Source organism: Diospyros lotus, chromosome 12 (genome assembly GCF_014633365.1).
Source record: "Diospyros lotus cultivar Yz01 chromosome 12, ASM1463336v1, whole genome shotgun sequence".
Taxonomy (NCBI): Eukaryota; Viridiplantae; Streptophyta; class Magnoliopsida; order Ericales; family Ebenaceae; genus Diospyros; species Diospyros lotus.
The window spans coordinates 13,085,921-13,158,009 of NC_068349.1; the positions used below are offsets into that span (position 1 = coordinate 13,085,921).

Below are 72,089 nucleotides of genomic sequence, written 5' to 3' on the forward strand. Positions count from 1 at the left end.
TTGAGAGGAGCAAGAAGAATAGGAAAGCAAAGTAGGAAAAGGAAAATCATCAGGATTGAAGTGAACATGCCGAGAAACATAAACCCGACCAGGTGGATGTAAACTCTTATAACCAATTTGAACATGACTATATTCAAGAAACACATATTTGGTTGAGTGAAAATCAAATTTGTGTTTGTTATAGGGTCGAAGGTAAACAAAACAAACACATCTAAAGGGTTGAAGAAACAAATAATTGGGTTGTTTGTGAAAGAACAATTCAAATGGAGAAGCAAGGTTAAGAGAAGAGCTTGATAACATATTTATAGTGTAGACAACAGTTTGAAAGGCTTCTAACCAAAATTTTAAAGGCATATGAGTATGGGTTAATAAAGTAAGATCCATCTCAGCAAAGTGTTTATACTTTTTTTCAGCAACTCAATTTTGTTGGTGAGCATGTGGGCATGTTGGACGAGATTGAATGCTATGATCACGAAAATATGGTAAAAGGGTTAGAAATTCTCTACCATTATTTGATTGCAAAGCCTTAAGCTTGGATTGATATTGGAATTTAGCAAACTTGTGGAAGGGTACAAAGGTGGACAATGTATCAAATTTACGTTTTAATGGATATAGCCTTTTGTATCTAGTATAGGTATCAATAAAAATGATATAATAACGATAACCTTCTATAGAGACAACATGAGATAGATCTCATAGATCAGAATAAACTAATTTTAATGATTTTTTTGCTGTGATTTTAAAAGTAGAGAAAGGAAGTTGATACAATTTTTCAACTTTACATTAATTACAAAAAGAAAGAAAAGAACTAGAGCAATGAATATGAATTTTATTCAACAGGAACTATAATATAAGAAAAGCAAGATGTGCTAATCATACATACAGGTGCTGGCTCATTAAATGTAATGACTATAAGTTAAATGTATTAACTCATCTTAGAAGTATTTGTCCTATTTTTCAAAGACCATTTCTCTAAGACTTTAAAAAGAAATGCAATTACGTTTTAACAAGCCATTTGGTATTTATATTAAACATGGATATGAGATAATATTAAAAATATGATAAAATAGTAATAAATTTAAATAATATTATTCACGTTTGATAAATAAGGTACAACTAAAGTTATAAGTGTGCATGTTTCGTGTGTAAAAATGTTAATAATGTTGATGAGATATTATTTGGTATTAAATTATAAATGATTAAATTACCCATTTGCCTTGTAAAAATAATTCGTGTTATGTATCTATCATAAAAAAATAAAGATAACACATAAAAATTCACAGTATGCTTGATAATTAAATTACGGGACCCCATCGTCACCCAAAGCCCGCGTGACATGAACAATTCTTTTGATATCCAAGAAGACGATGGCAAAGATTTCTTTGGCCAGGTTACCACGTAAATGCTGGAAATTAAATTTTTGTTTTCAGCACTTTGATTTCGATGCATCCAGAACGAGAGATGGATTCACCATAATAAATCAATTAAATCCTGCGAATCCTCCCATAAGGATGGATATTCATCACGTTCCATTCATTGGGAATGGTAGTTCCTTCGCAGAGGCAATGAAGGAAGTGAGATATGGTAAAGATCAGTCGAATAGAGTCCAAAGAGAAAAGTGATGGCTGATAAACTAGTTCGTACAGTCGGATAACTAAGGAGTTAATTCAAAAAACAAAAAACAAAAAATCATAGAGAGCAAATACTAAAATATAAATCACATAAGATATTTATAAAAATATCAAAAAAACAAGTGTCCCCTGGAAAGCTCAAAGACACGGATCGTTCAATGAATCATCCAACGATGAAGGAATTATTGATATGCGTACATGTTCACAGTTTAACATAGTTTGGCTGAATCACCGACAGGGAAAGATGTTAAAATGGTGTTCCCCCAACCCAAGGACATACCTATATTAAAGATATCATCAATACACAACCCAATATAACTTGCAAGAAAGAAGCATATGCTACTACATCTAACGTGCCCTTCTCAGTTTAAGCATAGCCCACTAATGGATGCAGAAGCAGGAACAAGATGGTAGCAAGTTCTAGACAAGACCAACATGCTGTGCATTGAACCAAGGAGGGGGGGAGGAGAGATGCAGCAAGGAGAGCACCTACTCAACGCCTCCTAGCTCTCGCACCAGAAGAGCCCATCCTCTCACCAGCGTCTGCTTTCATTTTCTCTAAAAGCTTTGAATATGACGGGCCGGTTTCGCCTACACCAGATCTCACGCCCCCCAACTCAGTTGAAGGGAGTGCCAAATTACTCCTGCTTGCCTGCCCGTTTTGACCACTTGATCCAGAAACTGAAATAAACAAATTACATTATACAGTTGCAATCAACAGGAGTCCACAAAGCCCAGGATTATGGACATAACGTTGGATAATAAATACAGAAGCCCACCAAAAAATTTCGCAACTATAACAGCACCAAGAAGCTAATGTCACACAACATTCATCGTATCAATGTTAAAAAATGCAACTCAAAATAACTTAAATTCAAACCATTTAAGGGTGAAGCTTCGACCAAGTTTGTTTCATATAATACTTTATTGTTAAGAGTTTGATCCTATGTGTGTAGCCACTGGACCTATTAAAGGAATCACGTCAGAACAAAAACAAAGGGGCTAATATGCATACAGAAAAGGATGCATAAACCAAAACAATATTCATTTCCTCCAACATGCTGAGCATCTGTGTTTATTGCAATAATTTTTTTATTGAAATTTCTAATTACCTCAATATTACGAATTTCCTCCCTTTTTTTTTTTTTTTAACCAAAAGTGATATCCCCTATTCTGCAAGTCAAGTGGAATGGATTGGGCCCAGAAGGTTGGGCGAAGAACACAAGTTTATCCGATAGCCATTGGTTGGCAAAATAGAGGTTTGAGCTCAATGTTGAAAACGCCAGACTACAGGTCCTTTTTTTATATATAAAATAAAGCAGCAAAAGTAAAGGTTTAAATCAAATGCAAGGAAAAAAAAAATGATAGTAATTCCTCGGCTCACAAAAACCCTTGCCATTGAAGATGCAAACAGCATAAGCAACGACCCATACTTGTTGGACAGAACTAGAAATATGACATGCATTCCATGAACATGAGGGAGGGGCAGCAGAATATTTTTCAGATGCTAATTAGTTGGATTCGCTGCTCTCTATTAGGAAGTTACCATTACTTCATCAAGCTGCAATCTTAATTCAGGAAGAAACTTATCATGGAAAACTTAGAATCATCATGTGAGAGAGACTGTGATAAACCCCAGAAAAAGGCTACTTTATGGTGTCTCAATGATTGTAAATAACACAATTTGATTCTCTCCCCATAGAATCTCAGCATGAATCATCCAAATGAAGTAGACAGCTTGCACATCATAAGAACTTGCCAGGAAAACAATATGCACGCAGACTAAAAATCTGAATAAACAAGAGTTAGGAAGCAAAAAACGCCCCGTACTCTTGGCCCTATGGATAAGTTTGCAATCTCCATCAGTCATGAAACTTGTTTGACTGGGAGGAATGACGAAAAGGTAGCAAAATATTAGTGAAGCACACTTTAAAGAAAGAACATAGACTGTTCGTGAGTATTGTGTTAGATGGATGTACAAAGTTGGTATTCCTTTCAATGCTATAGATCATGATAGTTTCAAATTGCTTGTTGAGGCGATTAGTCAATTTGGCCCGTGTTTCAAACCTCCCAATCAATACCAGTTGAGAGAATCGTTGTTAAAGGGAGAAGTGGATAGAACTAAAGAATTACTAAAGAAGCATGAAGAAGAATGGGCACGAAATAGGTGCTCCATTATGACAGATGCTTGGACAGATAGAAAAATGAGGGGCATCATGAACCTATGTGTTAATTCTAATGCAAGTATTGTTTTTTTGTCTTTCAAAGAGTTTTCAGACGAAGCACATACAAGTGAACTCATTTTTTAGTATGTGGACAAGTGCATTGAGCAAGTTGACCCACAAAATGTCATCCAAGTAGTAACAAACAATGCTGCCAACAATATAGGAACGGCAAAATTATTGAAGTTGAAGAGGCCAAATATCTTTTGGACATCATGTGCTACTCATACTATCAATTTGATGTTTGAAAGTATAGGAAAACTATCGAAGTTTAAAAAAGTCATTGATCAGGCCAAGAGTTTGACAATCTTCATTTATGCATACCATAAGACCTTGTCCTTAATGAGATCACTTACAAAGAAGAGGGATATTGTGAGACCAGAAGTCACTAGATTTGCTTCTTCTTTCCTTACTTCTCAAAGTTTAATGGAGAAAAAAACTTAAATGAGAACAATGTTTACTAGCTTTGAATGGGAGGAGTGCAAATGGTCAAAGACTATTAAAGGAAAGCAGCATATGCTACTATGATGAGCATTTGAGGTTTTTGCACATTTGATGAAGGTGCTTCGAATTGTTGATGCAGATAAAAAGCCTTCTATGGGTTTTTTATATAGAGAGATTAAGTATGCAAAGGGAAGCTATTAAGGAGTCCCTAAATAATATTGAGAAGAACTATCAGCCTATTATAGAAATTATTGAAGTAAGGGTGAAAGATAGGCTAGATAGTCCACTATATTTTACGGCTTACCTTTTGAATCCCTATTACTTTTTTAAGGATATGGATATACAACTTGATCATGAAATCGTAGATGAATTTTTTAACTGTGTGGAGATGTTTTATGATGCCGATGGTGAATTGCAAGGTCATGTTGTAAATATTGAGTTGCCAAAATATACTCATAAAGAAGAAACTTTTGAAACATCGTGGGCAACTCATGGGTGTGCAAAAAATGATGACAATTATAATCCAGGTATAAAATTTATTTAATCATTTTCTTAGTTTCTATTATGTATAAATTTATTTACTTTATACTTGTTTGACCTATATAGTTAAATAGTGAATAACTTATGGAAATTACACTCTAAACTTGCAACGAATGGCGAGAAGGATCCTCTCGTCAACCAATAGTTCGTCTGGTTGTGAAAGAAATTGGAGTACTTTTGAAGGGGTTAGTGTATACTTTAAAGCGTTTTTAATACTTTAATTTCATTATCCCTATCATTTATATTGATATTGCTTTTATTTTATTTATGTAGATACATACGAAAAAAAGAAATAAACTGGATGTGAATCGATTGAACAATTTAGTCTTTGTCCAATTTAATGCGAAATTGATGAACAAGTAAAAAAAGGGAGAAGGAAATGAATGTTGATGTGCTACTTGCTAGTGATGCTAGTAATGCACAAGACTGGATCGTTGAAAGAAAGGATGATGAAGAAGTTGAGCCTGGTACAGGACTCACTTGGGAAATGGTTGGTGATATCCGGAGCAGACGAGATGCTTCAACTTCGAAGAAGTTCCAGGATAAGAGAACTTCATGAAAATGATTTTCAATCAGAAGAAGAAGAAGAAGAAGAGGAGCAAGAGCTCAATGAATTTGATTTTGAGTTTGATGAAGATCGTGTCTTGGAAGAATATGGAGAGGAAGAAGTCCAATTAGATAGTTAGATAGATACTTAGATTCTTCAAGTGTGGTTTATGTTGTATTATTGTTGTATTATTGTTGCTTGTCTTATTGAACTTAGAACTGATCTACAACAATTTGTTTTCTCATGCTTAATTTCATATTTCATTTGTTATTCCATTATTGTTGGTTTATGTTGCATTATTGATGCTTTTCAACTTTGATTTAATTGAAAATAACATCAAATTACATCACAAAAAAAAAAAAAAATAGTAGTTTTCCTAGGCCCGCTTAGGCGCTTTAGACCCCAGCCTGACACCTGACTAGCACTTAGCGCCTTTTAGAACGCTGCTCGCCAAACATTGAAGAAAAACCTCGTTGGAATTCTGCCCATTGTTTTCTGTCACAATCGCTATCTGAGTTGTTTTGACAAGTTTCTCCTTCTTTCTTTTCCTCTTTCTGGAGAGCCTAGTGATTGGCAATGAAGCCCCGACTGAGACCTCATCCTTTTCTTCTTCCTTTGTTCTTTCTTTCTTGTTTCTTTCTTCCTCCTTTTTCTCGTTCTTTTTCTGGCAAGACCCATTGCGGGGGTTTGTGTGTGTGTCTATATATATAGATATATACACACATACTTTGCTTAATTACGTAGTTGCCCTATAATTTTCTTAATCTTACTTAACTTCCATAAATCTCATATTGACCCCCCGAATAACTTTAATTAAATTCACTTGGACACTTTTTAAATTTCCTACAATTCAAGCATACATACAAGACATGCATATGCAAAACAACAGTCCACGCATTTTTCATCAACATGTGCAACTTATGCAATGCAACTACCATGCTCAGTAAACATACATCCATCAGGTCTGTCATGCCTTACCAAGGGTCAGGGTATTACAACTTGTTAGTTGAACGATCTCACAATTGCCTCACCTTTTGCTCATGTCCTCTCAACTTACTACCACACCATCAACATCACCATACTTTGTAGAATTGCACTTCCTTTAATGGCATATTGTTGCTAATGGTTCAAGCCTGACAGGGACCATCACCAATGGGTTGAAAGAAAAACTTATCGCTAATTGTTCAAATCTAAGTTTAAGGGTGACAAGAAGGAAAAAGAAAAAAAAAAGAATCAACCAAGAAGATGAAAATGAATCAACCTTGACAAAAACAAAAGAGAAGAAAAATAGACCCCCCCCCCCCCCCCAAAAAAAAAGACAGAATTATTAGCCATTGCATCTTTATTGTCAAGGATAAGAAAAAAAGAAGAGAAACAATGTCTTTTTTTTTTGTACAACACGTGTGCATGAATGTTCAAATGGGCAAAAATAGGAGAGTTAACAAGAGCCATAGCCACCCCAAGTTTTAGTAAATATATCTTTAATTTTATAAAAAAAAAAAAAAAAACATATTTATTATTCCATCCGCATCCATGTCCATGTGCAACAGGAAGGCACCCGCATCCGCATCCATGTCCATGTGCAAGAGACGCAAGGCATGCAACAACAATTGTTTCACAGGCAAGTTATCACAATATTGCATCTGCTTGGTGGCTAGCGTCGTCCAATCAGGCACAGGCAGTTACCTACCACTACCAGAGAATGCTCTCTCCACCTTTAGGGTGAGAAACAAAAATCCGGCCACCGCTGTGCAGATTCCAGCTAGCATAATCCCTACCATTGCTTGGAACGAAATGTACGGGCTGATAAAATACACCACTGCGATCGAAGCGCACTGCCAAACCTTGAGCAGTGCGAATGCTCCTTCCTGCACCCCCAAAAAGTAACACCGCTATCGTCAGATACTGCCAGGATTCAACGAAAGGAGATGGGAGAGCCCACATGGACTAAACCGGATGCCATCGTGTGTAGTGCACTGGTGGAAAGCAATGATGCGGGTTTCTCATCGATAACAAAGAAGACGAAGAAGAACTCAAATTAGGTTAGATATTCTTATTTGATAAAAGAAGCCTGAAACCCAATTGAAGGTTGTAAAGCATTAAGCATGAGGAGGATTGTAAACCATATAAGCATCTCTTCAGCATGCAGGTATGTGACAGAGGATGAATCACACTAAAGAAAAAGGTGGTTAATGCAACCAAAAACAAAAAATCAATACCGTGTCGTGCTTAAAGAGCATTCCAATCAAAGCATTAAGCTGCGTATTGAGTATTCCATTCCCAATGCCCCATGTACCAGCAATTATAAGGGGGTATACCACCCCAAGTATTCCACTACTTGCACTGCACAATGACACAGGCAAGCCAAGAAGTGATTGAGTCATACCAAGCTCCAATCAAATTGAACTAGGAAGAATAGAAGTACAAATTTCATACTCTATGCTATCATTTCACTTGTAGAAAACAGACCCTATTTTCTAGAAAAAAAAAAAAAATCCACAAAAACCTGCAAGACAGGTTCAAATGAGAAATTTTCAAAAAAAAAAAAACTCTTGTTTCTTCAATTTTCCAAATTTACAATAATTATCACAAAACATTATCAGGATTTTTTATTACAATAATTTACAAAACATTATTACAATAAAAACCTTGGGATGTTTTTCACTAATTTATTTTTTTCATATAAAAACAAGAGGAGTGTTCTGCCCATGTTCCAGGTAGAAAACATGAGTTCACAGCCTAACCAACATCAATATTAATGGTACTACATTAATATCAAAATACAAATAGTAAAAATATGAAATTTAAGTTTACTAATAAAAATAATATTATAATATAGAGATATCAATATATTAGTATATGAATAGTAAAAATATTAGTAAATTAAAATTGACTAATAATATATAATATCATAATTTTAAAATTGAGTAATAATAAATATTATAATATTAACAATATCAACAACATTAGTATTACAAATAGAAAAAAAAATTAAACCATATTAGTATTAGAAATTTGTAGAAAAGAATTAAAATTTATCATCAATATTATTCATTACCATTAATATTGTAATATTGGCAATATCATGAATATTTCATTGGTAATATTAATCATATAATATTATGAATTGAACATATTCATGATTTTAATACAATAGTATTACTCATAAACTATTACAATTAAAATGAAAACATTAGTAATATCTTGAATATTATATTGATAGTTTTAATTTTATAATAATAATAATAATAATAATAATAATAATGTAATTATTAATATTTTAATATAATAATAATATTGTTAAGGCCAAAATATTAGATATAGAACACATGTTTTGTATAATTACATCAAACGCATTTTTCAATTTCCAAAAATAAGAAAATAGTTCTCTATATTTAACAGTTGAATGCATTTTCTAAATTTTTTGTGAAAAATAAAATTAGAGATGAAGTGAAAAATTGGAGATGAAAAACTCAAAAATATTTTTTTGTAAATAAGCAGGGCCTACATAACTTAGAGAATGAGAGAGCTAACCTATACTTGAGAAGCCATAGCAGTACAGTAAATTGAACAAAAGTGCCAGCGGAAGCTAGTAGAGTGATTGACTTGAGACCAGAGGTAAGTCGACCAGCACCAAGCGAAAACTGCCACATATTTCAAACACAATTAGGGTCTAAAAAACTTGATGTATCAAATAAAAGACAAAATTTGCAACTACTAAGTTCTGGAAAGCTTTGGGTGTTGGAAAAATCTGCATCCTATGGCACACAAACATTGAATAACTGTCTCCGAGACTCCAATATATGAGACACAAGACAACGGCATAGGTTTTGGGTACTAACTTGTCGAGGTAGGTAAGGAAGTCCTTGGCACAGAAAAAATAAGATCACGGTAGCATACAGAGGCTATATTAATACCCATCCATTATTTATAAAAATATCACCATGGGAATTAATAAAATGTCTAATTGCAAAGATATAATTGCTGAAAAAGAAAAATGGAAATGGTTTATTTTTGTTGAACTTTTCCTTGTAGAAGGAAAGCTTAACATTACAATGATCAATATTATTTATCCAACTCAAAGACGAAAGAGATGATGAAAATACGCCTCATCAAAATTCATGAATGTAAAACAGAGAAAAATGCTGTTGCATTGTCAATACTTACAACTGCATCAACAGCCCCATATACTGCCATAGCACCACCTACGCCAGACACGCCAAGTGTGGGTTTTACAATGTACTTGGTGAATTCAGCCCTAAAATTAATTAAATTTGAAGAGTGTTACAAAAACACATCTGTAGCGCACAATAGAGAAAGAACAATAAAAAAGTAAAACACTACAAACGAAATCAACATTACCATACAAAAGCTTGTTGTAACCCTGAATATGCAATGAGGGGGGCGAGTAATAGCATTTTTGGGTCCAACAATGGAGTGATTACAGACTTTGATAGAGAAACCATGGAAGAGCAGAAGCTGGCAGAAGAATCTGCTAAACCCTCCTCTCTTTTAGCATCCCTCTTACGTAAGAGGCACATGAGTATGGTACCTAAGGTCATACTACAAAGGAACACAATGAAAAGTAAGGTTGTGCCATTGGTACTTCCATCCTGCAGTGATGTAAAAGATCAAATAAAAATTGTAAGTGTTCTTAAATAATTATGAAATTGTTTATTCTATCTGAAGGTTAGAACCTGCCAAGCAAATGCAAGAAAATGGTAGGACAAAAACAAGAGTTGCTTTGAGCTACAAAAACTTCAACTGAAGAACCAACAATTCTTGCTCAGTGAGAAAATTTGTTATAATGCAAATATCACTTTTCGGACTCAACAAAATTTTTTGAATGCAAAATCAAAGGAATACTTCAATTCATATACAGATAATAACAACTTGGAAGGGTTTATTTTCAGAACTTAAGTAGGTGCCAGAGTTACATGAAAGAAAAATCTTACAATAAGAATCATATAGTGAAAAGGACTCGTATCATCATGGAGTGCAATGCATCATTGATAACCAAAACAAGTATGATGATTTGGTATATGCAATAAAATCATAGGAATCATGTGGAGTCACAATCATATGCATACCGTTCCATCCCTCACTAGAGCAAGTGTGAGAAGATTTCCAAATAACTGCAAAAATTCAACACATAATAGAGATTATTCATTCTTCGTAATCCTTATGGAGAAAATAGAAACATAAATATAAAGATCAAGTAATCCAATTAGAAAAGAAGCCAGATGAAATTGCCATCAAAACACAAAATCTTGGACCTGGTGACCTGCAAACATTGCCCAAAATTCTCCATTGAAGTTACCAATCACAGTTCCTTCATGTAATCCAGAGTCCAGTGCATGACTGCGTGCAGCAGAAGTAAGATATGTCCCCTGATGACCCAAAGATGGTTAAGAAAAGGTAGCATTATTATATTAAACACAACAAATTGATAAAAGATGGACTTACACCTCTGCAACCCATATTATTGAAGCAGAAAATCCCTCGTACAGCGCAGCTGGAACCATTGTGTACCTAAAGTGATAATGTTCAATTCCTTGCATTCATCAATTTGAGTATCACAACATTCTGACATTTTCTTGTATCCTTCTTTTCTCCCTCTCTCTCGGGAGAGGGAGATGTTATAAAAAGTAAGTAAATAAAGCTTTTCATGAGGCATTTAATTTATATATGCCAGCAATATAGTTTACTGCAATCAACTTGGTCTAAGAAGGATAAGAATGTTGTCTCGAGTCAAGGAAAAACCACTTTGTCAATGGTGGGAAGAAGGTCTATATGTAGTCTCCCTCCCAGCTTCCAACCCCAGTCAAAAAGGAAAAACAATAGATCAAATCCCTTGTGTCCTTTTGCTTGAGATCTGACTGCATTATTTTAGCACGTGCGCAAGAAACTTTACAGAAGTATCCAATTCACATATGTTGTTGTTTTCCCAAAGCATACTGGTCGTATAGAAGAAAAAGACTACAACATTTATTTTTAGAAAAGATACCCCTATATTCAGTGGTTTGGTTCATTTAAAAAGAACAGAACAGATAAAAGCAGAGTGATTTGGAAATAACATTTCCAAGAAGCTACCACTAACTCAAGTGTTTTTGAGGTGGTTCTGAGGGAAAGAAAAAGAAATTTTTACTCAAGCTACAACTATAGGAAGAGCTTAAGTGAGCTCATCTTTTCATTATATCCCAGATAACACCAAAATGTCCAACATGTATCCAATTCTAAAAAAAATAACAAAAAAAAAAAAAGAACAATAGGAAAAGTTTGAGGCATCCCCAATATGTCTGAGGAGTTGCACTGCCAATGTTTGACATCAAAACTACACCACCTTCAAAATGATGGTACTGCTTAGTTAAAAAATAATCATAAATGTTTAAGAATACACATGGAAGGAACTTTAAATTGAATTCCTAAGAATTGAATGACTGCAGAAACCTCAAGGTGACAGCAGCACAGCAGGAAAAACCTCTTGGTAATGACAAGTAAGAACAGACATGGGTCCACAATTGGCTAGACTACAAGTAAAAGGTGAGCCAACAAAAAGACCGTAGAGGCCCTTGGGAAACCTTCAATATCAGAACAATGTTCATTTGGTTTTGGTGAAGCAAACATAATTTGCATATGCCTTATTCTTCAAATTTTGGTCTGAGGTTCAGCATGAATACAGGCATCAGTCTCAAAAAATTTATCTATAAAAGACAATATGGCTTCTCTAGTTGCCTTGATGCACAACAAAATGGAATTTTATTCATTCATTTACATAATATTTTGTTCATCCATCGAGTTCATGTTAATGGAGTCAATGGCATCACTAATCACATAAAACTACAAAGCCTGTTTTCCATAATGCCTTATGTAGCCAACAACCAGTGTAAGAATTGTCGGATCAAACAACGTGAATTATAGACAAACTGAGCTACAATTCATGTACTTCCACAGAAATCATACCCATTTTTAACCCCCCATCATGTCAGAGGTATCACACGGTGTGGGCATTGCACAAGAGTGCCCCACACAGTGGAATTAAGGCTTGATATATTGTTGTTTAAGAATTTAAGACAATCTATCAGGGGAAGGAAGAAAAAGAATTTACCACGTTGGTTTCAAATTGGCTGCTATGAAGAACCAATACCCAGTAGTCCCAAGAACAAGAGCATTTTTTGACCCCAAAAACCGAACAACCAATGAAGCAAACAAAGAAAAAACCATAAAAGATGAATATAATATCCCCAGCGAAATCGTCCCTAAATCTTGCTCCTGAAACCAAATTCAATTTGAGTCCATCAGAAATAAGCCAAAAGAAAGAATCAATTACTGAAATTTGGACAAAGACAAGTCAAATTTAGCTTTGGACATGAAAGAATTAGAACTCACAGTATTGATGGTACTCTCCAGGTTCTGCGCAGCACCATAAGCCAAGAAGATCAACAAGAACGCCCAGCTCAGAATATGCAAATCTCTGGTGTGATTCTTCGGAGTTTCAGAAGGCTCAGCGACAAGTGGTGCATTTTCCTCCATGGCTTCTAAGAAATGCTTCACTCAATTGAATTGGCTATGGCACAACCACTCACAGGTCTGTGCAAAACACAGACATCCAACAAGCAGGGGAAAGAAGCATGCCTTAGAGAAGGTCAATAGTTTCATAATACCTTCTTATTCTTAACTTTTGAATGTGAGGGTGCTCATTTTTGGAAAACACTACGAATTGGATAAAAGGTTGTTCCATGGTGGTAGTTAAGTCATGGTTTAAGGTGGGGAAATCAGAAGATAGTGCCACTAGATATTAAAGCATTTTTCAGATAGTACTGTCCCTGTTTAAGCAAAAATAGATACTAGCATCCATTACTCCTAAAAGACAGCTATAAATAAGGATTAGACAACGCCAGTTCAGTTATTATCAGTTCGTGAAAATTATTATTACAAAGCATGTCAATAAATAAAACCCCGCACTGTTAGCTTTATATCCTTAAAACTTGAAATAAAACTGCACAATTACATTTAAAATATAAGAATCTCTAAGTGCTTATGCACATGCTAGTTTCTCAAAAGTTCCCTTTTATTTCATCTTTTTTTTAAGGGGAAAAAAAAAAGCATCACCAATAGAATAAAGAACTCCAGTTAGAGAAGAGTAACTTAATTGTCAGATTGACCAGAACAGAAACATATGCACATATAACAAGAATGTACGTACATTATAATAATCAGTAAAAACTGAGGAAATATAATTGCTGAGACACGTGCAAACCATGTGGGTTTAGAGTGATGAACATGTTAGCCACAAATTGAGACACTTGTACAGGCCACTAAGTGATGAACATAGGTAAGAGGCTATTGGAACCAGGTCATGGTAAACTACAAACCTAGCCAGTGTCTTAGCACATTGGTCAACCAGATCATTCAGTTAATGAAAGATAGAGGTTGGGATAAGTACAGCCCTTTGAGTTAGAATATCCATCCATGTTATGTGGCTTAGAGGCATGAGATGGTGGTTCAACATGACATGCCACCCGGACAAATGGTTCAATTCAGGAGGTCAAATTGACATATCAGTAGATGGGTCAAACTGATTCAGATTAAAATTATCCTTATCCCTGGCAGAAACCATACGCTGAAGGAAAGGATGGTTGTCCCTTGCATATTTGGGGCTCTAACCCCAGAAGGATCACAATCATCACACTAATCCTTCCATCACATTGGGACATCCTTGTTTTACTTCTTTCTCTCTCTAACCATTATTACTTTGTCTTTCATTTCTCTTTCCCACATTGTTTATGCTTGGGTGCATTACATTACCATTCAATTTGTATTCTAGTAATTTTAAACTCATAATTTGGCAATTTCACTGAGATGCATACCAATTTATAGAAATAATGGTACCTAACAATAACAACATTTGATCTTAGCAATCACACCACCGGAAGAACCAACAGGAGGTTGGAAGCTTGCAGAGTATTGTTGTTACAGCCCAAGGGCACCACTGTAATTAGTAGCATTGGGCATTGTTGTAATTAGTAACCTAAGCTGCACATAGACTCTTGGGTTTACAATCAGAAAGAGAAGAAAGTTACTTGGAACTCTCTAGATTATAAGCAGACTATAAATAAAGCTATTCGCCGGGGGGGGGGAGATGGGGATAATGTGAGGATTATACCACTTATCTTTTCCCTCCCTCCCTCTCTCTCTCTCTCGATTCTTCTCCTCTCTAACCATTCTTCTTCCCTCTTCCATAATTCCGGAAGAGTCCCCTAGTCAGATCACAGATCTGACAATTGGTATCAGAGTCGGGGATCTGGCCAGAGCATTGAGCAACGACTGAAGCAAGGCAAAATTTGAATTCATGGTTGACGAAGATGGTTGAGGGCACAAGGGCGAAGCAATTGGAATCCTAATTGGATGCGATTGAAGTTGGGATATGACAGAACCAAGAGTAGGTGAATGACCACCTGGAGATCTTGGAAATGGGGATCCAATAGACTCAGGAAGAGATCAGTCAGGGCAAGACGGAGAATGTGGCTAATCTGGATAGGGCAATGAACAGAATTAGGGAAGAATTCGTCGGATTGAGCTAACAGTTGAGTGATGCCTTGAGCATGTTCGCTCAGCAACCCAACACCAACCTTCCAATGGATTTCCCTCCAAGAGCTTCATCAGCGCCAATTCTAACGATGCCAAGGAGAAGACAAAGGGCCACCGACTAGTTAGAAACAGAGCATCGGGCAGAGGCAAAGGAAGGAAATTTGGCTAGAGGAGTTGGAGGGAACCATCCCACACCCCCAACACCAAGGGTGGACATTCCAGCATTTGAAAGGGATAGGCCTAGATGGTGGATCAAGAGATGTGAGCGGGTCTACTATCAATATCGAGTGGCGGAAAGGGAGAAGGTGAATACGGCTACAACCTATTTAGACGACATAACTGATGTCTGGTTTCAAAATTGGTGCAGAGAGAGAGTGGAATGGAGCTAGCTAGAGTTTGTGAGCGAATTGTGTGCCCAGTTTGGGGAAAGGACCAAAACCGACATCATAGAAGAGTTTAATAAGTTAAAGTAGAAGGGGGCAGTGGAGGAGTACCAAGTGAGGTTTGAAGAACTCCGATCTCTCTTATCCTTATCCCACCCCCCTCAATGGACGAAGCTTACTTCGTGCCCAGTTTCATTAAGGGGTTGGATGATCAAATCCGTTCCACGGTCAAGATGCTATACCCAACGTCAGTTGGGCAGGCAGCAGAGCAGGTTCACCTGCACCTGATGGCCCTAGAGGCATTTGCAAGAAAAGCACCGGCTATCTCCTAAGGGGCACAGAAAGGAGAATTCTCGTGGCCATAGCAAAATAATTAATAAGGGAAGTAATCAGTCATGGCAAAGGAATGGCCCAACAGTGAGAAGTTTACCTGCTCCCCCTCCAACAAAAGCCCAGTGTTATTAAAGGCGTGCCTAGGCGCATGCCTAGGCTCAATATGCACCTAAGTGCACCTTGGGTGCCTAGAATGCTTTCAGGCAGGTGCAAACCATCAAGGCACGCCTAGGCCCAAGGCACCTTGGGTTTAGGCGCACCTAGGCTTTTTTAACTATTTTTTAGGGTTTTTATTTTACTATTTATTACTTTATTTAATTTTTTACTATTTAGAGTTCAAATTTATTTCTTCAACTACAAATTTGACAATGAGTAAAAGAGCTACTACTTCAAATGCTCCAATTGAATTTGAACTACATGAAGATGGAAAGGGAGATGATGTGGAATAAGATATTATAGATGATGCTTCTAATGATAAAAATATGGAAATGTTTGACCTTGATGATGAGGATATTTTTTACATTATTTAAAATGCATAATTAATTAATCTTGATTAAGATTTAAGACCTATAAATTACCTTAAGATTTAATTTAAGGTGTCTTAAAGACTTTTAGATTGTATTTTTTGGCATTTTTTATTGTTCTTTCCATTAGTATATGTTCAATTTTTTAATTTCTTTGATAATATACTTGTGAATATATTATTAAAAGTTATGACCTATTTTATACCTTATTCTTCAACTAGAATATATATTTTTCTTTTTTCTTTTCTCTCTTTTTTTTTTTTTTTTGGTTAGTTAGCATGCACCTAGTTTTATCAGTGCGTACCTTGCCTTGCACCTTAGGCTCCAACACTCTTTCGTGTCTTGAGCCTTTAATAACACTACAAAGGCCCTAACTATAGATCAGATGAGGCAACTAGGACTTTGTTTCCATTGTGGAGAAAAGTTTGGTCCAGGGCATTAGTGTAAAAGGATGTTGCTCACAATGGAGGTGTGAGGAGAAGAAGAAGTCGAAATTGAGGAAACAAGGGAACAAGAAGGGCAAGCTACCAGGGAGAAGGACGGGGAAACATCAATGCACATCTTACAAGGCTGTGCCTCGGGCAAGGTCTTGAAGGTAAGGGGAAACGTAGGGAAGAGGAAGTTGGTGGTGCTCATCGACAGTGGAAACACTCACAGTTTTTTAGATGAAGAGACAGCCATAGCCCTGGAATGTGAAGTGCAAGAGACTCCCCCACTATCATTTTTGATTGCTAATGGGAGTAGGATGATAAGTCGCTATAAATGCAAGGGGTTCAAGTGGGTGATGAGTGGCCAAGAATTCTCAATTGATTTGAGGATTCTCAGATTAAAGGAGTGCCACATTATGTTTGGGGTGGATTGGATGCGGACCGTAAGTCCCCTGGTGTTTGACTTCAACACTTTGGAAGTCACCTTCAACCAGAAGATTACTCTTATGGGTTGTGTGGAGACATGGGAGTGTAAGGTGATGTCAGGGAAGAAGTTGCAAAAACTTCTAGATCAAGGAAGGACCTCCATTGGGCAGTTACATTCCCTATATGCAGTAGAGACAGAAGTGGAGTAGGGAGTGGGTGATCAGACTGCCAATTTCAATCAGTTGGAAGGATGGCAACCTGTGCCTCAAGCATTGGTATCAGCTACAACTAAGGTATACCCCTGTGATCTGATTCACTCATTGTTGACGGAATTTGAGGATGTCTTTGTTAAACCTTCAACCCTACCCCCACACAAAGTCCTTGACCATTCTATTCACCTAAAGTCTAACAGTGAGCCTATTAACCTTTGAGCCTATCGATATTCACCCTGTGCAAAAGGTTGAAATCGAAAAATTGGTTAAGGACGTGTTAGCCAAATCCCTTATTCCCAGTCAAAGTCCCTTTGCTTCCCCGATCCTCCTAGTGAAAAAGAAGGATGGGTCGTGGAGGTTTTGTGTGGACTATAGACAATTGAATTCTATTACCATAAAAAATAAATTTCCAATACCCATTATAGAGGATATGCTTGATGAACTTATAGGGGCCTCCATCTTTTCAAAACTAGACCTCACATCAGGGTATCATCAGATTAGGATGAACCCTGATGACTACCCAAAAATAACTTTTCGAACCCACCAAGGATACTATGAGTTCTTGATGATGCCATTTGGACTAACTAACAGCCCTGCAACCTTTCAAGCCTTGATGAACCATATATTTGCCCCCTATCTTAGAAAATTCGTGCTGGTATTTTTTGATGATATCTTGGTGTATAGCCCTAACCTAGACAAGCACTTAACTCACCTTAAAATGGCATTAGAAGTCCTCAAAAAAAAGGTCCAAGTGCACCTTTGCTTAGACAAGAGTAAAATAGTTGGGCCACATCATCACTGGTGAGGGGGTGAGCACTGACCCCCAGAAAATTGCAACCATGGAACATTGACCTAAGCCTAAGACCCTAGGAGCTGAGAGGATTCTTGGGTCTCATAGGCTACTATAGAAGGTTTATCAAGGGGTATGGGATGTTAAGCAAACCCCTATCTAACATGTTGCAAAAAAATAGCTTCCATTGGGTGTCGTGTACCTAAGGGGTAATAAGTGTAATAAAGAGAGAGGCTGGTAGGGTAATTGTAATTGTGAAGAATGTAGACATTTTAAATGCAGAAGTGGCAACCATTTCTGGTGCCAACTTGCCGCTAGGGTCGAGTATATAAGCTCGTCCTGTTTCATTGAAAGGATATCAAATATCATTTGAATGATTTCTTATTCTATTTCCCTCTCAATTATCTCTTCCTCTCATTTCGTCTTCAATTCTTCTCCCCCTTTCTCTAATTCTTTTTCTCCCCGCAACACAATTCCCGCCAAGTTCTCTCTATAAAATGGGAGAACATCTTGCTGAATCCAGAAGATTCAACAATTGGTATCAAAGCAATGATCTTGGCCCTAGAATTCTGATGAGTTGTAACAATGGCGAACGACACTCGTAAGCAGATGGAACTGCAGCTTCAACAGGTGACAGCCACAGTGATGGACATGCAGACTAGAGTTGGCTCTATGGAGGACTCAATTGGAATGGTGGTGGATAGAAGGATGGAGGAAGCCTCAGATCGATTACGCGGGGATATGCGCAATCAAATCAGAGATGAAATGAGAGAACAGAGCCATATGTTGCGCGATCAGATGCAACAGTTTATGCTCATGTTTTTTAGCCAAGCACAGGTAAGGATGTCTCTGGATTCCCCCCCACAAGAAAGATCAGATCCAATATTGCCAGGTGCCAGGCACTAGTCAGAGGGTGGTAGGCTCATCTGAGGAGGAGATTGATCCAGTGGCAATGGGGGACAACGGAGTGGATAGGAGACTGGAGATCCAGGTACATTCGACCCACCATAACTTCCCTGTTCCAAAGTTAGAACTACCAGTGTTCAATGAGGCTAAGCCATGGTGGTGGATCTGACAATGTGAGAAGTTGTTTGGGATACATCAAGTGGCCAAGGAGCAGAAGATTAATCTAGCGGTGGCTTACTTGAATGACGTATGGGACGTTTGGTACCAGGGATCGTCAAGAGTGAGAGAAGAATGTAGCTAGAATGATTTTGTGAAGGGATTATGTGAGAGGTTTAGAGAAAGGTGAACTATGGATAAAGTTAAGGAATTTAACAAAATGAAACCATGTGGATCGGTGCAAGAGTATCAACTTCGATTTGAGAAGTTAAAATCTCTGATGCTCAGTAGGAATCCATACTTGACCGAAAATTATTTCGTGTCAAGTTTTATTAGTGGGCTGAATGAGGAACTCAGATTCGCAGTAAAGATGACAAGGCCAAGGACAGTCTAAGAAGTAGTGGAAAGTGCTCTGTTCCAGGAGTTAAATGTAGAAGCACTGATAAAGAAGCAGAGGAATCAGGGCAAGGGAAACGGCTTGAGTTTCTCATCGCCAATGGGGAGGATGCAAGGAAGGGAGATGTTTAGGCCGGGAGCAATGCCAAAGCCATCGGCATTACCACCACCTAATAACACTGGGCAACAAGGAAGCAGAGGAAACGAACAGAGGAGAACCCCGAGGTTATGTTACAGGTGTGGGGATAAATATTTTCTCAAACACCAATGCAAGAAGCAATTGCTACTATTGGAAGGAGGAGAGATTGAAGAAAAGGCAAGAGAAGAGGCCATGGTGGTAGGGGAAGATTAGGAGGAGGAAGACAATGGTACTATATCCCTCCATGCCATAAGAGGAGTGGCTAGTAACAAGATTATCAAGGTTGAAGGAAAGGTGCAAGAAGGAACACTCATGGTCTTAATTGACAATGGGAGTATCCACTGTTTCATTGATGAAGGGACGGCTAGAAAAATGAAGTGTGAGTTATCTAACACCCAACCTTTAGCAGTAACAGTAGCTAATGGAAGCAAGGTGTTAAGCAAATTGGCCTGTATGGGATTTTGTTGGATAATGCAAGGGGAAATGTTTGAAGCTGACCTTAGGCTGATGAAGTTGGGGGTGCCAAATAGTCTTGGGGGTTGATTGGATGAGAGGAGTAAGTCCTATCAGCTTTGACTTTAGTAAGATGGAAGTTACGCTAGAAAAGGAAAGAAGGAAAATTACACTTCAAGGAAATGAGGAAACGGGGTCCTGCAAGCTGATTAAGGGAAAGAGGCTGCACAAGCTACTCAAGTGCAAGTTGTCTCAAGTGGTCTAGTTATTCTCAATTGAGACCAGTAAGGAGACCGAGGAACAAAGAGAACAAAGGGGCCAGTGCTCAATGATCACCAACAAGCCAACCACAAATCTATGGCAGGTACGTGAATTGGCCTCCCTTAATGCATTACTTATTGAGTTTAGGGATCTATTTGCAGAACCTAAAGACCTACCTCCCCAAAGACCATTTGATCACTTTATTCCTTTACAACCAAATGTTGCCCCAGTTAATATAAGATCCTATAGATAGCCACCAAAGCTCGAAACCGAAATTGAGAAATTAGTAAAAGAAATGCTGGACAATTCTATAATTCGTACTAGCAAAAGCCCATTTGCATCTCCCGTCCTTTTAGTTAAGAAAAATGATGGAACCTGGCATTTTTGTGTCGACTACCGCCAACTAAAGCACATCACAATTAAAGATAGATTTCTCATTCCCATTATTGAAGACCTCCTAAATGAACTAAGCCATGCATCCGTGTTTTCCAAACTTGACATAAAATCCGACTATCATCAAATCTAGATGAACCCAACTGACATACCCAAAACTGCCTTTAGAACCCACCATGGGGATTATGAGTTTACAGTAATGCTCTTTAGATTAACTAATGCACTAGCAACATTTCAAGGCCTAATGAACCACATCTTTGAGCCTTATCTTCGAAAATTTGTGTTAGTATTTTTCGATGATATATTGATCTATAGCCCAACGTTTTCTCAGCACCTAGAACACCTTAGGATTGCATTTAGCATCCTTAGACTCAATCAGCTATGCATCAAAAGGTCCAAATGTGACTTTGCTCAGAAGTAGGTGGAGTATTTGAGGCATGTGATTTCTTGTGTTGGAGTTAGCACTGACCCCAAGAAGATTTCAGCAATGGTAGCATGGCCTAAACCAAAGAATATCAAGTCCTTAAGGGGATTCTTGGGGCTAACGGGCTACTATAGGCGTTTTGTGAAAACTATGGAGTGATAAGCAAGCCACTAATAGAATTGTTAAAGAAAGATAACTTCGGATGGAATGAAGAGGCTGAAAATGCATTTGGGCAATTGAAACAAGCAATGTGCGAAGTGCCGGTATTGGGGATACCTGATTTTAATAAGCCATTCGTCTTGGAGACCGATGCATGTGGAACCAGGGTAGGAGTTGTGTTATCTCAAGAGGGCCGACCTTTGGCTTTCATGAGTCAATCTTTAGCTCCAAGACATCAAGAACTCAACACATATGACAAGGAGTTATTGGCTATGTTGATGGCAGTGGAAAAATGGAGGCACTATTTGGAAGAGGGGCAATTTATAATCAAGACGAGACCACGAGAGTCTCAAGTTCCTTACACAACAAAAGTTACTCACTAATTTGCAGAAAAAGGGTATGGCAAAGCTGATAGGGCTGGATTTTGTGATTCAGTATAGAAAGGGAAAAGAAAATGTGGCTACAGACGCATTATCAAGGCAATATGAGGAGGGAGACTATACAGGCATTACGACACTGGTACTGAAGTGGTACCAAGGGGTGAAAACGAGCTATGATAAAGGATCTTGGACAAGAGAGCTACTGGAACGGCTCAGTCTGGACAGTAACAGTAAGCAGGGATACACTACATGCAATGGCCAAATGAGGTATCGAGGGCGACTAGTGATAAAAGATTGAGAGGCTTTGAAGAGAAGAATTTTCCAAACCATGCACGACTCTCCTTTGGGGGGACATTCAAACATCCAAAACACTTACTGTAAGGTTAAACAAGTGTTTTATTTGCCAGGATTAAAGAAATTAGTAATGGAGTTCGTAATGCAGTGTGACACTTGTAAGAGATGTAAACATGAGTCAGTAGCTAAACCAAGCCTCCTGCAACCATTAGGGGGTTCCAGATCAAGCTTGGGCTAACATAACTATGGATGTCGAAGGGTTGCCACGATCAAAGGGGAGGAAATGTATCCTAGTCATGGTGGATCGAATGACTAAGTATAGCCACTTCATCAGCTTGTCCCATTCATTCACAGCATAAGAGGTGGCTAGAGTGTTTTTGGACAATGTAGTGAAGTTACATGGGGTACCTCAAACTATCATTTCAAACAGGGATAAAGTGTTTACTAGTTTATTTTGGCAAGGTCTACTGAAATCCTTGGGCTTTAAGCTCCACGTGTCCATCGCTTACCACCCGGAAACTGATGGCCAATCGGAGAGAGTTAATCAGTGACTAGAGACCTATTTGAGATGTTTCTGCTTTATGCAGCCTAAGGAATGGCACAAGTGGCTGTCTTTGGCGCAATGGTGGTACAATTTCAGCCACCACCAATCCATTGGGATGACACCATTTGAGACTTTATATGGGTACAAGCCTAACCTATTACCATCTATGGGGGAGCCAAAGTCTGTGGCAACAACAGATACCTACCTACAACACAGGCGGGAGATTCTACAAACTTTGAAAACGGAATTAGCTAAAGCTCAAAACCGGATGAAGCAGCTAGAGGATAAAAGGAGGAGTGAGAGAGCATTTGAGGTAGAAGAAAAGGTGTACCTCAAACTCAGTCAGCCCCATCTGAGAACTCTCTCGCAGCAACCTGTTACTAAGCTAAGCCCCAAGTTTTTCGGCCCGTATACCATCACTGCCAAGGTGAGACTAGTAGCCTACAGGCTGAACTATCCGAAGGAACACACATTCACCCTGTGTTCCATGTGTCCTTACTCAGGGGAGCAACTGGGAATCAAACAGCAAGTCAAACCCTTCCCATTCCACTCAGGGAGGAAGAGCTAGCAGTCACCCCAATAGCTATCTGGACAAAAGAGTGATTTTCCAACAAGGAGCCCCAATCACCCAAGTACTGGTGCAGTGGTCCTCATTGCACTCAGACAATAACACTTGGGAATACCTGCCCGAGTTCCTCCAACAGTTTCTAAATGCAGCCAACTTGCTCAACATTCTTGAGGACAAGAATTAGCTTAAGGGGAAGGGAGTTGTCATGTACCTAAGGGGTAATAAGTGCAATAAAGAGAAAGGCTAGTAGGGTAATTATAATTATAAAGAATGTAGACATTTTAAATGCGGAAGTGGCAACCGTTTCTGGCACCAACTTGTCGCTAGGACAGAGTATATAAGCTAGCCATGTTTCATTGAAAGGGTATCGAATATCATTTGAATGATTTCCTATTCCATTTCCCTTTTAATTCTCTCTCCCTCTCATTTCATCTTCAATTCTTCTCCCCCTTTCTCTAATTCTTTTTCTCCCCCCAACACAATTCCCACCAAGTTCTCTCTATAAAATGGGAGAACATCTTGTTGAATCCAGAGGATTCAACAATGGGGAACTGAAGCTAAGGAGGCTTTTGATGCACTCAAGTGAGCCATGACTCAAGCCCCTAGCCTAGCCTTTTCGAATTTTTCTAAGGTTTTTATTTTGGAAACCGATGCCTCTGATACAGGGATAGGTGTCATGCTGGTTCAAGAGGGCAGACAAATGGCCTACATGAGTCAAGCCCTAGCCCTAAAGCACTTAGGCCTTAGTATATATGACAAGGAATTGTAGGTTGTGTTGATGGCTATAGAGAAGTGGTGATACTACCTAGAGAGCAGGCAGTTTGTTATAAGGACAGATTACGAGAGCCTCAAGTTCCTCTCACAACAAAGAGCTAGCAATCAATTATAACGGAAGAGGATCACTAAATTGATGGGGTTTGATTATGTCATATAGTACAAGAAGGGGAAGAAAATTTTGGTGGTAGACACATTATCCAAAAGGGAGAGTCCAAATAGTTGTCATGCTATCTCAACCATGGTCCCTGATTGGGTATAGAGTATATCACGCAGCTATGAACAGACTGCATGGATTAAGGAGCTCCTAATCAAGCTGGCAGTTTAGCCCCAAGATGAGTCCAGTTACACGTTCACAGCGGGGTTGTTAAGGTACCAAGGTAGGGTGGTCATAGGGGAGGATGCTTAGCTGAAGAAGTGCATCCTTTAGTCACTGCATGACTCACCCATAAGGGGTCATTCTGGGTTAAATGTCACCTATCAAAGGGTGAGACAACTTTTTTACTGGTCGGGGTTATGCACCATTTGCCAAAGGTGCAAGCATGAGCAAGTGCCCTACCCAAGCCCCCTCTAACCATTAGAGATACCGTCCCAAGCATGGGAACAGATCTCCATGGACTTTGTGGAGGGTTTACCAAAGTCTGAGGGGTTTGACACCATCCTAGTAGTGGTCAACAAGATAACTAAATTCAGCCATTTTATTACCCTTACACATCCATTTACTGCCACAGAGGTGGCTAGAAAGCTTATGGATTCAATGTTCAAGTTACGTGGGTTGCCAAGGGCTATTGTCTCGGATCGAGACAAGATTTTTACAAGCCAATTCTGGAAGACTCTATTCCAGGGGCTGGGGATAGGGCTACATTTATAATCAGCTTACCATCTGGAGACTGATGGCCAAATGAAACGAGTTAATCAATGTTTGGAGACTTATTTGAGGTAAATATGCTTTACAAGACCAAGGAATTGGAGTAAGTGGGTGGCATTGACACAATGGTGGTACAACACTAATTTTCACACAACTCACAAGAGAAACCCTTTCAAAGCACTATTTCAGTATCAACCCCCTATTATTCTGATTGTCATGCATTACACAGTAGCAGAGACTTCAACTGACCAGTACCTCAAGGCAAGGTAGGAGGTTTTGCAAGTCATTAAATGGGAGATCACTATGGCTCAACAAAGGATGAAACAGACGACTGATAAGCGACGCATTGACAAATCCTTTGAGGAAGGGGAGGAAGTCTACTTAAAGGTCAAGAGGTTTCAACGGCAATTATTTTCCAACTATCTAAAATCAGCCCAAAATATTACGACCCTTTCAGAATCATTGCTAAAGTAGGGCCAGTAGCCTACAAACTACAACTACCTAAGGGAGTTGGATTGCACCCAATATTCCATGTGTCTTGCCTTAAGAAGGAAGTGGGACCAACCGATGCAATCAGTAGGGAAGTTCCTGAGATGGTTAAAGATAGTATCATGGAAGTAGAACCTCTAGCAGTGCTTGATAAGAGGGTGCTTTACAAGGATTCCATTCCTCTCACACAAGTCTTGGTGCAGTGGACACACTTGCACCCCAACAACACCACATGGGAATACCTGTCAAATCTACTCTAGCAATACCCCCAGGTGACGCAGCTTCTCTGATTTCTTGGGGACAAGAAATAGTTCAAGGGGAGGGGGTTGTTACAGACCAAGGGCACTACTATAATTAGTAGCATTGGGCATTATTGTAATTAGTAAACTAAGTTGCACATGGACACTTGGGTTTACTAACAGAAAGAGAAGAAAGTTAGTTACTGTCACGGCTTGTGGCTCGGATTGGCTAGCTGATTTAGAGTTAATCAGTGATAGAAGTAGTAAGTCGGGTAGAGAGAAAGAAAGGAAGAGATAACAAGGGAGAGCAGACGAGTATAGAGGGAAGGAAAGAAATTTGAAGTTGATTGATAATCTCGTTAATGGACCCAAAGGTCTAAGAAGGATATATAGGCCTCTGCATACCCAAGGATGCCTTCCCTAAACAGTTATAACAACCTATTTTGTCCTATTCACGCCCTTTACACCTGAGCTGCTTTTGGAATATTCTTTCTAACAAACTGATACAGCTGGAAATTAAAACAAATAACATAATCTAAAGAAAGTAATAACAGAATGCAATGAAAGGAAATTAGGAGGAGTATCGCCGTGTGTGACAATTCCCTCCCCCTTAAATCATTTCTTGTCCTCAAGAAATGCTAAGTAGGCTGGCAGTCGTGGGGAACTGTTGGAGAAGACTTGGTAGGTACTCCCACGTGTTGCTTCCCTGTTCTTCGTGTTGCCACTTTACTAACACCTGGATGAGGGGTACTACCTGGCGGTAGATAACTCTTTTGTCGAGAATGGCCTCAGGCTTCTTCGAAATCTCCTTCTCCTTTGGATTGGTGGGCAGTGCAGTATCCACTGGCTCAGTCCCAGCTAATTTCTTCAATAATGAAACATGGAAAACTGGGTGAATGTGGGTTCCCTGGGGAAGTTGTAGTCGGTATGCCACCTTCCCGACCCGAGCCAGGATGGGATAGGGACCGAAGTATTTGGGGCTCAATTTGGACACCGGTCCTTGGGTAAGGATCTTCAGATGAGGGTACTTCAATCTGAGATACACTCTTTCTCCCACTTCAAACTCTCTCTCACTTCTTTTCTTGTCCGCATACTGCCTCATCCTATTTTGGGCTGAGGCTAGCTCCTGCTTAAGCTGTTGCAAAACCATCCTTCTTTGCTACATATATTCTTCCACAGCGGTTGCAGTCACCTGTCCTTGTAAGGCGGGTAAGATGGGAGGTTTGTACCCAAAGTTGGCCTCGAAAGGAGACATTTTCAAGGCTGTGTGGTAATTAGAGTTATACCACCATTGGGCCAATGCTAACCACCGATGCCAGCTCTTGGGTTGTAGGATGCACATACACCGCAGGTAGGTTTCCAAGCTTTGATTGACCCTTTCCGTCTGACCATCCGATTGCGGGTGATAAGCTGTCGACATATTAAGTTTGGCCCCCATAGACTTCATCAGGCCTTGCCAAAACTCACTTGTGAAGATCCTATCCCTATCCGAGATGATAGTACTTGGAACTCCATGCAGCGCCACTACTCTGTCCACAAAGGACCTTGCTACCTCCTGCGCTGTAAAAGGGTGGGACAATCCTATGAAATGGGCGAATTTTGTCAGCCTATCTACGACCACCAGCACACTATCCTTCCCTTCGGATTTAGGCAACCCTTCTATAAAATCCATAGAGACACTAGTCCAAGCTTGGTCCAGAATAGGCAAGGGTTGAAAGAGACCGAGGTAGGGTACATTTTCATGTTTGCATCTCCTGCAAGTGTCACAGGCCAGAACGAATTTCTTGACATCAGTCTTTAACTTGGGCCATTGGAACAGCTGCTTTACCCTAAGGTAAGTATTTTGAACTCCTGAATGCCCTCCCAAAGGTGATTCATGCAAGGATTGCATGATCTTTTTCTTGAGACTTCCCTTATCACCAACAACAATCCTGCCATTAAATCTGATCAACCCTTCCTATAAAGCATAACCTTCAGCATCAGTAACTCCCATTGCTAGTTTCTCTAGTATTCCCCTCACCTGTTCGTCCGCTTCATAGCTGTCGACAACTTCTTGGTACCATGCTGGAATTATGGTAGTGATGGCATTCAGACTTCCTTCTTCTTGGCACCTTGAAAGGGCATCAGCAGCAACGTTCTCCTTGCCCTTTCTATGCTGAATTATGTAGTCCAATCCCATCAATTTTGCCATTCCCTTTCTTTGCAGTTGTGTTTGCAATTTTTGCTGCAACAAATGTTTTAAGCTCTCATGATCTGTCCTGATTATAAACTTCCCATTCTCTAAGTAATGCCGCCACTTTTCCACTGCCATAAGCACTGCCAAGAATTCCTTTTCATAGATGCTTAATCCCAAATGCCTGGGGCTTGATGCTTGGCTTAGAAATGCCAAGGGCCTTCCTCCTTGTGACAACACAGCCCCTATGCCCCCCCCCCCCCCCCCCCCCCCGGAGGCATCTGTCTCCAATATGAAAGGTTTAGAAAAATCGGGCAAGCCCAAAGCAGGTACCCTGCTCATCTCAATCTTCAGCTTCTCGAAGGCTTCCTCAGCCTCTTTTCCCTAGCTGAATGATCCCTTCTTAAGTAGGTTGGTCAGTGGTTTACTCAGCACTCCATATCCTCGCACAAACCGGCGGTAGTAACCGGTAAGGCCAAGAAATCCTCGTAAAGCCCTTACCGTTGTGGGACATGGCCAAGCTATCATAGCTTCCACCTTTTGCCGACCCTTCATCCAGGAAGCTATGCGTGCTTCCACTGTCAATTAAGATTAACAAGCTGTCATTCTTCATCTTCCCTTCCACCTTAATGATCTTGTTATTGGTCACCCCCTTCAACGCATGGAGTGAAATGTCACCTATGTCTTCTTCCCCGAGCTCATCGTCCTCTTCTATTTCATCTTCTTCCACTTCTGATTTCTCCTTCGGGTCCCCTTCTAATAACAGCAGCTGCCGCCTACATTGATGCCCAGGATAGTATTTATCCCCGCATCTGAAGCACAACCCCGGCTACCTCCTCGGGTGATTATATTTTCCCCCTGAGCTGGGCCCTCCTGTATTCCTAACACCTTGGCCGCCTCTACCCCAATCTCGGTTATGTACCTTATCTCCTGGATGGGCTGAGTTTCCCGTGACCGCCCGGTTCTGTTGTCTCTGCTTCCTCATTAAAGCTTCGACCACCATTTCTTGTAGTCTAGCGCTTTCTGTCGCTTGCTCCACTGTTCTAGGCCGAATCATTTTAACAATAGGCCTCAAATCATCGCTGAGCCCACTCAAAAAACTAGAGACAAAATAGGCTTCTGAGAGGTGGGGGTCGTTGTTGATCATCAATGACCTCAGCTCTTCAAACCTCCTCAGGTAGGCATTCACATCTCCTACCTGCTTTAATTTGTTGAATTCTTCAATGACGTCCGACATACTCTTTTCTCCAAACGTCTCGCATAATCTCCCCGTGAACTCCACCCAGGTTGGGTTGTTCCTGACCCTTATCCACCCCTGATACCAAGCATCTACTAGGTCATCAAAGTAGGCCGAGGCCAAGGCCACCCTCCTTTCCTCAGGTACATTGTACCAGTCGAACATGCGCTCACATTTTCTCACCCACCACCAGGGATTATTCCCATCAAACACTGGAATCTCCAACCTGGGTGTCGGGAACCCCAGTTGATGTGGACGATTCTGCCCTTCATGTCCACCTTCCATCACATTCCTTATATCCCCCTCCGGTTCCACCCCTGCCCCCTCATCTCCCGCTACTCTGTCTCTCCTGACATCTAGTATTAATGGCTCTGTTCTATCTCTAGGAGGAAACTCAGGGGCCAATCTCACAGCATTTTGGCGAGTGAACATAACCATAAACTGTTGGAGTTGGGCTCCCAGCTCTGCTCTCATTTGCGCATTATCCTCCCGCATTTGAGACAGAGCCCCGTCAAGCCTTCTCTCCAGTTCACCTACCGAACTTTCCATTCGGCGATCCAGTGTTAAAATCGCCTCGTGATTTCGCTCCGATCCTCGCTCTAACTGATCTACGTGACTCTGGAAGTATGTCACCGTCGAGCCGAGATGTTGTAGCTGCGCCTCGAAGCTCTTCATGCGGGTACCGTCCGCCATGGATGAATGCTCCGCTAATCCAGCCAAGACCGAGGCTCTAATACCAAATTGTCACGACTTGTGGCTCGAATTGGCTAGCTGATTTAGAGTTAATCAGCGATAGAAGTAGTAAGTCGGGTAGAGAGAAAGAAAGGAAGAGATAACAAGGGAGAGCAGACGAGTATAGAGGGAAGGAAAGAAATCTGAAGTTGATTGATAATCTCGTTAATGGACCCAAAGGTCTAAGAAGGATATATAGGCCTCTGCATACTCGAGGATGCCTTCCCTAAACAGTTATAATAACCTATTTTGTCCTATTCACGCCCTTTACACCTGGGCTGCTTTTGGAATATTCTTTCTAACAAACTGATACAGCTGGAAATTAAAACAAATAACAGAATCTAAAGAAAGTAATAACAGAATGCAATGAAAGGAAATTAGGAGGAGTATCGCCGTGTGTGACAGTTACTTGGAACTCTCTAGATTGTAAGCAGCTTATAAATAAAGCTATTCGGGGAGGATGGGAATCATGTGAGGAGTGAGGATTATACCACTGTTCTCTCTCTCAATTCTTCTCCTCTCTCGCCATTCTTCTTCCCTCTTCCATAATTCCATAACAGTCCCCTAGTAAGATCACAAATCTGACAATTACTCAGTCCAATGAAGAGAATGACGTTGCCCAGCAGCGACAACCTCCTCCTCACCAGAACAACTCAATAACCTGATTGTTGCTATGCAAACATTATAACCACCACACAATTTATAAATCATGCTCTTCTTTTGCTTATCCATACTAAAAACCCTTCACTATGAGGAAATTTGCATCCTCGAATGTCAAACAGTGTTGTTGTTCCCATTGGTGGCCACATATCCAATGTGGATACTAGGTCTCAAGCCCCATTTGGGACAATAGCTAATCCTTGTGTGGAACTTGCTAAACTGCAAAAGAGGTTAAGGCATTGTTCAAACATCATAGGGGCAAAACTGGCAACTTTGTTTGTTTGATGATCATCTGTGTCTCTCATATCCCGTAAAAATAACAGGTATGCAATATCCAATTGGATGCATCATGCTGAAGTTTGTGCAGTTCAATGGATGGCTAGGCAATGCCAAGAAGCTTGTCGTTCAGTTCCTTGATGCCCCCGGCACACATGGAAATGACAAAAACTTAAGGCTTGGGATTTTTCCAAATCCTTGATGCAGAGCTTATATACAGTGCATCAGTCTCCTATTTGGCTCAATTTTCAATTGGAAGATATGGTTGCCAAGTTTTACACCAAACAGTTTCAAGTCAAAGAAAGACTATTTTATAGATAACCAAGGAGCCCTAGATATCCAATGAAGTTGTTGGTGGTTCTTGAAGTTGAGCACTCATAATTTAGATCAACTACCATTATTTTCTGTACGACGCAATAGATGAAACAGAAAAGAAACGCCAACAATTGTGTTTTGTTGGTGTTTCTTGAAGTTGTCAAATTGAATTTTCTGCTTGTGAAAACTAAAAAGAAAATCAAAATCCACATTCTGTTTGGATCAAGATGACCATCTGTAAAAACTTAAAAAAATCAGTGGTACAAAAAGCTCAAACTCCATATTCTGCTTGTGAGACGCAATGGAAGAAACCAAAGACCAGACCAGTTCTTCTTTCAACTTCGCCGTGTTGATTTAATTTTCCTAGGTCATACTAACAACCATAAAAAAATCAGACCGATTATCATTCGTAATTGTAAAATAAACACAAGTAGAAGCTCTGGTTCTGGGAAGAACCATAAGGAAAACATGAACATAATGATTTCAATCAACCAAGAAACATCAACAATAGTATGGAGCCAAGAACTGAAATCGTCGTATATGAAGTGAACAGCAAAGGAATTGGGTGTACCTAATGATGTCGTCGGTGCCGAAAATGGGTGTAGTTTGCGTCGATTTTGTTTTGGTGGTTTCGATTGTGGGTTCGTTGTCTTCAAGCTCCGTTTGATGCATAGTCCACGCTTCAAGGTGAATCGGATTAAAGGATGTTTGGCTTACCGTTTTTAATATGGCTTTTAAGCCTTTTTACTTAAAAATTATATAAAATTTTAAAGATAGATAATGTTTAAATTGATAATATATTTAAATAAATGTATTTTAAAATATTATTTATATAATTATGTATTTAGTTTTAAGAAGTTGATAAACTATTCGAATTTAATAAAAAAATTAAAATAGATATGTTGCTGAATAATATAAATAAAATTTATAAAAAAATTAATTTTTAATAAAACTAAATTATAAATTGACATCTAATTAATAAAAATTTTACCATTATATGTTGATAAATTATATATAATTATTAAAAAATATATTAATACAGTGCTTTATGTTTAAATTTAGGTTTAATTCATAAAAATATTAAATATATATATTAAGACATTAGATATATTTTTTTTATTTTTATATTTTATTAATATATATAAAATATAAAAATAAAGAAAGATGGAGGTAGCGATGTAGACGACAACTGTGATAGAGGTAGAGGTGGCGAACGTTATAGGGCTAGAGGTGACAATGGAGATAACAAAAGAGATGGAGATAAAGGTAACAAAAGAGAGAAAGGCACAAAGATGGAGGCAATGAATGAGGTGGAAATGGAGATAGCACTTGCAAATGGAGCTAGAGGTGGCAAATGCAAGGCAGCGACAATAATGGGGTTGGAAGTGGTAATGGAGGTGATGAAGGAAATAAAAATAGAAGCAGCGAAAGAGAGAATGGCAAAGGGATGGAAGGCAAAATTATAAAACACTTAGTCAATTCTATTTTTCATGTATAACGTTTTGAGAAAAGTTAAGAGGAATTTTTCTAAAATATTGTCAAATAATGTTTAAATTAGACAGTATTTAATTTTTTTAATTTTTAACAAACATATAACTAAATAAAGTATACAACGTTTAAATTTCACTAGTAATTTATAAGCAGCTAAACTGGTTAGCCAAACACCCCTTTAGGATGGGAAATTTATCTACATCTACACTCATTTAGCTAGCTCTTTCAACATTGCGTCTTTAAGTTATTTAACTTTTTAAATATTTTAAAAATTGAAGTTAAGTTAATAAATTTAAATTATTAATTGTAACGTTGTGTATTTGATAAAAGTAAATTTTATATAAAAATGTTACTTGGACAATTAAGAAGATATTTGTTGGTATCACTTCTAAATTAGTATAGTATGTAATTGCATTAATTGGATAAATAATATAATTCACTAATATAAGAGTGTCATTTTTAAGTATTTAAGCAATATTTTTAAATTTTATAGTTTGTAAAAAGTTAATTATAGTGTAATAAAAAATAGCAAAAATATAATTATAGTTTATAAATAAAAAATAATTATAATATAACAAAAAGACATATCATAATTGTATGAATAAATTTATTAAAAAATATATAATTAATTAAATTTTGTAATAAAAAATATAACACATATTATGATTGAAATTTTTGTCTAATTAATACATTTGTATATATCTAATAATATATTTATATAAATATAATTATAAATAATAAAAAAACCAAAAAGGCCACGGGGACTGGATTTCTAGTCCTTGGTGGGTTTTAGAGATGGAGGACTCAAAAGAGAGAAAGATGAGGGAATGGCAATTGGGAAGTTGAGAGAATCTATTGTTATCATTATTGATGAACAATGTGAGAAGATGACGGTGACAGCGATTAGCAAAGAATGATCGATGAATGCAAATGGTGGCAGAGCAGACCCAAGGACTTAGATTGTGATGATGCAGAGCCGATCACCTTCTTTTGTTTCGGATCAAGTACTTGCAAAAAAAGGGGGGGACTCGCTCCCCGTGATCCCTTCGACTCTTAAGTCAGTTCACAGATTTTTAAGAAGTATAATAATCATGGAAGATCATAAAAGAAGAGTCCCTTAGGAATCAGATCCTCATACTTGTAGAGGTTGTCCTCTATTTATAGATGTCCCTTGGCCTTTCCCTTAGGAGATAAGATATTCTTTCAAAAATAGAGGTCGATCCCCTTTTCATGGGGAGAAGAGATAATATTCCTTAATAGAGATAATTCTTGGGATGTTGGAGATATTCTTGGTTGACTGAATCTTCCTCTTTATCTCTTGCCAGTTCAAAATCATAATAAAGATTATAAGGATAAGTGGAGCTCCTAAGACTTGACATGTGGCGATCATCCATTGACCTTTACTAGCACACATGACTCCAAGTTAATAGTAACCTCTAGGGATAGCACGGTAAAATTGCCCCCTATAAATATTCCCTCATCAGATTGGTATTTTTAGATTTGTTTGAAGGTTTTGTTTTTGGTTAATATTAACTTTTTATGCATAGCTTTTAGGATTTAAAAATATAAATTTGTCCACATAGTATTATATAAAACGGTATTGTAAGATTTGTTTGGAAGTTTTTTTTTTTTGGTCAATAATAACTTTTTATGGATAGCTTTTAAGATTTAAAAATAGAAATTTATCCACATAGTATTATATAAACGGTGGTGTGAAACTTTTAAGTTTAGTTAAATAGGTAAAGGTTATTATTTTCGTGTTTTAATTTTTAATTTTGAGTTTTGAATTTATTTTTAATTTTATATTTTGAGTGTCTATTTTGATATTATTAAAAACGCATTCCTTTTATCTGTAACGTTTTTTGTGTTTTGAAAATTTTAAACGTTTTGTGATAAAAACATGCAAAATAATTTTTGTTTGTTTTGAGTTTTTTTCTTATTTTCAAAAATACATTTTTAAAAATATGAAAGTAAACACGTTTTCACTATTTTGAAAAACTAAAAACAATCTAAAAGCAATAAAGAAAATAGGGCCTAAATTTTTTAAAAAATTAATTCAGAACTTTAAACTTAGTGTTAATTACCTTTTAAGCATAACGAAACACTGCCATCATTATATATAATGTTACAATTGTAATCTAAAATTCAAATTTAACTGAGATTAGGACTCATAATTTGATCGTGATTATAACTTCGAATTTAACTATGATTATGATATTATCAGATTCAATTTTAAGTGAGATTTATTTTATTTTGAGGAATATACTCATTAATCATCTTCTGATCAAGATATGGTTTCTTGTATACATCTACATATGATTTTAGATTTATAAATAAGTGCCTAATGTTCTGGATTAGTTGTAGTTATATCACTTTTGTATTATCAATATTTGGTTAGTGTTGTTCTTTTTGCCCGTGAGTTTTCCCAATTTGGGTTTTTCATGTAAGTTATGTGTTTGTGTGTGGTTGATTAGTTTAAATGTCATTTGTTGTTGATCTACTTTCATAACAAACTAGTATCAGATTAACTCTTCGTGATTTTGTCACGTAAATTCTGTGTTTGTGTCTAATTGATTGATTTGATTATGGTTTGTCGTCGATCCAATTTCGTAACAAACTGATATAAAGCAGTTGAATCAAGCTATCAACCGTTTGCAGATCTCTTAGCTGTTGGATTTAATTTTCAGCATCTTCTTCTTCTTCTCATTCAGCTGGGTTTCTTATTACCCAACAGCAGCAACCGCCGCCTCCACCACCATCGACCACAGCCACAGCCACCAGTCATCACCGTCGCTAGTCGTCATCAACCACGCTGAACCATCGTCGTTCGCTTGTGATTTTTTCTCTATCAAAGCCTCTATCTCTCGGTAGACCGCCGACCAATCAACCTCGCTATGGAAACTGTCAATTGACGACCCTCGCTACCTCAAGCTTCGCTTCGCTGGTTACACCTTCTGTCATCGAGGCCCCTTGCTTGGTCATCGTTGACCGTTTTGCCCCCTTACATAGCGATCGCTTCTATTTTTTTATATATATATATGTATTTTTGTTTAGCCGTTGACCCCACAACCACAAGCCACCGTCGACGATCTTCACCTCCGCAGTCGCTCGTGCGAGTGTCATTCGTTCTCTTTTGTTCTGGACTTCTATTGGTCGTCTCGCCATCAGCTGCATTTGGTCTGCCATGAACATACACATATGCTTCTTCCATTGTTGGGTGTTTCAGCAAACCCATATCTCAATTTAGATTTGGCCAACCCAATTGATTGCTCCAGACCCACTTCAGATTTGTCACCTAGTTTTAGATCTGTCTTTTGCTGAGATATGGCCTGGATGCGACTTAACCCATTGGTCCACTCTAGATCTGACAGATTCGACAACCTAGGTCCAGAGCTGTTTTTGCCCAAATTTACTACACAGATTCGGTATTCTAATTTGTTTTATATTTGGATTTTGTTTATCAATCATTTGACATTATTTGATCTTCTTATTGGCTACCTCGAAGTATGATATTCCATTATTGAATCGGAATATCTTGATTTTCACTATTGCAAGTTAAGATGCATATAATTTTGATAGATGGATTTAAATGAAGGTGGAGTTATTAAGGGGAATTTATATTGATAAATGTGAAGTTATTAAGATCAGTAAAGACATGTTGAGGCTGATCTCCGGCTATGTTTTAAGTGCGGTTGAAGATATTCACTACAGTGAACTTTGTGTGGATTTAGGTGGTATTTTCGTGGTGTAATTTTAATTGGTATTTATCAGGAGATTAATTCTCTGTGATTTTGTTAAAAAAAAAGAATTTTGAATAATTTCATATTTGAATTTCGTGTCAAAGTGGAGTTTGTTACAATTGTGATCCAGAATTCAAATTTAATTGAGATTAGAACTCCTAATTTGACTGTGATTATGATTCTGAATTTGACTGTGATTATGATATTATTAAATTCGATTTTAAGTGAAATTTATCTCATTTGGAGAAATATCCTCACGAATCATTTTCTCATCAAGATATGGTTTCTTGTATACATCTATAGATGATTTTAGGTCTATAAAATAGGTGCCCAATGTTTTAAAATTAGTTACAATTATATCACTTTTGTATTACTAATATTTAGTTAGTGATATTTTATTCTTTCTGCCCGTAATTTTTCCTGATTTGGGTTTTTCACGTAAATTCTGTGTTCGTATGTAATTGATTGATTTGATTGTAATTTATTGTAAATCTAATTTCAAAATATATCATTCTAAATAGATAAATTATATTATTAATTTTTAAAATTTGTACTTTGTAATAATTATTTTTTATATTAATTTTATTATTTTAATTTGAAACGTGAATTTTTATTTATAATTAGTCTCAAATTTAAATAATAAAAAGAGAGAGTTTACTTTAGGAATTGAACAAAAGTTATTAGAGAATTGAATTCTAGATAAACTTTATATACTTGCTCAATCACATTTTATTTAAATCACAAAAAAATAAGTATTTTCAACAAAAGTAAAATTTGTTAATTTTTGAAAAACTCAATTCACTCCCTTTCTTGGATATTTATCTGAGCAACAAAAGTCATCTTGTAAATGTTAAGTAGTCAAGCTTATTTAAAACCTACAAAGTAAAGGTAGAAGATTTGTTATTTGCAAAATTCTTGGTGAAAAATTAAAGTAGTGGAGTAAGCTTTGAAAGCTGATCCACTTTAAATTTGGTGTGCTGCATTCTTCTTTCTTACATTCTTATTTTTACTTCAATCTTTAAATTATTTTTAAAGGGGTGAAAAAACTTAGACCGCGTTCTCTTTACTTTTTAATTTTGAGTTTTGAATTCATTTTCAATTTTTTATTTTGATAGTCTGTTTTTAGAAAATTGAAAACGCATTTTTTTTGTTATTTTGAAAAACTATTTCTCGAAACAGAAAATTAGAAAATGCATTTTTTTAAAATTTTAAAAATAATTTGTTAATAATATTTTATTCAACAAATTTGATTATTCAGTAAATTAAAAATATTTAATGTTAATACATTATTAAAAATATATATACATTTTAAAGTTAATGAATTTTGTAATATTTTTTCCTATTACAATAATAAAATATGAATAAATAAATGTATTTTGAGTTTAAACTTTGTTTTGGATGAAAACACTCAAAATAACTTTTTGTTGTTTTGAGTTTTTTTTTACAATTTTTTTTTTGTTTTTAAAAATATATTTTTAAAAACAATAAAAAGAACGCGTTTTTATTATTTTAAAAAATCAAAAATTAAAAATAACTTGAAAATAATAAAGAAAACGCAGTCTTAATTTACCCCCTCTTAAGTTAACTATTTTAACATACATGTTTATTAAAAATTGAAGAGTTTAAAGACCGTAAAATTTAAACGCTATTTGATAGCTTTTAGAAAATCTCCCCCAACTTTTCTCAAAACGTTGTTCATAGCTTATTTAGTTGACCAAATATTTTACAATTTTGCCCTTCAACAACTATCATATTTCCAACCCCATGCATCTCATTCCCCTTCTCTTTCTCCTTCCATCTCCATCTATATTTCTCAAAATTCTCTCTATCCTCCATCCATCTCCTTCTCATTGTTGCCTTCATCTCTTCCATAGCGGCCACCGTCTCTAGCCCCACCCCTATCACCGTCTTCTCCATATCCGTTTGTCACTTCCATTGCCGCCTCCTCCTCCGTCCGTTGTCGTCACTACATCACCATCATTGACTCCATCTCAATCGTGGTTACCACCTCCATCCTCTGCCTTTCTCTCTCTTTCTTTACATATATATAACATATATATTTAATATTTTTATAAATTAAACCTAAATTTAAACATAAATGACTGTATTAATATTTTTTTAATAATTATATATAATTTATAAACATCTAATGATAAAAATTTTATTAGTTGAACATCAATTTATAATTTATTTTTATAAATTTTATTTGTATTATTCAATAACATATTCATTTTAGTCTTTTTGTTAAGTTCTGATAATTTATTAGATTTTTCAAATTAAATACATAATTATATAAATGATAATATAAACTATATTTATTCAAATATATTATCAATTTAAATGCTAGTCAATTTTAGAACTTTACACAACTTTTAAGTTGAGAGGCTTAAAACCATCTTAAGGTGAGACACCTTCTTAATGTGGTTTATTTGTTTTAACTTATGGGAATTACTACCTGTAAAGCACGGAAACGGGAAAAATAGCTCGAAATATTTTTCGGGCCGTTTGTGTAATTTTCAAAAAAAATTGGGCCATTTTAAAATTTTGAAAACTTGGCTGGAAATGCCCAGAAACGCTTTTCTAGCGCACAATTACATGAAGCCCTAAAAAATTGATATGCCTCATTCCTTTTTTCCTCTCTTTTTATTCTTTTTCCAATTCGGTCACCTTCGTCGCCATCTGCTTCCAATCCGATTGCTTCGTCACCCTCGTCTCCGTTTGCTTTGTCACCCCCTGCCGTCGTCTGCTTCCAGAGCCTCTCGCTTCGGTGTTCCCTCAGTTCTAGTTTCCCTCGTCATCTGCTTCCAGAGCCTCTCGCTTCGTCGTCATCTGCTTCGTCGCCCTCACCGTCATCTGCTCTAGTGTTCCATGACCGCCAATCGTCCCTTCCCTTTTATAAGTAACCTCCTCGCCCTCCCAGCTTCATTTGTAGAATTTTGTATGTGTTTTTTTATGGTTGTTGTGTTTTTTTGTGGCTGTTGGCAAGGTTAGAGTTGGCCTTCACTTTCTTAAGCCCATGTAGTTGTGGAACTTCTTTGATAATTAAAAGACATTGATAGTTATTTGTTGATCTTCCAACTGATTTTGACCATGAGCACACCCATTCATTATTATGGTGCTTTTAACCCATAACAGACAAGTGGGGTTGTCTACATTGAAAGTAGAAGATACTTTTTTATTTTGAAATTTACTTGGGAGTTGGGACTGAAATTGGGTTTGGATTATGTCACCTTATTGGTTAATTCAATTGTATTAGATATAAGGTGTTGATGCTGAAGTATAGGTTTTGAACTCAAAATGATTATATTTGAGCAATCATAAACACCCAAGATGTTTTGTTGAGTGATAATACAAAAGGTAGACCACTTTCAATTTTACTCATAGATGTAAAACTATTAGCTATAGCTCAGTGAGAGGCTTGAATGAGGATTAAAGGTTTCAAATTTAAGTGTTCTTTCCCAGCCAACAATCTGTATAGGTTTTGGTGTTGGTCCATTGTGGTTTGACTCAATATGACCCTTTTTTTTTATTACTAATGCATTATACTACAATTCCATGCTTTGAAAAATCTGTTGATATTTTCTATCTCTAATTCCCTGTTTTTTCATGTATAATATGATTTATTATATCAAAGTTTGTTTATTACATGGATTATAAATTTGGTGGAATTTGATCTTTTAAATTTGGTGGAATTTGATCTTTTATTACAAGAGTTAGGGCCCATCTATTAAGTATCAGTGAGAAAGGGATTGCTTGTTGTAAAAGGTAAGTCTTGAAATTATAGTTGAGATGAAAAAAGTTGAAAGAAAAGTTGCAAAAAGATTATCAATTTTACAACATAAGCAAGTGTCATTACTGACTAGTAGTATTTCTTTGGGACTTTCTTTGTCTTTACATGAACTAAGAGTTTTAAAATATTTAAAGAAAATAAAATCCATGGATTCACCTATTGCTAGAGCTTTTGACATGAAAACTAGAGCATAATTAAATGCTGAGATTGCTATAATGTTCTATACTGGGGCTTTGCCTTTTAATCTTGCTAGAAACCCATATTATTTGAGTTCCTATTCATTTGTTGCTAATGATCCATTGGGTGATTATGTGCATCCGAGTTATAATAAGTTGAAAACCACATTACTTCAGCAAAAAAAGACAAATGTTGAAAAATTGTTGGAACCTATTAAAAGTACTTGGTCGGGAAAAGGTGTTAGCATTGTTACTAATGGTTGGAGTGACCCACAAAGAAAACTCTTGATTAATTTTTTGGTTGTTTTTGAAAATGATTCAATATTTATCAAATATGTGAATTGTTTAGGTGAAGTGAAGGATAAACAATTTATTACTAATTTGATAAAAGAGGTAATAGAGGAAGTTGGTGACCAAAAAATTGTACAGATCATTACTAATAATGTTGCTAATTGCAAGTGAGCTGGGAAAATCATTGAAGGTATGTTTCTGCATATTTATTGGACTCATTGTATTATCCATATACTTAATCTTGCTTTGAAGAATATATGTGCAGTTAGAAATTTAGAAAGTAATCAAGAGACATATGATGAGTGTCAGTGGATCATTGAAGTGCATGGAGATGCTTTGGTCATAATTTTTTTTTATAATGAATCATTTAATGAGATTGGCCATGTTCAATCGGTTTAGATTTTTGAAGTTGTTTGCAGTTGTTGACACTCAATTTGCTTTTATTGTTATTATGCTTAAAAGATTTAAATTTCTTAGACGTACACTTGAAGCAATGGTTATGAGTGATGAATGGGCACAATATCGAGATCATGACCAAGGAAAAGCTCGATTTGTTCGTGAATTGGTTGTGAATGAAAATTTTTGAAAAAAATTAATTATATTCTCGCTTTCACAGCACCTATTTATGATATGATTATAGTTTGTGATAAAAACAAGCCATGCCTTCATTTGCTTTATGAGATATGGGATTTTATGATTTTCAACATGAAGAAGATTATTTATGATCATGAAGGCAAGCTGTCAAGTGATTTTTCATCATTTTTCCATGTCATTCATCGTATTTTTCTTACTCGTTGGACAAAACACAGCACTCCATTACATTATCTAGCTCATTCTTTGAACTCAAGGTAATTTTCAAATTCAATCTCCATTTTTTACTAATTCAATACTATATGTATTATTTTTTTTTATTTTTAAATTTTTGTTGACTTTGTCTTTTAAAGATATCATAGTGATAAATGGCTTCAAGAAAAAGAAGGTAGAATGTAAAGGTGTCAAAAGGGCCGGGCGGCCCACCCCGGGACAGGCTTCACCGTTCAAACGGGTCTAACCGAGCCTGGCCCCCATAAGGGGGCCGAGTCGGGCCAAAGAAATTGGGCCCACGGCCCGGCCCGTCTAAGGTCTTGGCCCGTGGCCTACTGGGCCCAGCTCGTTGGGCCCTTATGGGCCGAGCCCATGAGGCCCTTATAGGCCAGTCAGTTAAGCCTTTACTCATTTATTTTTTTAATTATGTTATTCTTTATTAATTATTGATATTGGATGCTAAAAAATTTACAATTCACAATATATATAAATAATAACCATCAATTTATTTAAAATTTTCAAACTAAATTTTTTATATATTTAAATTATAAATAAACATTCTCCTTTTTATATGTGCATTATTTTTCATATCAATTCACAAGAAAATTTATAAGGGATACAGAATTTTGAAATATAAAATGATGAAATAATATTTAAAACTTAAGATAGAAAATATTTTAAAAAGGAAAAAAAGAAAAAAATTGATTTTTATATATGCATTATTTTGATATTTATATATGTATATATTATATGCATTATTTTTAAAAAAAAAATTATTTAAAAAAAAAAGGTCAGGCCCACCGGGCCCGGCCTGCTAGGCCTTGTGGGCTAAGGGCCTGGCCCAGCCCTCTAGCCCACTGGCTGGCCCGGCCCACGACAAAAGGGCCCGGCCCGTTTAAAAAGCCCGTGCGTCGATTCGAGCCGGCCCTTTTGACATCTCTAGTAGAATGCCTCCACATATGGATGGAGATGTCTCCACACAAAGAATGAAGTGTTTTAAGAGACTTTTTCCTAATCTAGATGAGTGTGCTATTGTTGATGATGAGTTTGTTGATTTTTTTCTCAAAAGTGGGCCATTTGGAGATCTAGATTCTATCTTGAATAACTATGACAAGAACCTAGGAAGTGGTGGCATGTTATGGTTCATGTGCTCATTTGCTTCAAAGGTTAGCTTTTAAGGTGCTTAGACAACCTACTTCTTCATCTTGTTCTGAAAGGAATTGGAGTACTTATTCTTTCATTCATTCATTTAGAAAGAATAAATTAATTCCAAAACGTGCAGAGGATTTGGTCTTTGTTCATAACAATTTTCGTCTTTTATCTAGAAATACCTCCTAATATTATGACGAGAAGACAAAGATGTGGGATGTAGGTGGAGATGAATTTGAGAGTATGAAAGATGTAGGTGTTCTTGAGTTTACTAATCTCTCCTTAGATGAACTAGAGTCGAAGTTTGTACTCTTTGATGAAGATGTTAGCTAGCCTATAGAGACAGGAGTGATGAACTAAATCAACTTTTATAAATTGTATTATGTTTGATTTTATTATTTAAATTCATTGTTTGTTTTTAATTACTAAGTCATGTATGGATAATAGAACTTTCTAAATATTGTTGATGGTTGTTTAAATGCATTGTGGACTTTATATTTATGTTTGTTTAAATACATTATGGAATTTATATTTATTGTTTATATTTAAACATTTGTTTATTTTTGTTCTATATTAAAAATTATATTTATAAAAAAATTCTTATATTTTTTAAATTTATAGTTTACCTTATGTTTCGTTTCGTACTTTTTTAAAAAAATATCGTTTTTGCATTTCCGTTTCTTATCGAAAACGTTTTCCGTTTTCATTTTCATGTAATCTAGATTACTAAGGTGTAATATAACAATAAAGATGCATTATCAAAACAATGAGAGTGCAGAACCCTTCAAAGAAAAGGCAATGTACTGCTGCAATAGTCGGTGTCGGAGTCGAATCAGTCTGCCGCTGCTGTGGATCGGAGATGAAGAGAAGGAGGTTGGGCAGTGGGAGGGAGGTCCTCCTTAGCCTTATTTAATGCTCCCTTCCCCTTTGTTAAATGTATCACAACAAGTTTGCATTTATTGCACTTGTACCCCTCATTTGTGTGTGTATTTCTCTTACACACTTTGTATTTTCTCTCTTTGATATTAGTGAAGATTTGGTGGTGTCCGAGGACGTAGGCCATATTGGTCGAACCTCGTTAATTTTCTGGTGTTCTGTTTATTTTTATATTCAATAGTTTTTGTCGGGTATTATTTTGGTGCTTTTGATTTTGGGGAAAATTGCCCGATTTTCCCAACAATTGGTATCAGAGACCAAGGTTCTTAGTATGCTTTGTGGTTGCAGTTGAGTTTGATCTTCCACATCAGAAAATATCCTTTTTTTGGCTAAGTTTTTCTTAGTATGCTCTGTGGTTGCAGCTGTGTCTGATCTTCCACATCAGAAAAGATTTTCTTGGATTGTTCTGCTTTGATAACTATTGAATATAGAAGATGGCAGAGATGGTAGGCGAAAAGAGTTCAGAACAATCCACATCGGGAGCTTCTTCTTCGTCCACTTGGGCGAGGAATTTGGCGAATACAAGAATTGCAGTGGAAGTGTTTGACGGCTCTGGTCATTTCGGCATGTGGCAATGCGAGGTTCTAGAGGCTCTTTTCCAGCAAGGTCTAGACATCGCCATTGAAGAAAAGAAACCAGAAGATGTTGAAGAAAAATATTGGAAGACCATCAATCGATTGGCGTGTGGTACAATTCGATCATGCCTGTCTAGAGAGCAGAAGTATGCATTCTCGAAGGAAAATTCTGCCAGTATACTATGGAAGGCATTGGAGGAGAAATTTTTGAAGAAAAGCGGTCAAAATAAGCTTTACATGAAAAAGAGATTGTTCCGCTTTACTTATGTTCCTGGTACCACGATAAATGATCATATCACTACCTTTAATCAGTTAGTAGTTGATTTGATGAATTTAGATGAAACGTTCAAAGATAAGGATTTGGCTTTGATGCTGTTGGGATCCCTTCCCGAGGAGTTTGAATTTCTTGAGACGACTCTGCTTCACGGGAAGGTTCAGGTGTCTCTTAGTGAAGTTTGTGCTGCTTTGTATAGCTATGAGTTGAGAAAAAAAGATAAAAAGGAAACAACGCATGGCGCAACAGAAGCATTGATTGTAAGAGGCCGTTTGCAACGCCAGAAGAAAGGAAGGAGAGGAAGGTCCAGTTCGAAACCCAGACCAAACAAAGATGAGTGTGCCTTTTGTCGGGAGAAAGGCCACTGGAAGAAGGACTGCCCAAAGTTAAAAGCTAAGGGCAAATCTGACAAAGGGAAAGCCGTCTCAAATATTGCTGAAGTTAATGATGAGGATTCAAACTTTTCATTAGTTTTTACGTCTTCAACAAGCTATTTTGGAGCTTGGATTTTGGATTCGGGTTGCAGCCACCATATGTGTCCTAATCGGGATTGGTTCTTTGACTTTCAAGAACTTGATGGAGGAGTTGTTTACATAGCAAACAACACACCTTGTGAAACAACCGGAGTTGGCACAATCCATTTGAGAAATCATGATGAATCAACCAGAATACTGACAGATGTAAGATATGTGCCGAGTTTGACAAAGAATCTCATTTATGTGGGAACATTGGAGTCCAAGGGATTGAAGGTAACTGCAGAAAATGGAGTTATGAAGGTGTTCTCTGGTGCACTTGTAATATTGGAAGGTATACGAAAGAAGAATAACTTGTATTACTATCAGGGTAATGCAGTTATTGGGACAACAGCAGTAGTAGCTTCAGATGATGACAGGGATACAGAAGTAACCAAACTATGGCATATGCGTTTGGGACATGCAGGTGAAAAATCTTTGCGAATTTTAGCGAAGCAAGGATTATTGGAAGGCGTCAAGACCTGCAAATTAGACTTCTGTGAGCACTGTATCAAGGGGAAGCAGACGAGAGTGAAGTTTGGCACTGCAATCCATGATACCAAAGGTATTCTGGATTATGTTCACTCAGATGTGTGGGGACCATCCAAGACAGCATCTATGGGAGGTAAACACTACTATGTAACCTTTGTTGATGATTATTCCCGAAGAGTATGGGTGTATTCTTTGAAGAAAAAGGATGAAGTGTTGGGATGTTTCCTTAAATGAAAAAATATGGTGGAAACTCAGACTGGCAGAAGGATCAAACGACTCAGAACAGATAATGGTGGTGAGTATAGAAATGATTCATTTGATAAGGTCTGTCAAGATGAAGGTATTGTTCGACACTTTACAATTAGAGATACACCACAACAGAATGGGGTGACAGAACGCATGAACCGAACGTTGCTGGAGAAAGTTCGGTGTATGTTGTCCAATGCTGGGTTGGGTAGACAATTTTGGGCTGAGGTTGTGACATATGCGAGTCATCTCATTAACCGGTTGCCATCAATTGCTATTTGTGGAAAAACACCTTTCAAGGTATGGTCAGGAAAACCTGCTAATGATTATAATTCCTTACATGTTTTTGGTTCCACTGTATACTATCATGTTAAGGAATCCAAGTTGGATCCAAGAGCAAAGAAAGCTTTGTTCATGGGGATCACTTCTGGAATAAAGGGCTATCGGCTCTGGTGTTCGGAATCGAAGAAGATAATCTTTAGTAGGGATGTTACCTTTGATAAATTTGCCATGTTGGAAAAGGTAACAAATAAAGCTGTGCATAGAGGTGTCAAAAGGGCCGGGCGGCCCGCGGGCCGCCCGGCCCAGCCCGTGACGGGCCGGGCTTTGGCCCGCGGGCCGCCCGGCCCAGCCCGTGACGGGCCGGGCTTTGGCCCGGCCCGTTACTGTTCATACGGGCCGGGCCTGGCCCGGCCCCCATTGGGGGGCCGGGCTGGGCCAAAGAAATTGGGCCCACGGCCCGGCCCGGCCCGTGGCCCGTTGGGCCCTTATGGGCCGGGCCCATGAGGCCCTTATGGGCCAGTAAGGCCCTTACTCATTTTTTTTTTTAATTTTGTTATTATTTAGTAATTATTGATATTGGATATTAAAAAATTTAATTTCGCAATATATATAAATAATAACCATCAATTAATTTATTTAAAATTTTTAAGTTAAATTTTTTATATATTTAAATTATAAATAAACATTCTCCTTTTGATATGTACATTATTTTTCATATCAATTCACAAAAAAAATTATAAGGAATATAAATTAATGAAATAATATTTAAAACTTAAGAATTAAGATAGAAAATATTTTAAAAAGAAACAAATTAATTTTTATATATGTATATATTATGTGTATTATTTTTAAAAAAATTATTTAAAAAAAAAGAAAAAAAAGGGCCGGGCCCACCGGGCCCGGCCCGTTAGGCCCGTGGGCTAAGGGCCCGGCCCGGCCCTCTAGCCCACGGGCTGGCCCGGCCCGGCCCGGCCCAGCCCCTTTGTAGGGAGGCCGTGGGCCGGGCCGGGCTCTATCAATGATAAAAGGGCTCGGGCCCGGCCCGGCCCTTTTAGTAAAAGGGCCGGCCCGGCCCGTTTAAAAAGCCCGTGGGCCGACTCGGGCCGGCCCTTTTGACACCTATAGCTGTGCAGCAGTTTGATGATGCTCCACAGCAAGTGGAGAATACTCCAAAACAGGTGGAATTTGAAAGAAGAATTGACCCAGCAGTAAGTATCAAATCAGGTGGAGACACTCCTGTGCCAGAGGAGTCGTCAGATGAAGAAGAGGTTCCAACCCAAGAACCTCCACAACAACAAGAATCAATAGCAACAAGAAGGTTACGACGAGAGATTCGAAAACCTACTCGATTTGTCGATTTGGTGGCTTATGCATCTCCAATTGTAAATGATGAAGTTCCTGCCACTTACAATGAAGCTATCCAAAGTTCAGAAAATGAAAAGTGGAGGAAAGCTATGAATGAAGAAATGCAGTCCCTTAAGAAGAATGAGACATGGAAGCTGGCCAGCTTACCGAAGGGAAAGAAGGCAATTGGATGCAAATGGGTATATGCAAAGAAAGATGGATTTCCTGACAAGAATGATGTTCGCTACAAGGCAAGGTTGGTGGCTAAAGGCTACGCTCAGACGGAAGGTATTGATTATAATGAAGTGTTTTCTCCAGTTGTGAAACATTCTTCCATTAGAATTTTGTTGGCCTTGGTAACGCAATTGAATTTGGAACTAGTTCAGATGGATGTGAAAACTGCGTTTCTACACAGTGACTTGGAAGAGGAAATCTATATGACTCAGCCAGAAGGATTCAGAGTTGCTGATAAAGAAAATTGGGTTTGCAAACTAAACAAATCGTTGTACGGATTGAAGCAATCTCCGAGGCAGTGGTACAAGCGATTTGACAAGTTTATGTTGGGGCAGAGGTACACAAAAAGCAAATATGATCATTGTGTGTATTTGCGCAAGCTACAAGATGAATCTTTTATTTATCTTCTCCTATATGTTGATGATATGCTGATAGCTTCTAAGAATAGTGGAGAAATTGAAAAACTGAAGGCTCAGTTGAATAAGGAGTTCGAAATGAAAGATTTAGGTGAAGACAAGAAGATTCTCGGCATGGAGATAATAAGAGACAGGAAAAGAGGAAGGCTTTGTTTGACTCAAAGATCATATCTGAAGAAAGTACTACAACGTTTTGGTACGAATGAAAAGTCAAAACCTGTGAGTACCCCGTTAGCTCCTCATTTCAAACTTAGTGCATCTTTATCTCCGAAGAGTGCTGCGGAACAGGACTATATGTCAAAGGTTCCGTATGCAAAAGTTGTTGGTAGCTTGATGTATGCTATGGTGTGTACAAGGCCCAATATTTCACAAGTAGTTGGAATTGTGAGTAGGTATATGCATGATCTTGGAAAGGAACATTGGCAAGCTGTGAAATGGATTCTACGGTATATTCTGAACACCGTAGATGTTGGCTTAGTATTTGAGCAGGATGAGAAAATGGATAATTGCATAGTTGGTTATTGTGATTCCGACTATGCTGGTGATATGGATAAACGTCGATTTATTACTGGTTATGTGTTCACATTAGCAAATGCACCGGTCAGTTGGAAGTCTACCTTACAGTCTCTAGTTGCTCTGTCTACCACAGAAGCGGAGTACATGGCAGTTACAGAGGCTATGAAGGAGGCTATTTGGCTTTATGGGCTGCTTGATGAATTGAGAATTGGTCATAAGTACATTAAGGTACATTGTGATAGTCAGAGTGCTATTTATTTAACAAAGAACCAAGTTTATCATGCAAGGACAAAGCACATCGACGTAAGATATCATTTTGTACGAGAAATTCTGGAAGAATGAGAGATTCAGATTCAGAAGATCCCAACTGCTGAAAATCCTGCTGATATGATGACTAAGGTTGTAACAGCAATCAAGTTTCAACATTGTTTGGACTTGATTCATATCCTTAGTATTTGAAGTTGGCGCTTCATAGCGCATTTGAAGACATCTACTAATGATTGATTCTTTGAAGAGATTGTTGAGGTTTTTGGTTGGGATTTGGGAGATTCGCCAAGGTGGAGATTTGTTGATTTTTTATGGCTCCCTCCCATATCCCACATCGGTTGGGCAGTGGGAGGGAGGTCCTCCTTAACCTTATTTAATGCTCCATTCCCCTTTGTTAAATGTATCCCAACAAGTTTGCATTTATTGCACTTGTACCCCTCATTTGTGTGTGTATTTCTCTTACACACTTTGTATTTTCTCTCTTTGATATTAGTGAAGATTTGGTGGTGTCCGAGGACGTAGGCCATATTGGTCGAACCTCGTTAATTTTCTGGTGTTCTGTTTATTTTTATATTCAATAATTTTTATCGGGTATTATTTTGGTGCTTTTGATTTTGGGGAAAATTGCCCGATTTTCCCAACAATTAATCGGTCACTGCGATGGATTTGAGATGAAGGAGAAGGACGAGAGGATTGGATTTAGATTTGGAGTTGGAGTTGGAGAATGCTGAATGGAGATGAAGGCGACGACGGTGCTGCTGTTAGCCTGTAACTTTGGGTTTGTGACTTTGTGTTCGTAAATTGTAATTGTAGTTCTAACCAAATCTCTCTCTCTCTCTCTCTCTCTCCAAGCAAATCCCATCCCAACACTAAAATTCATATTTTTTAGTTTATTCCTTTCTTAGTATTATTTTTGATAATAATACTCTATTAATATTTTTTAATAAAGCATCCAACTTATAGGTTTTATCCTGCACTCTAATCATCCCATCAACCAAATCTTCTAATTAAATAAGAATTAAAAGGTAGATATCCAAATTGATAAAATTAGAAAAAGGTAAAAGTTAGTTGTTTTTGTTTTTTTTTTTAGCAATTTACCTTATTTTAAACTATTTTTCATAATTTACTTTGTTAATTCCTAAAAGTCCCCTCCAATGATTTTTTTTTTAATTTTTTTTAACATATAACTTTCGCAGCATTCTTTTTGGAAGATTTTATTCTGTAATCATCTAAACTTTTTTTTTTTTTTTTTGTAGAATAATCATCTAAACCTTAGGTAGATTTAGGGATGTAAATGGATCATCAGATAAGTTTTTAAAATGGTTTAGAAATTAAAAGTATATTTTTCGTGTTATGCATTTCAAATCATATTCACATAAAATTTTATTTTTTAAGTAAAATAGTAAATGATATTTTAAAATTCACCTTAACAATGTTTTATAATATCAAAATGACTTATTTACTTAATTTAAAGAATAAATAATATTTTTTATATTCTCAATATTTAATAAAAGTATATATTTATAGATAAATATTATATATAGATAGGGCTCGAATGAGATAGAGATGCTAAACACCATTTTTTGAGTTAATTATATCAATAATCACTCAACTTTGCATTTTGTTATTATTTAGTCACTGAACTTTAAAATATTATTTGTTAGTCACTAATATTTGAAAATTGTTTCTCATCCGTCACTAGTGAACTTAAAGTTTAGTAACTAATAAATAACGGATGAGAAATAATTTTAAAACATTAATAATTAGCAGATAACATTTTAAAGTTTAAAAACTAAACACTAACACTTTTAAAATATTAGTGATTAACATGTAATATTTCAAAATTTAGTGACCAAACAATAACAAAATACAAAATTAAGCGATTATTGGTGTAATTAATTCCATCATTTTCATTCTGACATCAATTAAAAATTAATTGAAAAATTTTCAAATTCAATCCGATCCAATCCGTCTAAGAAAACCTTGGACGCTGCTCCAACCAGAACGAGGCAGACAGGTCCTTACAAATTCAGGGTAATTTGCAAAGTTGAGGGTACTCTAGAATTGCCCTTTTAACTTTAACAAGGCAGGACATTATCTGTAATTAATTAATTGATTGATTAATAAACTAATCACATGACAGTTCAACATAGACTTGGGACCATAGTTTTTCCTTGGAAGAATTTTCTTCTTCCATTGGCATCTCAATGCACGCGTGCGTGTAATTAATTAATATAATTATGGTGGATACAATAAAGAGTGCAAAGATTTGAAATCAATGAGCAATATTTATATTCACTACAACGATGAAAACCACCACTATCACTAGCAGTACAACGCATAAATGCTGGAAGGAAGGATTGCAGCAGAGCAGTTTGGAATGATGTGAATCAGATCAAAGTTGCAATAACAAAGATCTGAAGAAAACCAACAATACCAGAAACCTACATGTAGTTACTTAGACTGGGAAAAATAAAAATACGCCCAAACATACAACACTTCCCAGAAATGAAGCAGTGGTAGCCTAACCCTACGCTCTTGTGTACACTGAAATTGTTTCAAGCACAGAAGAAGACCTAGCCTTGAAATGAAGCAGCAGCAGCAGCATTGATGCCATTTTACTTGATGATAAGCAAGCTTCACTAGTACATGGCGTCCAATACTTCATCAAGGGGTTGAGACTGCAGGTTAAAAGTCATGCTCATCCTCCTCCAGCGCGCTCCAAATCATCCTACATTGCATATAACAGGGAGGAAAATTAAAATAATAATAATAATAATCTCCTGTATGTAATAATAGTTTCTTAATGGAGGAACCATGTCTGTCTGACATACCAAAACAAAGAGAGAAATAGTAGAAATATAAGATAACCAAGTTTGAATAGCCGTTGCTTCTTTTCCCAATTAAGCAAGTTGAAAATCTCTGTAACATCTATCAAGTGCTGCCTTCGCGTGTACCTAAAAATCACAGGAAGAACTAGACATGAGCATATGATTATTAGCCATCAAAATCTTCAAGCATCCACACCTGACAATGACACTACCATCACCAAGATTGTCTTCCTTTATCTACAGCACAGTTCTTGAATTGTGGTCAAATTATCATTCATGCACTCATGAGGTAAAAAATAAACAAACTTCAGTACTGTTCTTTCTTCTTTCTTTCTTTTTTTTTTTTAATGCAAAGCATGGAATGTGGCAACAAAATATGCTTCCTTTCCCTTTTATTTGATCAAGAAAAAAGGAAAACAACTAAGGAAAATCTAGAAGAAAACACATTTAAGAAAAGAGGAAGTGAAAATGTATTATAGCAGCAAATTAGGAAATTCAGAGCAAGAAAGAACTGACCAGAGTAGGCTACAATATTACACTACGAAAAAGCTAAAGATGCAACTGATGAAGGTTATGAAAACCTCTTTCCACCTATTCCTGCTTTCTCATCTATTTCATGTTAAATTCAAATTTCAGAAAAGCAATCTCAACTAATACTCTTCAGGGGACTAAAATACCAAAAAGCAGAGTCTAGCTTGCTATATTTACCATAAAGTTACTGTTATAATTCAAGGCATGGCAATCATTACTTGGATTGGGGAAATTAACACAAATAACATCTAATTATTGAACAAAACAATTATTATATAAAGATGAGATATCAGCCTATATGTCAGGGCTTTTAAGTGCTGTTTCCGTGCATTAGGTCCACTCTTAGCCTGCACTGCTGACTAGCATGCAAAATCTAGAGGGCAAGGCATTTCCCAATTATTGCCCAGCAAAAAGCAAGATTAGTTGGAACAGAAGCTCCTTCCCCTTCTAAAGATGAAAACCAATAATTAAGCTAATTTGGATTTCATGGATGGGAATTTAGTTCACAAGATTCTTTAACTGTTATGCGGTCTTCAGAGCCAAAGTGACTAGGCCTTCCCCTGCTTGGTAAATGGCTATTTGTGCAATTTGAACCCTTAACCACCAAAATGCAAGGAAGTACCTGTACTGACAGTCAGACACTCTAAGACCATCCTTAAGTTAATTAAATGCGTGCAAACCTATATATATATATATATACATACATATTTTTCTTTTTTGTGAATTACTATGTGGGGAGTGGGGTCATGAACCAGTTTATATGACACCTTTGAAAATGAATTCTTTTCCATTTTATGCATAAAACCACTTGTGTTGGTTTTGAAAAACTAGTTTATACTAAAAAATGAAAAAGCATTTAGGAAACATGACTTCAGTACTCACCGCAACAAAAATAACTTATTGGGGCACCTTTTCCAGGAAATTTTTTGAAAAAAGTGCCCTTTAAAGTATTATTTTCAGGCATAACTTAAAAAATGCTCCAATAAAATAAATATAATGAGGTATTACTTAAGGAATGCCACAGTATAATAAATCTATGGAGTCATCATTAAAAAAAAAAAAAAAACCCAATATAATAAGCCTGACGGGGCATCACTTAAGAAATGCCCCAGCATAATAAGCCTAACGAGGCACTTTAAAATGGAAAAAAATATATCTTTTATATTATTTATACTAATATATTTATAATTGTTTTTTAGCCTAAATGACATAGTATAATTGTTTTATTAAAGGCGTTTGTTGACTATAGGACCAATTATACACACAAGAAATCCCACTTCTCACAGCCAATTCACAACCAATAGAGCAGAAATAGACTAACAGATATCAGAGAAAATCAAAACAATAACAGAAAGTAAATGAGGCAAGATACTTATCCTGGTTCAGCCAATCCCTTAGGATAATATGCCCTACATCCAGACTGCCGAAGACCTGACAGAATCCACTAGAAAGCAATGAATTACAGCACTCCCTCTCGCACACACCTGACCATTAACCGTAGCCTTCCCTCCAGAGAATACAAGGACCGAGCGTTGCTCTCTCTCAATTCTCTCTAGAGATCGTGCAAGACTTGGAAAAGAATGACTGAATGAATGTCTAACCGAGAACCTATCCGCCTCTATTTATAAGGGATAGAGGTGATTACAACAGGAGACTAAAATGTAATTATAAAGAAATAATGGACTGCCAGTACTAACTTATAAAAGTTAGTGTCTGCTACTTTTTAGACTCATAAAATATAAAATTACAAAATTATTCTTAACTACATTTTAAAACCCTCTCCCGAGAATTGAATGCTAACTAATGCAAATCCTAACAGCGTTCCTTCTTTTGTTTAGGTTTCTATAAAGGTAAATAAATTTACTCTTTCTTTCATTTAGTTGTCTTGCCATCACCAGTTCTCCATCATATTGCTTAGATGATCTAGAAATCATGGTTTATACTCTTAACTGAATAACCTCAAACCTTTTTCTATTCTACATATACTGACTATACATAATTAGACTGAATTTGTGTGTGTGTGTGTGTGTGTGTGTTTTCTCGTTTTGATGCTCAAATCTGAATGTTTAATTCATGCAAAATGAGAGGAAATATTAGCAATTCTAGACATAGATTCTCCTATTTAGATGTATTTTGGTATGGAGTGTGCTTCAATTTGTTTAATTAGGTTGTACAAGGTCATAGTTGATTGAGGTACTTCTTTGCTGCTGTTGTGGGATTATTTTGTTGGCAGATTGCCAGTTTAAAGTATTTCAAATATTCCTCGCTAAAATAGCTTCATTGAATTCTTTTGGGGCTACATAAAGTGGGTAGAAAGGGAATTGGCAACACGCAGTGAACATGAACATAATCAAGAAACAAAACGAGGAGATATTCCAACTATGCCTAGCTCCAGTACCATTAACACATAAGAGACTTCAAAGCATTAGCACATGAAACAAGAATTAACTTGCAACTGTTCATTATAGGTTACCAAAATAACTTTCTACAATTTTTGTTTTTAATGTATTGTTTAGTTAACATTCATACATTTGCTTTCGGTTTTAGAAATGGAAGAAGGCACCAATAAAATGAGAGGTCTCTTCTAGATATATGTTTCTGCTTTGTTTTTCTTTTTTTTTGGGTGATCAGTGCCGATTATTGTTACATAGACTTACACACTGCAAGTCTTGCTTCTAACTCTTGCATGAGATCGCATACTAGATAATTTTTAGGGCTTTATGTTTTGTTTCCTTTTTACTCAGTAGAAGGCCATTGTCATGTTTAGTTACTGAAGATGCACTTTGGAGCTGCTTTGAGTGGAGGAGGTAGGCAGCAACTGGATATAGAAAAACAGTATGCAGCCAGAGCAACTGCTACTCAAAATTTTATCAAGGCAAATGCTGAATGTGCATAATTGATTGGTAGGATTTGCTATATATTTCTACTCTTGATTTGCAATTTTTGGCAAAGCGGGTTTTGTTTTGCTGTATGTTAAGTGAGAGGAGTCTTGTTGGTTAGCATTTTTATTATGTATTGATGGTTAGATAGAGTTTCAGCTGGGTGATCTCAGCTCGGGGGCTGATTGTAATTTGATTTTGGGTTTGTAGCAGGATGCTATATTAATAATATACCTCATTTCTTATAATTGGTTGTTGATTTGTGATCAAGATGCATAAGGTAAAATATAATTGTTTTATTTCATGTTTTAAAATGAATGCATTGGTTTTGATTTGTGATTTGGATAAATCAGTATGGGAGATTTGTGATTTCACACTTTTGATTTATTTGTGGTTAAAATGTATGTGCCACTTCATTCAATTTAATGTTACTGCTTGCCTACCTGTTGAGGCACTTTTACATGCCTTCTAAGCTTTTAAAAGGCCCTCACTGGTTACATGTTGGGGCACTTTTGATTTCATGTTGGGGCATGTTGCAGTGCACATTCACATACCATATAGGGTGTTTTGGACTGCATCATTACATGACTTTGTACAACACTTAAGAATGGCTCTTAATGTTATTGAGGCACCATTAGAAGGGGCATTTTAATTAGCAACCAGATATAGATAACCCATTAGGGCATTTTCCCTGTAATGAAAAAATTGTAGTAGTGACTCGTAATCAGAATTAGATTAATCTGGCAACCCACAAATGACAACTAAACAAGATCCATTTAAAATGGTATAAAATAAGCTATTTCATAGACATTGTAGTATATGCACTTGGTAATGACAGGTTATAAAACTAAAACACACAATTGAGAAACACAAACGATGCACAACCAAGAACCTGATGGGAGAGAGATAAAAACTTACAATCTCACATTGTAGTAGAGGTATGGAACGCTCAACAGTGACATAAACCAATGCCCACTTATTAGATAGAGCACGGACAAGATTCCTTGGGTGATAAACTCTGGCATAACCGTTTTATTAATCCGAGATGCAGAGTCATATGGGTTGATGTAATCAAACTCCAAATCAGCCAAGCACATAAGCTGCACCAGAAGTTTCAATCTTTTAAGACTCCAAATTCTTTTAATCCCATAAAGAAGAAGAAGAAGAAGAAGAAGAAGAGCAAGCAAGCAAGCAAAGGAAGTCTAACACCACAGTGCTACCTCATGATCTCCAAATGATTCCTTAACTGTGAATGTGATGGTAACATTGGGACTTATGAAGTTCACATGCACGTGACGGTGACTTAGGATTTAGGAACAAAAAAATTCAGTCATAGCTCAGATAATTACCCATTATATCAAACAGTAATTGCTGAAGCACGGGAAGGTAGGTTTTTCCCTCAAAATAGTTTTTCCATACACTGAGGATTAGATACTGTGAGACTCCAATACTTAGATACCTTCCCCCTAAAGCTAAGAGGTAGCCAAAATACAAAATGAATAAAAAATCAGTACTATTACGACTAAAAACAGGAAGTAATTCTATATATTATAATAGCTAATAGAAAGATGAAATCCAATTGACACGCCATTAATACTAGTAACTGTTGGATAGACTAAATCATACTAAGCATAAGGAATGAAAGCAAATGTCATAATATGGCATCACAACCAACCAGGCAATGAACTTGTAACTGTAAAGAATCACTGCAGTCACCAGGCGAATCAAACAAAAGAAAGTGGAAAATTGATGTAAACGAATATCATTTCTTTTTTCCCCAAATCATAAACAATGACGTAAACAAATATTAGCATATGGATAGTTATGTAAAGCTAATCAGCCCCCATTTAAGCTCACAACTTAAAGAAATTAGAATATGCACCATAAGACTCAAGTTGGGGCTAACGTCTAAGCTGCGAGTTTTTACGAGCATTTCCCAGTTCTACGCATCACAGCAAAACTGAAAACCTAACTTAAAATTTGAAGTTCAGGATAACGAGTTCAAATGAAAAAAATAAGATTAGGTTAAAACAAGAGGTCGCAGATACCGTTATACATTCAATAAAGACTACGAAATTCAGAAAGAAAAAAGAAACCCTAAATAAAAAATTAAGTGTGGGTGGATTCAGGGAGGGTGGGGGGCGAATAGACCTGGTAAACAACAATGGCAAGAAGAGCAATGAGGACGAAGAAGAACAACAGCCATGCGAATAGATCCCCCATTGCTCTCTTCTGCGTTCACTTCCTTGGATTGAGAAGGGCAGGATGGAGTCTGCTCTGCTGGGCTGGGAATATTATTCGGATCCGAATAGAAGGTAAAGATTCATAGTCGGAGACGATCGGAGTTCGAGAAGCCTCTTCTGATGGCCCAAGCACAAGCAAGGAATCAATTCATGTATATATTCTACGCCGAATTGAAAAAGAGAGAGAGAGGAGTTGTATGCTTTCGGTCGTCCCTCCCTACCTGCTGTGGTAACCGCGTGAAATGGAATTCGGCCGACGCGGTAGAGTTTTCACTTTCACTGTCTAATTTTAATTATTAAGTTAGCGTTTTAACAAAACAGATAACCAAGTATTAAGTTGGGAATAATTTTTAAATCAAGATATAAAATGATTAAGATAAAATTGAAAAGTATTTCAAAATTTTTATCAAACTGTTTGTTAAATTTTTTGAAATGTATTAGAGAATACAGACGTTATTTTTTTCTTATATGTAAAGAATAAGATATACTTATCTCTCCGAGATAAATATATCTTGAAAAATTAAAATAAGAGGTCACAAAATGATTTTCTCAAAAAAGATCAGATAAACTTAACAAATATGTTGAGAAAGATAGAAGTTCGGGATGCATTTCATATCTTGATTAACAAACGCCCCTAAGTATATATATCATTATAATAATATATTATTATATATGTCACATAAATGAATAAAAATTCCTTTTTTCTTAATTTCTTTGAAAATGTGTAATTTGTAATTTGCCTTTGAAAATTGCATTTATGAAGTCGCACTTTAGTGTTTCATTCAACCTGCTGAAAATGTTGCTTTCTCATATTCTTTTTTTTTTTATTCATTTAGGATATTCGATCTTTGTGTGATTAATTCTCAAATAGATAATCTCTCCCTTAATATACTCTTCAAATAAATTCAGATGTGGATAGAATTTATACACATTTAAAATTAGATATTCGACGCGATTCATATGAGATTTATTTTCTAGCCTTATTTGCTATTGTTGAATTAAATGTTGTCTTTCAACAATAATTTTATCTTTCAAATCGCTGCACTAAATCCATTTGGTCAAGCCAAGCAAAGGTTGGGCCTTGTGTGCCGGCTTATTTTATTTTTTTAAAATTATTTTTATTTTTAATGTGTTTATAATTTTTCTAAAATATAGAATTTTTTAAAATATAAACAAAAATTACGTCAAACATATTCACCTGCATTTATAAAATTGTAAATATTATGTAAAAAGGCGACCTCTAAGTTTTAAATTTTAAAATAAAACTTAAACCTAAATGTCAATTATAATATTAATTTAAAATTTTAGAGACTTATAATACTTAATAGTATTATTATTATTATGGTCAACAATTACATTGTTTTATCTACCATTAATGATATTTTAAATCATAAGTTAAAACAAATTAATTTGATATCATATTTCTAATTTCAAAGCAGATTAAAGAGCTTCACTTATAACTTTAAAAAATTTTAAGCAACAAGATATAATCAAAGCAATTGTTTACGGTGGAATTATTAAAAAAAAAATTTAATTCCAAACACGCCACTGACAACACTGCATGCTACAGCGTTATAGCAAGCCAATTTGTTTGATATCTCTGCTGAATATATATATATATATATATATGCTCATTTTTGTATTATTTTGACTTGGTGTTCATAAAATAGATGACAAGTTAACAATGGAGGGATTAGAAGTAGATTAGGATTTGCACTTTTTGTAATAATTTAGAAAACCCTTTTGTAGTTTTTAATTTCACCTACAACATAGTCTTTAGACTTATAATTTTATCTATTTTAATTTAGTCTTCTAATTCAATTTTCGTCCAATGTCGTCGAATAACATGACAATGACAGATAAAAAATAAAAAACAAAATTTTTAAGGAAAGCCCTACTTTACCTACTTCTCCAATTTATCTATTATTATATTATATAAAGTTGTTGAGATGTATGGATCCGCTAACACTTTTTTCCGTCTAAATTTCATTACTAAAGCTTTTTTTTTTTTTGACAAATATATTATGCACCACCGATTTTATATTAGACAGTGTTGAACATTACATTTAATGCGTGCATTTTTAAATTTTTACCCATTCTTTTTTTTTTATCTTTTTTTTTTTCCAAATACAATTTGCAACACCGATTACACATTTAACACTGTGATCGTATACACTGTTTAATGCTTGCGTTAATTTATTTTTTTCCCATGAATCTGATTTGTATCCCCAATAATTTGTGTCCCATTGAAAAACTAAATCACTAATTTCTATATACTTTAGAAAACTCACCGTCTTTAACCAATTCAAAATATTTACCAAAGCAACGACTCAACCCTATATATATACACACTCAGAAAAAATACTAAGTAAATCAGAAAAAAAATACTTTGGAACTGTATTATTTTGTCTCTCGTTTCATTTCACATTATGGCTCCTTACTTTACCTTACTGAAAGATATTAACAAAAACTAGGGAGATTGGCGTATACGAGTCTAATGTGCCTATAAATGGACAATTTCTCCTGTCGAAGGTGTGGAAAAAAACTTGAATACATTTTTATTGACAAAAATATATTTTTTCCGTATTCAATCTTTGTATGTTATTTATCAAAAATTTTAAATTTTAATTTCTTCTTTCTAAAATTTTTCAAATCACTGAAATGATTTGTTTATTGTGTTCTTGATGCAAGGGACACGGATTCAAGCAACAGTAAAAGATTTTTTGATTTAAAAATTTGAAAACTTAATCAAAGCAAACGGACTATATTGCATAAAATGCATATCTGTTGACACAAACAAATGAGTATACCCAGTTACCGGTCACAATTACCATCTTATTTTCAACAATAGAACTTATATGGACCTACAAATGACATTCATTTTTCAACAACTATTTTCAATTTTAAGACATTTTTGGAGATAAAAGATTTGCCTCATTCCGATCAAACACCACTGTTCGGTAAAGACACTTTCTTATATACCACTAATATCTTCAATCACTAATCATTAATTTTTTTTGTTTCAGATGTAATTGGACACGTCATGGAGTTCAACAACTCAAACATGCAAAATTCCACCTCAAGAAAAGGCAACAAAAATCTAGAAGTTGTACTTCAAGATCTAGAGTATGTATTACTTTCTATCCCACAAACTATAAATATATAAATTTTTTAATCAAACTAATTATTTATTAGTTATATTCTTTACAGTAAAAATCAACTATCATGCACTCTTTGGGAGACCTATGCAGACAAGATGCAACAACATCTGCAAGGTGACCGAAATGAGGCGTTGATTGTCACCGTGCAATTTTGTAAGACCAAATATTTCAAAGGTTCGTTTCCTAAACTATTTAAAATTTTTTTAATACAATAACAAATCGTGCAATTTTGCAAATCCAAATATTTCAGATGTTTGTTTCCTAAACTATTTAAGATTTTTTTAATATAATAAGAAACCATACAGTTTTGCAAGACCAAATATTTCAAAGGTCATTCCTAAATTATTTACAATTTTTTTAATACAATAACAAATCGAAAAAGAATCGATTTTGACAAGATACTAATACAAATAATTTCTTTTTATGCAAGAACAGTTGGAATCTCAAACACGTTTAATACAACAAAACTTTATGTTAACGCCAATATTCTAGAGATAGTGGAATTCAAAAAAGGTGCAATCTACAATTAGCTTTTGTTTTTAAAAAAATTATGTATCAAATCGGAATTAAACCTAGACTACCATTCAATGTCTATGCTTAATTAAACGTTCAAGTAGATGCCTAATGAATTTCTAATAATTTCAAAATTCAACCTATCTTTGGGCCAAGAGCAGTCGATGCAAATTAGTCAAATTTTAGCATCGTCCAAGCCAACTATCACAGAGAAAATTGAAACTGGAATGTTCAAGGTTAAAACTCTACAGCAAATTGTTGGGAGTGATCAGGTAATTAGTTTAAATGTTAGTATTTTTTTTTTATTCACGCCTTAATGATTTACAGTTCCATTTAATCTAAATTAGAAATTTATTTATTCGTTACATTTCGATTATAGGCAGAATATGTTTGGGTGACGTGTGTGATCTCTGCAATAATTCCAGAAAGGGGATGGCATTTCATGAGTTGCAAGAAGTGTGTTCGAAGAGTTAAGAAAGAAGATGGAAAGTGTTATTGTATTCACTGTAAGGAGTACTACAATGGGGAAATTTGTTACAAGCTTAATATTAATGTTGTGGATGGAATGGAGTGTGTTACGTTACTTCTTTGGGACACCCAGTCCCGTGAGTTGATTGGAAAAACAGCTCGAGAGTTAAAAGACAAAATTGTCAAGGTAAAATATTTCACTTTTTACAAAAATATTATAAAGTTGTTTCATGTGTTACTTAACATTTTTTTTTTCATACTTCATTTGACACGATTGGAAATGATACTGACCCAAAAATGATTCCCACGGAAATCGAGTGCATTGTTGGTAAAGAATACTTTTTCAAAATAAATGTGAACCAAAAAAATGTTGACAATCAAGATAGTGTTTATACAGTGGTGAGTTATTGTATTTTCCTGTAATCGGCCACACCACCACAAAGCCAAGAGCAGTACCAATCCAAGAAATAGAAATGAACCACACAACACACACACGTAAGAACGCAAGATATACGTGTTCGGATCCAAAAGAATCCTACTCACGGCAAAGGCTCCGCCTCTAGTCAATCCACTAGAAATGTATACACATGAGATTTACAGAAACGATTACATTGAGAGACACAAGAACCTTTCTCAAGATCTTACAGTAAATCAAGAATAATACATCAAGATCAAAAAGCATAAATGGAAACACGACTGAGTACATCGCTCAAAACCTAAGCAATCCCAGCACTCTCATCTCACAAATCTCTCTCCCAACAACATCGAATAAACAAGTAATACGTACTTACAGAGTGTGAGATCAGATTCACCTTGTGTTTCCTCAATTCCAATCTTCGTTCTTCTGCAATCTTGCGTCACAGATCTACTCTCTCTCTCTCGCTCTCAATTAGGGTTTCTCGTGTGTTGAAAATGGGTGTGCAAGTGTGAGAGAAGTGTGTTCTCAATCTGCTCGTATGAGGCAGATGCTCCCAATTCCTCCATATATATATATATATGTGGGCCAAGGGACACAACTGGGATATGAACAAAAGAACAATAAAGCAGACTTGGGCATGGGCTTTTAACACCAATGGCCCAACCCAATATATTTATTTATTTAACTGGCCCAATGCATTTTGAGTCACAAACCCAACATGAGTGTTTCAAAGGATGTTGACTTAATCAAAAGATTTAAATCGACTGATCATATCATCGACATAAGCGATGATAGTGAGAATGAAAACAATGAAACAAATACCACTTAACATGATTCAGTTTCGGATAATGAAGTAACGTCTCCTAACGAAACACCAAGGAAGGCTATAAATGACACTACTAGCAAAACACAAGTCAATGAAAGTGACTGCGGTTTAATGGCACTATCTTCTATGAAACTGAAGAAAGTTAAAGTTAAAAAGAATTGAATTGTTATATTATTATTACTTCGACCTTTTTAAGATTTTCTTGTGATTTTTTTAAGTTCCTTGGTTATGTCTTTAACATATGACTTTTGATATTGATGTTTAATGAATTGTACTCTTATCCAAATGACAGTATCTTTCTTCCCTCTATTACTTATGCCCTATATTACTTATGAGCCTTATTTTGATAACGAAGTTTGACCTTTTTTTCATGTCATGCCACATGGATACACAATAATTCCACAAGGGCAACACAAATATAATTCATTCACTTTAGTAAATACTATTCAAATATTCTATAATAATATAGAATAACAAATATAACATGTTAATATAATATAATTAACATAACATGGTCATTAATGGAACCATGCGACATAACATTTTAATTAGTGTAATTAACGCAAATAGAGGTATTTTACGATACGAAAATGTCTACATTCAAATTTAGATCCCTTTACGAATTATTTTATGTTCAAATTAAAACACTTTAAACACTTTAATAAATAATTATTCTATATTATCGCGGAATGAACAAATATCCATCATCTTAATAAACCTGATTAAAATATAACATATTAAAAAAGTTGTAATATTTTAAATATAATCTAACTAATAACATGTTAATATAACATAATTAACAATACACGTTAATAATATAAGCATGCACAACATATTAATAAAACCCAATTAATCTCTTGAGTAGTTGGGTTATTAATACGTGACATGTATAAACTCAAATAATATTTAGTAAATGGACAATTTTTTTGCATTGTTCAAAATAAAATAGATATTTATTAATATCCAAGACTCTTCGATTTAACATACCCAACTATCTACTTTTTCTAGAATAATGCAAAACACAATTATTTAATACCATTACTGTAGCATCCCAAAAATTTGGAGACAAGTAAAAATAATTAATTTAGGTGTTTGAGGATATTTTAGAATATTTGGAGATTTTTGAGAAAATACTTATCTATGATATTTTGAAGAAATAGGAAATTAAGGTAATTAATTAAATTAATTGGAAGTATTTATGAAAATAATAAAATAAAATATAAAAAAACTAATAATGATAATGATAATGATAATAAAAGAGTTAATCAAATTAAATTAATTAATATATATATATATATTTGTATGTGTGTGTGCGTGGTCGCATCCTTGACCATTTCTTTTTGTGGCTTAAAAACCACTTGAATTGTGTATAAAAGGGAGAAATCTTAGGCAATTTAAAGGCTAATTTTGGCCTTCTTTGAGCCAGCAAGAAGAGGAGAAAATAAGGAGGAAGAAGGGAGGCGCTCGACAGCGGGAAAATGGAAGGAAAGAGAAGAAAAGTGAGGGAATTAAGGGGTTTTTAAGGCTATTTGGTGTTTAAAATATTCTGGTAAGTGGGTTAAATTCCTAGAAGTGTTATATATTTAAATTATGAATTTTTTACGGTTAGATTATATAATTTTCATGGTTAGATTTTATTAATTTAAGTCATGGTTCTACTAGTCGTAGCAAAACATTTTACTTTGCAACGGGAGCACAAGAGAAGTCGGAATCAGCCGTTTTTAGGCAAGCTCCTAACCCTCCACTCGTGTTCTTTATTTCCCGTACAAGTCTCCGTGGTTTTTCATATTTTATTCCCTCCCTCACCGTGACTCGGTTCTACGCATGAATAATAATAATAATCCGCGTAGTAACCACTTTATGACTTTTATTTTATTGATGAGTTTATTGTAAATGGAATGTGCTAAGCAATGATGTCTTAGTGTCTTTCATTCTGTCCGTCACGGAGCTTCGTATCACTCCGCTTTCATTGGAAATGATGCCGAACCCGTTGGGGCTAGATTCTTAAAAAATGGCTATGGTCAAGATTATGGGGTTATGTTAATAATTTTTTATGAATGTGGAGATGGTTTCTTGTGTATGAGAAGATATGAGAACGTGAATGTCATAATGGAGTCTATGTTGTCATGGATTAAGTGTGCGAAATGATAAGTTTAAGTGGCTAAGTTTAATGTCGTCTAAGGGTATGGGGTGCAAAGCCATTGACTGTCGACCGTAGGTCGTGGCAGTTGATGGTTGGATGTATGGGCGCTAGTCATCGACTGTTACGATAAATGCTAGACGAGCCAGAAGAGCTGCTACTACCAGATTCCCACCTTGACTTGTGCATATAATGATGCGTGTGCTGCATAGGGCTTGGGTTGCATTCACTTGGGGACATGCTTTGTGTGTGATGAGAAGTGTGAGCATTTGCATGACCCGATTGGTCTAAGAGCTAACCTGGGTTCTTTAGGCGAGTCGGTGCATTTAGAGGCATATCGCACGTGTGAATTCTTATGTGGGCGTAGTATCGCCTGATGTTTGGTTTATGGGGGTCTTGTCATCACGTTTATACTACAAAAGCCGTTGCATTTCTTATTTGTTGCACTACATGGTGAGAATGTGCGGTTTTAAGTGTTGAGTAGGGGTGGTGGACGTGGCCACAGTAAGACCTTGGGGTGAGACCCACAACGGGGTGGTCCATGGCAAGACTGGGGGTTAGACTCCCACGGCAACAACAAGACCGAGGGTTAGAGTCCCACGGCAACAACAGGATAAGACGATATGATGACAGGAGAGAGAGCATGTTTGGAATAGTGATGATATGGTAGCCTATAAAAGGTTGCCAAAAGGTTTGTATGCGGGACTTGGGTGCCAATGTGTGGCTTATGTGGGCCCCAAGGACCCTTTATGTGCAGTTGATTTTATGTTATGCATTTAGAAATAAGGCACGTATGGATCATGACATGGTGTGGTTGCATTAGCATGAATTGCATGGGATGTTGGGAAGAGTCCTATCCATAACCAGTTGCCTTTCTTTTATAAGGTTGTTGAGTCTCGCGACTCATTTTTGTTTTCCATCATTCCAGGTAAGAGAGTTGACCAAAGGGACATGTACATTTGATGGGGTTGGGTTCAGTTCATCTAGCCATGATAGCATGTGCAAAGCTTTCCTGAAACTAGATCCTGGGTGTCGTGTGTCTAGGTCAGAGTAATGCTTTTATGTTTTTGAGTCAAGAGTTTGATATGTAAGCCCAGGTAGGCCCAAGTGGTGAATGGTTATGTAAAGATGATTATTAGATGTATATGATAAAAAGATTATGATTTTAGTAAGAGTTGTAGTTGTGTTATTGTTCGATATCATCTAAGTAATGACCCTCTCACGGATCCTCTATGCTCGCGGAGGCTCCGGGAGGCGGGCCGTTACTGTTTGGTATCAAAGCAAGTTTAGGTTAAAGGAGGTGACTCTGCACACATAGGACGATCAGGTAGAGTTAGGCGCGTGTCAAGGGTTGTAAGGCTAGGATTGTATTCCTCGTACGAGGTGAATTTAGTTAGAATATGGAATTCCAAGTATGGTTGCTATGTAAGGAAATGAATGTTAAGGAAAGGAAGTTATCGGCCTGAGAGCCACAGGTGCTAGGAATGCAAGGAATAGACTTTTAGTTGGCACCGTCATGGGTTTAAAGATCTATGGGTGTTAAGGTTAGCCATGAGTAAATGGTAGGAGTAGACCCCACTCAAGGTACGTGCTCGACGTCTAGGTTGATCTTGGTGTTTGCATCCCTATTGGTGTTAGCTTGCAGCTCTGATGAAGGTATGATATAAGTGAGAGGCTAGGTGCATGATGATCATAAGTTGTTGAGGATATGTTCTTTGATGGTTTCAGGGTAGCAGGTGTGACTGCCAGTAGAAAACTACAACGGGAAATTCTGGGTAAGGTGCGTCACATCCTGTACTTGTTGCATCTTAGGACCATCGCGGTACAATAAGATCTTTGGGTGATATAATAATGGTTAGGGAAGAGGGAAGGTATAATGAAGTTATCAGGAAATGTTGTATGAGCTAACTAAAAATCCACCCAAGGGAATTTGCAACCGATAAGGACTCCCAAATGGGAATTCAGTGGGCAGGGTGCATAGTGATGATAACTAGAGTAGGTTTAACCCTATAAATGAAGTGAGTAATAAGGTGATTTGGAAGTCATAAATGGTACAAGAAGATTGAGGTTGGTAGTTGACTCGGTACATGAAAAAAAAGAAAAAGAAAAAGGGAAAATTAGTGTAGGCGAGACCTCGAGGATGATTCGATGACGCAAGACGCCCAGTAAGATACTGAAAAATGATGATATGGAATGTCCCATAAATGAAGTTGAGTATTCTCATGAGAGTTGTGAGCGTGTCTTGAGGAAATAGACCGAGCGCAAATTTCGAGGACAAAATTCTAATAATGAGGGGAGAAATGTAGCATCCCAAAAATTTGGAGATAAGTAAAAATAATTAATTTGGGTGTTTGAGGATATTTTAGAATATTTGGAGATTTTTGAGAAAATACTTATCTATGATATTTTGAAGAAATAGGAAATTAAGGTGATTAATTAAATTAATTGGAAGTATTTATGAAAATAATAAAATAAAATATATAATAATAATAATAATAATAATAATAATAATGATAATAAAAGAGTTAATCAAATTAAATTAATTAATTAATATATATATATTTGTATGTGTGTGCGCGTGGCCGCATCCTTGGCCATTTCTTTTTGTGGCTTAAAAACCACTTGAATTGTGTATAAAATGGAGAAATCTTGGGCAATTTAAAGGCCAATTTTGGCTTTCTTTGAGCCAGCGAGCAGAGGAGAAAATGAGAAGGAAGAAGGGAAGGGCTCGGCAGCGGAAAAATGGAAAGAAAGAGAAGAAAAGTGAGGGAATTAAGGAGTTTTTGAGACTATTCGGTGTTTAAAATATTCTGGTATAGGGTTAAATTACTGAAAGTGTTACATATTTAAATTATGGATTTTTCATGGTTAGATTTTATTAATTTAAGTCATGGTTCTTCTAGTCGCAGCAAAACATTTTACTTCGCAACAGGAGCACAAGAGAGGTTGGAATCAATCGTTTTCAGGCAAGCTCCAAACCCTCTACTCGTCTTCTTTATTTCCCGTACAAGTCTCTGTGATTTTTCGTATTTTATTCCCTCCCTCACTGTGACTCGGTTTTACGCATGAATAATAATAATCCGCGTAGTAACCACTTTATGACTTTTATTTTATTAATGAATTTATTGTAAATGGAGTGTGCTAAGCAATGATGTCTTGGTGTCTTTCATTCTGTTTGTCACGGAGCTTCGTATCGCTCCGCTTTCCTTGGGAATGATGCCGAACCCGTTAGGGCTTGGTTCTTAAAAAATGACTATGGTCAAGATTATGGGGTTATGTTAATAATTTATTATGAATGTAGAGATGGTTTCCTGTGTATGAGAAGATATGAGAACGTGAATGTCATAATGGAGTCTATGTTATCATGGATTAAGTGTGCGAAATGATAAGTTTAAGTGGCTAAGTTTAATGTCGTCTATGGGTGTCTAAGGGTATAGGGTACAAAGTCACTGACTGTCGACCGTAGGTTGTAGCAGTTGATGGCTGGATGTATGGGTACCAATCATCGATTGTTACGATAAGCGCTAGACGGGCCAAAAGAGCTGGTATTACCAGATTCCCGCATTGGCTTGTGCATATCATGATGTGTGTGCTGCATAGGGCTTGGGTTGCATTCACTTGGGGACATGCTTTGTGTGTGATGAGAAGTGTGAGAATGGGGGCCTTGTCATCACGTTTATGCTACAAAAACCGTTGCATTTCTTATTTGTTGCACTGCATGGTGAGAATGTGCGGTTTTAAGTGTTGAGTAGGGGTGGTGGATGTGGCCACGGTAAGACCTTGGGGTGAGACCCACGACGGCGTGGTCCACGGCTGTAACACCCCGTCTCGCCAGGCGTGTCACTATAAGGGTATTCCCGGGATTTCTTTTTTTTTTTTCTCTTTAAGTTAAACACGCGTGGTATTTCAAGAACAATCTTCACATGCAGAAACAAAACCCCGCGAACCCCAGTCTTGCCCGTTTAACTATCAAGATCAATATTCTTAAACTAAACGAGTCATAATACAACGCAGCGGATACACTAATACCAAAACACCATAGTATTTCCATAGCAAAATACTTAATACAGATCAAATGATAAAATCGCTATTATATAACTGTTCATTTACAACCTGAAATACATCCTAAAGCCTCCAAACATTACAACGACTAACAAACTAAGCATCATTGGCCCTCAACCGGCCACATCCTTGCCTTCACAGCAGTCCCTGGCAGGAACATTAAACGTTCCAGGGGCATAGCCCGAGTTAGATGATAAACATCTAAGTGACGGTATAGAAACAGATTATACAATGCATGAGAGACACACGAGCATGGCATATTTAAACAAGCAGCAACATGTAAAACATGTCTAACTCGAGATATCACCTTGACATACTTAATCCCTCGAATGTCCCACTGTGGCACACGTTCATCTGGTCCAACGTTAATCCCTCGGGTGTATCGTCGTGACACCCATTCACCTGGTTTAACATTATTCCCTCGAGTGCCCCAGTGTGACACCCGTTCACTTGGATTAACATTGTCCCAATCTCAAGCAGACCCCAACCCGTCCCACTCAGAAACAACATTGACACGAATATCAATACTCCGATGATATGAGAATCACTCGCCATGCACCGACTCTTTTGAAAGTAAAATCAGTTGATGCAATAAATCACATGTACAATATGCAAATGATGACATAAATACATAAGTGAAATGCTTTCGCAGTACAACCCAAGTTCCGGAGGGTAAAATCGCTCACTAGAACTGGTCCCATTTACGTGTAACCTAAGTTCGGGAGGGTAACACCGCCCACCTGAACCCACTACACACCTTCCAACATGTTTTCAAGATAAGGTAAAGATAGGATCAGACCACTCACCTCGAATGTATTCAGATCGCCTCGATCCTCGTGCAACGCCTCAGTTTGCGTGCCAAATCCCAAATGCTTGAACTTATACTCAACCTCGAGCCATAATACTTCCTAAACACCATATTTAATTAAGGAAACATTAAAATCCATTTTCCTCAATTTTCCATAATTTTCTCTATTTTCTCCCAATTTTCTCCTCGATAATTCCAAAATAATTATTTATTCAACTATTTTCCGAAATATTTCAACACAATAAATCCTAAAATAATAAATTAAAAATACTGGAAGAAGAAATACCCAAAATGCCCATTTCACGCGCCCTCACGCACCTGGCGCGTGGGTGTGTGTGGAGGCTGGCGCGTGACTGCACGATGGTTGCTCCGATGGCCGAAATAAGGGCACCCCCTTGAAGCCCTTTGCAAGTCGATCCCAACGGCACCAATTTCAGGCCGAAAGGCCACCGGAAAGTGGCCCAAACGGCCAGTTGCAGGTGGCTCGCGACGGTCCGCCTAGGGTTTTCCGACCGTGCTTCGAACGGCCATTAAACGCACACCATTGCTTCCCAAATTCTCCAGAAACGATGCCCATACCCCAAGGAGCAAAAGCCCTCTATCCTTTGCCTTCGATTCTTTCCCAAAATCGATCAATTCGATGCTAAAATTCTTCAAGTTTCGGCCGCCTTTTTATAGCCAAAACCCAGCCATTTTCCGACCAATCGCCGGCCAAGCTTGGTCCCCAAGCTTCCTACTGCCAGTTGCAACCTCCCCCAGTCATCCCTCGGCCGTCCCATTGCCGAAAACGGTGGCCATGTGCGTGGCAGTGCGGCGGCCGAATTCTCCCTTGTGTTCACACTATGAATTTTCATTTTATTGCACTTTCACCCCTGTTTTCTTCAAATAACAATTCTGCCCTTTTTACAACACCCCTGATAAATCCAAATATACCACTAAGTTTCACAAGTTTAGTACATCTCATTTGACCCTCGAAACTCCTGAAAAATTATCGTTTTGACCTCCCTCGGGCAAAATTAGAAAACTACGCTTAGGCCCGGCTGGTCAAATTGACCCTAAATCCATTTGATTCAACCCGAAATCACTTAAGGGTTGTTCTACACATTAAATACTAGTCCTTGACGCGCTCCGTTGATCTTCTGGATGTTTCCTATGTCGATTCGGTTTTCTCAGCCCGGTCGACAGCTGTACCGAAAACTGTTCCCGATCCCACTTCTTTCATCACTAAAAATCATAATTCGAATCACTTGTCGATACTATACAATTTTATTTAGCTATCTAAGGTCCGGGTTACTCCCTCCGACTGATTTGATCGTCTAAAACTGCGTTAATGTGCCATATAGCCTTATTCTTTTGCTAATTCTAGTTATACCCTTCCTTAAAAATCATTTATACTCTTAATAACTTCCCGGGTATTACAACGGCAAGATCAGGGGTTAGAGTCCCACGGCAACAACAAGACCGGTGGTTAGAGTCCCGCGACAATGACATGATAAGACGATATGATGACAGGAGAGAACATGTTTGGAATAGTGATGATATGGTAGCCTATAAAAGGTTGCCAACAAGTTTGTATGAGGGACTTGGGTGCCAATGTGTGGCTTATGTGGGCCCCAAGGACCCTTTATGTGCAGTTGATTTTATGTTATGCATTTAAAAGTAAGGCACATATGGATCATGACATGGTGTGGTTGCATTGGCATGAATTGCATGGGACGTTGGGAAGAGTCCTATCCGTAACTAGTTGCCTTTTTTTCATGAGCTTGTTGAGTCTCGCGACTCATCTTTGTTTTCCATCATTCTAGGTAAGAGAGTTGACCAAGGGGACAGGTACGTTCGATGGGGTTGGGTTCAGTTCATCCAGCCATGATAGCATGTGCAGAGCTCTCCTAAAACTAGATCTTAGGTGTCGTGTGTCTGGGTCAGAGTAAAGCTTTTATGTTTTTGAGTTAAGAGTATGATATGTAAGCCTAGGTGGGCCCAAGTGATGAATGGTTATGTAAAGATGATTATGAGATGTATATGATAAAAAGATTATGATTTTAGTAAGAGTTGTAGTTGTGTTATTGTTCGGTATCATCTAAGTAATGACCCTATCACGGATCCTCTATGCGCGCGGAGGCTTCGGGAGACGGGCCATTACAGTTCCATTACTCTCTAATGAATAATTATTTTAAGTGTTACAGTAATTAACTTAGTTGAGAACTTTTAGTATTCTACACATACTACAAAAATTAAGACCTAAATCTTTAATAAAGTTTATAAATTCCAATTCATTTACATACAAAGGTTGTTGCGTCTTCTCTCTGCATCATCAATTCTATATTGTACTTTCCTTATCCATGGTTTTTTGTTGTACTTCATACAAAACAATAGGAAAAATAACATTTCATCTACATGGAAAGTTATATAAGCAGTAAAGAGAACATCAAAGACGGTGTTCATTAGGCCACAAAGAGGATTCACTTGCATAATGTCATTCAACAAGGTAAGCTATACCAAAATTAATAATTTAACATTTTTAGTCTATTGTTGTTTTTTTGAAGAAATTTTGACCTATATTATTATTAAAATTAGAGTCAATTTAGTGTCATTGTATTTATTCAATAATGATGTTATTTCTTCTATTATATTCTAAGCAGAAAAAAAATAAGTGACTTGCAAAACTAATTGTAAATTTCTTATTGGGTTAGAATATAAAAACATAAAAACACCAAATTATTCTCACCTTAAATTTTTGGTATTTTAATTCTTTCAAACTTTTGCA

At 36.6% G+C, this 72,089-nt stretch overlaps 3 protein-coding genes across 4 annotated transcripts; all 3 read right to left on the reverse strand.

Moving 5' to 3' along the window:
• Positions 1–6,751: 6,751 nt before the first annotated feature.
• Positions 6,752–31,620, reverse strand: LOC127787029 (UNC93-like protein 3). Of its 2 annotated transcripts, XM_052314866.1 has the most exons (12): positions 31,479–31,620; positions 12,774–12,974; positions 12,493–12,656; positions 10,853–10,916; positions 10,661–10,774; positions 10,475–10,519; positions 9,747–9,997; positions 9,552–9,642; positions 8,919–9,028; positions 7,604–7,727; positions 7,338–7,386; positions 6,752–7,252 (listed from the first exon to the last, which is right to left on the reverse strand). In XM_052314866.1, the coding sequence occupies exons 2-12, from the start codon at positions 12,915–12,917 to the stop codon at positions 7,077–7,079; spliced, it is 1,332 nt and encodes a 443-aa protein (XP_052170826.1). In that variant the 5' UTR covers positions 12,918–12,974; positions 31,479–31,620; the 3' UTR covers positions 6,752–7,076. The 2 variants fall into 2 exon arrangements, with proteins under 2 accessions (XP_052170826.1, XP_052170827.1); XM_052314867.1 differs by lacking the exon at positions 7,338–7,386.
• LOC127787501 (uncharacterized) lies at positions 25,976–26,664 on the reverse strand. Its single transcript, XM_052315561.1, has 2 exons — positions 26,269–26,664; positions 25,976–26,023 (listed from the first exon to the last, which is right to left on the reverse strand). The coding sequence occupies exons 1-2, from the start codon at positions 26,662–26,664 to the stop codon at positions 25,976–25,978; spliced, it is 444 nt and encodes a 147-aa protein (XP_052171521.1).
• A 19,066-nt stretch (positions 31,621–50,686) lies between the features above and the next one.
• On the reverse strand, positions 50,687–57,174 carry LOC127787429 (protein cornichon homolog 4). The gene is made up of 4 exons (XM_052315473.1): positions 56,835–57,174; positions 55,602–55,783; positions 51,277–51,399; positions 50,687–51,173 (listed from the first exon to the last, which is right to left on the reverse strand). Exons 1-4 carry the CDS (start codon positions 56,904–56,906, stop codon positions 51,131–51,133), a joined length of 420 nt encoding a protein of 139 aa, XP_052171433.1. The 5' UTR covers positions 56,907–57,174; the 3' UTR covers positions 50,687–51,130.
• Positions 57,175–72,089: the final 14,915 nt, after the last annotated feature.

Excerpts from the sequence above, each read along its gene's own strand:
- LOC127787501 (XM_052315561.1), bottom strand. The coding sequence starts at position 26,664 with ATGGTTTTGCAACAGCTTAAGCAGGAGCTAGCCTCAGCCCAAAATAGG. Across the intron at positions 26,024-26,268 it reads AAAGAGTTATCTACCGCCAG|CTGTATCAGTTTGTTAGAAA; the intron begins GTAGTACCCCTC and ends TTTAATTTCCAG.
- LOC127787029 (XM_052314866.1), bottom strand. The coding sequence starts at position 12,917 with ATGGAGGAAAATGCACCACTTGTCGCTGAGCCTTCTGAAACTCCGAAG. Across the intron at positions 12,657-12,773 it reads TGGAGAGTACCATCAATACT|GAGCAAGATTTAGGGACGAT; the intron begins GTGAGTTCTAAT and ends ATTTGGTTTCAG. Across the intron at positions 9,029-9,551 it reads ATGGGGCTGTTGATGCAGTT|TTTTCGCTTGGTGCTGGTCG; the intron begins GTAAGTATTGAC and ends AATATGTGGCAG.
- LOC127787429 (XM_052315473.1), bottom strand. The coding sequence starts at position 56,906 with ATGGGGGATCTATTCGCATGGCTGTTGTTCTTCTTCGTCCTCATTGCT. Across the intron at positions 55,784-56,834 it reads TTGCCATTGTTGTTTACCAG|CTTATGTGCTTGGCTGATTT; the intron begins GTCTATTCGCCC and ends CTTCTGGTGCAG. Across the intron at positions 51,400-55,601 it reads CTCTACTACAATGTGAGATT|GTACACGCGAAGGCAGCACT; the intron begins GTAAGTTTTTAT and ends TGTGATTTTTAG.